This window comes from Copadichromis virginalis, linkage group LG7 (assembly GCF_057382275.1).
Source record: "Copadichromis virginalis isolate Kocher_CV1m ecotype Utaka linkage group LG7, C_Virginalis_male_GT1.1, whole genome shotgun sequence".
Taxonomy (NCBI): domain Eukaryota; kingdom Metazoa; phylum Chordata; class Actinopteri; order Cichliformes; family Cichlidae; genus Copadichromis; species Copadichromis virginalis.
The window spans coordinates 55,777,582-55,849,670 of record NC_140624.1 but is presented as its reverse complement, the minus strand read 5'-3'; the positions used below and the strand labels follow the sequence as shown (position 1 = coordinate 55,849,670).

Here is a 72,089-nt window from a genome sequence, read left to right as displayed (position 1 = left end):
AAATTGCATTGTAACATGATTAATGTTACTTACTGCAATGTTGTGTCTGCTCAGTGTAACCTTTCTTTGGGGACACTAAACCAGTCTGGGTTAAGACCTCTGAATCACTTCCCACATTTCCAGTTTGTTCCATAACTCAAATGCAATAATTGAAACAATTAGGCATTTCAGTCCAACTAAAACAAAACCTCTGACAGTGCCATCTTGACTCCTGGCCTCTTTTATTGCCGTCAGTGATTTTTTTCTTAGTAGATTGCAAGAGAGAAAATGACAGGAAAGAGATAGTGAGAGAAAGTGATGATGAGTGGAACGGGATAGTATGCTGCTTGTACTAGTTCCCCATTCCCACTGAATTCCCCTCTTAGCATAGTCTCCCCGAGAGGCAGCTTGTTTACTGTCAGCTCTGATGTCACGGAAAGATTCCAAACGCCAGTGGGATCAGGAGAAATTACAAGAGTATCAGGGGAGTGGAAGTCAGGGAAATAGTGGCAGGGATGAGGGTGGAGGGGTTGGCTACAATCACTCGACAAGCAGCCGAGCAGAACTTCACTTGCACATAAACACTAAAACACACATGCAGCCTCTTTCAATTCACCAGGGTCACTGTCAGGACAAGGCAGGGGTCATTGTTAGTTCCACAGATGCAGTGTGGCTCATCAACAAGGCCGGAAACAAGGATGTAAACAACACAAGCCGAAGCTGTGGTGCCTCAGGCTGTGGGTGTGTGTGAGAGAGAGAGAGGCAGAGAGACCTTTGAGCCCCAGCTGACCTTTAATGTGGGAGAACCATTGTAGAGTCTATGTAGCATTAGCAACTGTACACAAACTGACTGCACATAGCCTGCTTACAAATGTTAACAGTCCGTGTGGAATGATAACAGGAAGTAAGTGGCAAATGTAGGTGTTTATCCCTGATTTCCTGTTTTTGTGTGTCTGTGTGTGTGTTTGTTTGTTACTTTGTTTTTTGTTTTGTTTTTTGAAAATATAATTTACATATGTGTTTGTTGCATTCTCTCTACTGGGATTATTCATGGTTCTTTGAATAATCTGATATTTTGAGACTTGATACATTAAAATTACTTGTATAGATATGAGACATATGACCAACCAGGCTATGTCTGCAGGTGTCCCTTTAATCTTTTGCCAGCTGTCATCTGTCACCATATATGTTTCACATTTTTTAAAACCACTATCAGGTGAAATGAATAAAAACTACAGTGTCAACGGGAACAGTAAGTTTTTTAGTTGCAGTCTTAGGCTTCAGTCACACAGGGATAGGGGCCTAGAGGCCAGTCACTTGGGGAAAAAAAACATATACCGAGACCAGTTGCGTGCGGTTGCTGGCAGTAGCTGTGAAAGCGATTGCTAATGCCCCAGCTGTGCAGGCCAAGAGACCATTCAGTGACCCACTGGTAACCAGAAATGGCTAGGAAAAGTGCGTATTCCACAACCGGCTGCTGAAGGTTATTGCCAGTTGCTAGCAAGAAATTGCACATAGCTATAAAAAGCACTCTGATAATGCTTTGATTGACATGGATTTGTCTGCAAACACTACAAAGACACTAATCATACTGTAAAGAGTTTTGAGGACAACCAGAATGCCTTCTAGTTGCACCCTTTGCACCTTTGGTTGAAGCTTTTAATGCTGAAGGCTGATGTTGTCCATTTCCAGTAACTGACAACAACCTCCAACAACTATTTGCCAACTAGTCAGAGAGTAGACATTTTTCCTAAGTGACCGGAGGTTGCCAGGGTTCTCACCACCTTTTACAGAGGCACCATTGAGAGTGTGTTGACAAGCAGCATCTCTCTCTGGCACAGGAACAGCAGTGCTTCAGACAAAAAGGCCCTGAGAAGAGTGGTGAGATCAGCTGAGAGGACTATTAGGGTCACACTGCCATCTATTGAGGGTCCAGCCAAACAACACTCCTTATCCAGAGCAAAAAACATCATCAGGGACACCTTCCGCCCCAACCCCAGCCTGTTCTCACTTCTGCCCTCAGGCAGACGGTATCATAGCCTGAGGTGCAGGTCGCACCTCAGGCGCTTTCCACCAGCCATCGAACTGCTGAACAGCACAAAAACAGCTTCTGTTCTCTAGATTATTATACTCTACCAATCGGTCAACAATCAGCATTTCTCTTTTGCAGTAATTGAATTGTTTTTTTATTTGTGCTTTTTAAATATGTACCACTGACTTTATATGTATTTATTTATTTAATTATTATATTTGCCTTTTTTTTAAACTCTATTGACATTTTTATATGTCTTTATGTAAGCTTGTGCTACGTAATTTCATTCTGCATTGCGTCTTTGAGGTAGTGCTGAATGACAATAAAGTAAATCTTGAATCTTGAAGGGGTGTCAACAAATAGTCTCTCAGCTTGTGTGAAGTATCCAAGAGTCTGTGACAAGGGCTGATTTGTGAAGGCTGGAAGGCAGAAGGTTTCGAAACAGCAGTTCCTTTGTTGTGTCCCTGGTATTTATTGTTTAGATCCCAGTGCCAAAAAACAAACCATGGACAAAAAACCAGTGAATCAGTGACGTGGTCACTGGCGGCAAACACTAACTCATGCTTGTGGGGAGTGAAGGCTGGTCTGTCTGGTCATTTCTTAATTCTGCTTGTATGACAAAGGTGTCAGAGTAATGTGTGTGGGGCTATATAAGTGCAGACCAGTCAGAGTGCTCATGCTTACCTAATCAATCACCAAATATGCCATCAATGTCCGAACTGGATCATAAAGTAATGGCCGTGTATGAGAAATGTGATGTTTCTTTTTCGTCACATGGACAGCTAGATGAACTGCTTACCTGGAAAACCATGGGACTATGAGAAAAAGGCACTGCGCACATTACCTATTACACACACCAAATCTGTCCAAAAGTGGTTTGAGGAAGATTACAAAGAAGTCAAGATGATGATTTGGCCTACAAATGTTCTGATTGAGAAATTGTGGGATGTAATGGAAAATCAAGTCCAAACCATGGACGGTTTTATCTCCTGCCTTTCACACTTTGGTGCCAGATATCACAGGATATCGTCCACTGTCTTTTGTCTGAGCTATTTTGGTGAAACCAAGAGGATCTGTGCAATATTATTTCAATGATTTAATGGTTTGAATTTATAATTAGTTACTAACTATGACTGAAATCTGCCTAACAACACACATCTGTGTAGCCATGTTTGTTTTTAATTCTACCAACTTCAATGTGTCTCCTTGCAGCCTTTGCCACTCTTCCTGGCTTAATGGAGCACCTGTCAGAGAACTACAAATACTGGAAGACCTTGGATGAGATGAACTGTAAGAGTCTACGTCCTCCGCCTCCTTCGTGACCGAGTCCACATCCCCTCCTTACATATATCACTCCAAGCAGGGTAGGACAGTGAATGAAGCCCTGCGGTGGAACAGTTACTCTTTTCAGCTGGGATTTGACAGAAGTCCGTGACCTCTCAGGGGTTCCTGGATACGGCCTGAAAATTTTATAATCGGAAGAACACAGATATGCCGTTTCCATCTCAAATCACAGCCTCTTGTATGGTTCTAGCTGGAGGTGGTACCAGTAGAGAACAGGTGGTCACTGGAGGCTGTCTCCCTGTTGCCACTTTATGGCCCCCTAAAGTATATCTTGATAGCACCTCCATGGTACAGTGTGGACCTGATAGGTCACCTGACAATCTGTACCATACAGTGTAATACAACAGAAACCTGCACTTTAGCTAATCATGACATCTTACATTTTGAACTCCCTTTTTGTTGACTTTGCTTTTGGAAGTTTTCTTTAAAGCAAATATTTCCTTTCTGTATCTGTATACTGCTATAAAAGAAATATGGAAAGTAAAACGTGCCAATTGCCAGAGGCACTGACTGAAAACAAGAATCTGAAGTGATCTGGGCATGCATTTTAGTACAAGCGAGTGCAAATCTCCATACTTCCTTTTTCACAGTTCCAGCTAGTAAAAGGTGCTTAGCTGGAATTAATCTTTGCATTAGCTGTGAAACAACGTAGAGACTTGTGTCTGGGACCAAATTCCCTTCAGTCCCTGTCCATTTGCCCTGTTCAGACAAAATCTAAAAGAAAGGGCACTTCCAGGAGTACTTACCTATGTACCAGGGTGCAGTCCACAGATTGCCGATTGTAGGGCTATTTTCGTGACAAATGCTGGATCCTGAGATCATATAGCTGCAGAATACCTTGTAAAATGCCACCTGATAACCTACTGTCATTTCTTCTACATCACCATCTTACGTGCACTGTGAAAGCAGCTAGTGAGGATAATGAAGATCCTTGTCAAACCTGCATGTCCGAACAAATGGAGGAACAGAATTGCACTGTATCAGAGCTATTTAGTTACCAGATGTTACACTCATAGCTTTGTGACACTAACTGTAGACATTTTCACTCCCCCCAAAAATGATTGACTTGCGAGTATTTGAACAACATAGTTACTGGCTTTCTATTTGAGCCTATGCTTGGCAATTGGTCGGGGTACAGTGTGTCAGGTTTTGTAGTTGACATGTTTTTAGTGATGAAATGAAGCCCACATTGACCTGACAAACAGATGAAGGAGCTGCTAAACCGTGTTTAGATTGTAAAAGCACGGCTGCAAAGCCAGCATCTCTCTCTCGTTTGTGTTTTTTGCTTAAGCAGTTTTACTTAGGCTTGAATCCTGCAACCAAAATTCACACTGAAGACATTTGGCCCCTTTTTCGGTGGGGTGGGTGTCATTTGAATGATATGGCTTCCATCTACAGGTGGTAGACTCTAAATTTGTCATGTTGTCCGTGAATCAAATCAAACCAACACAAAGGCCCAATTTCAATCTGGCACTTCCACTGTGTGGAAGAGTCTGTTAATTATGAAGGAGGGCAGAAATAAAGCGGAAAAAGTCTGGGATGCCCTCACCTTTCTCAGGTGAAAACAGGTACTTCCAAACAGCTCCTTTGGAGATGTGCGCCGCTATGAGATGAATGTATTAATATGTCCATGACATATTGGAAAATACGCCGTGTTGTGTTTCAGTTTGATTCAGGTATTTTTAACATGCTCCAGGTCGTTATGGTGATTTTACATACTGCTCTCTGTTATTAGAATTTGTTGCAACAAAAATAAGAACAAATAAATTCAGATGCACTTTTAAAAACATGTACAAATGTAGAAAACTTCCACAAAAGTGTTTTTCATACTGAGATAGTCTTCAAACAGTCCTTCTTATCTGTAAGTGTGTTTCCTCCATGTAGCGAGTAAGTCAGCACAGGTGCACACTTGGTGTTTTGCGGACTCTAGAGCCCACCACCACATAATGCTTGTTGGAACAGCACTTAATGTGGCCTCCACAAAGTGCAAACAAAGTGAAAGGGTGTAGGTGGCTGGACTGGAATTGGTTTAGTATTATATTTCATCCTACTATGACTGAGGATGGAATACTACTATAATAATACTAGTCACTAGACTTGGATATTTAAGATCACCTCTGTTAAGCTTTAATATCAGAAGGTGAAAACAGCACTGGAATCCACTACTGCCAGCAGCAGAATCTTTAAAAGACTTTCATAATAAATTATTTTACAAATTCAAAAAATCAAAATGGCGATATCCAGATATCTATAGGCTACTAATGTGGTGAACTTCTGTAATTACCAGCTCTTGTCCCAACTCTCCAGCTCAGCTGCTGGTCTACATGTGCAAGTATGTGCGTGGTAATCCAGGAGACGCACATCAAGCAGTATTAACCAAAGGCACAGAGAGCTCTTTAGGGTGCCTTATTCTTTGGTCATCTTTACAGAACACAAGTATTTTTGTTGAAACATTTCCTCCTCTAGACATAAAAACAAAAACAAACTAAAAATTTAAAAAAAACACAAAAAGAAGAAAAGCCATATGTGTTTTAGATGTTTTTAAAACTAGGATATTTGGCCTGATGCATCACGGTCTGTGCTACAGTTCTGAGTTAGTCAGTGTTGACGGCCCCCGAAGCTTTTTCCATGTATTTTGTACAACTACGAGATTTTTAACAACAGAAGCTGAACCAGGTGCAGTTGGATAAAACGCACGTTCCTTGTTTGTTCACCTCCATGTTCGATGTATTCACACTGATGTTGTCATTATGCTGACGATGAAGGTCTTAATCAACGCCTTAATCTTGTTACGTCTCACTGTGTAGCTCTGCTATTGTTGCAATACACTGTAAACTACCTAATGTATCTGCTGTTCTTGTAAATACTCGGCCAATATTATTTTCGCTTTGCTTTTTACATATTTTGCTTTCATACCTTTTTATTGTGGATGTTATGTGTTGCTGTTAATTTCCAAAGTTATGTTTGTTCGGGTTTTTTTAGGGTGACTTGAAAAGCGGCTCCACCTCTGAATGTTTCATAGCTGCTATCGTTGACTATGAGAAGATATTTTTGCTAGTATACGATGAAGATTTCTATTCACACAGACAATACTTCAGATTTAAATGTCAGACAGTCTTTTCCATGAGCAGTAAAAAGCAGAATATGATGAGCTCAGTTACATTCGATTACAGCTGGTGACATAACGCTTTCATCACTTACAAAGATTTCGATTTCCCTCTCATCAATAAAACTGTTGGCCGTGACTGCAAGAACGTGCCAGTTCTATCTTTTCTATCATTTACAACCATGACAATAATTAGAAAGTGATTGATAGATAGTATAGAGTGCGGAAAAATATTTTTTGAAAAATATGAGGGTCATTGGCCATGAGAACTGTAATGTTTTCAAAGATGTTACTGCCTCAAGCATAGTAGTTACAAAAGCTTTCCGTAAGAGCCGCCATGTTTGTTGAAAAGGTTTAATGTATTTTGCTCTCTCTGGTCTTATTTTGATGTTTTCTGTCAAACACAAAGTTGTATTGTGAGAGACAATTAAAAAGTTCTTTCAATATAAAGTTGTTACGTTTTTGGCACAAAGATGTTTTACAGGAATCCTTTCAAGCTGAAATGTTTGCCTTCTTCCCAAAAGTTGGAGGACAAAATCTAAACGATACATCTTTACAAAATAAAAGGAGTCACTTACCAGCATCCTGAAATCTAACTGAATAAGTTATGTGTATTTTGTTTAAAGGTATTTACTAATGTTTTTTAAAAATTGTTGGAAAAGATTCCAAAATTAACTAAAACTGTCCACCATCTCCGATCTGTGAGACATTAATTGACATAAACTACAGCTGGGATGTATTTTTATAATATAATATAATGTTGTACAAAACATGTTGTGATCAGGATGCAGTGCATCAAGTCCTTTAGTTGACGTGTTGATTAAATAAAGCCCACATTGGGCTGACAAAGGTGTGAAGGAGCTGCAGAGTCAGCATCTCTCTCTCGTTCGTGGTTTTTGATTAAGCAGTTTTACTTCGGCTTGAATTCTGCAACCAAAATTCACGCTGAAGACATTTGGCCTCTTTTTTCCAGTGGGGGGGATTTCTATGTTTTGACTTCCATCTAGTGGTGTTCTAGAGGTGATACACACTTTTATGCTACAGTTCTGAGTCGGTGATGATGCTCCCAAGACTTTTTCCTATGTTTTGTACAACTACGAGATTTTTAAAGCCAATATTATTTTTGCTTTAGCTTTCTACATATTTTGCTTTCATACATTTTTATTGTGGATGTTATGTGCTCCTGCTGTTTTTCAAGGTGACTTGAAAAGCAGTTCCACCTCTGAATGTTTCATAGCTGCTATCACTGACTATGAGAAGATATTTTTGCTAGTATACGATAAAGATTTCTATTCACACAGACAATTTAAATATTTCAGATTTAAATGTCAGACAGTCTTTTCCATGAGCAGTAAGAAGCAGAATATGATGAGCTCAGTTACATTCGACTACAGCCAGTGACAGAACACTTTGCTTTGAATCTACTGAGCCAGAAGCAGATTGTATAACAGCTTGTTATATTTTAAGAAAATCCTTCATCAATTGCAAATTTTCCTCTCATCAATAAAACTGATGTCCATCAGTGCAATAATGTGCCAGTTCTGTATTTTATATATATTACAGTCCATCTGGAAAGTAATAATAGCATCTTAATCTGTTCCACATGAAACAGCCATATTCCAACATGGATAATATTAATTTTCATACATAATTTAACACACAACACCTCTTAATGACAAATGAAAAAAATGCTTAAAAGTCTTTGACACCCACAAGTATTTCTGAGTGTGACCTTACAGGCTTGGCACACCTTTTTGGGGGAAGTTTCTGTCATTCTTTTTTCTTCTTTGCAGCACCTCTGCAGCTCCATCATGTTGGTTGGGAGCGTTGGCGCACAGATATTTTCAGATCTCTCCAGAGATGTTTGGGTTCCGGTCTGGACTCTGGTTGGGCAACTAAAAGACCTGATGCTCCAGACATGATGCTTAGCATTCAGGCCAAAGAGTGCAATCTGTGTTTCATCAGACCGGAGAATTTTGTTTTTCATCTGATAAAAAGGAAGGGCTCCCATCTGATAGCACTTCAGGTACCTTTTGGCAAACTCCAGCTGAACTATCATGTGGCTTTTACTAAGCAATCACTTCCATCTGGTCACTGTATCATACAGGCCTGGGTAGAGTGCAGCAAAAATACTTGTCCTTCCGGAAAGTTTTCCTCTCTCCATAGAGCAACGCTGGATTTCTGTCAGTGGCCATTGGGTTGTTGGTGAACTCCCTGACTATTGCTGAGACTGGCCAGGCAGCCAACTCTTGGAAGAGTTCTGGTGGTTCCAAATGTCTTCCATTCATGGTTGATGGAGGCCACTGAGCTCACTGTGACCTTTAATGCTGCAGATATGTTTCTTTTTTCCCCCAATCTCTTCATCGATACCAGTTTCTGAGGTAAAGGCCATGAATACTTATATAAATCTTATATTTTCATTTTTTAGTTTCCATAGATTCACAAGAATTTCAACTCTTTTCACTCATTATAAATAATAATAATAATAATAATAATAATAATGGATACTTTATTGATCCCCATGGGGAAATTACTTGTTTTTCTCTGCATTTGACCCATTCACTCTGTGAAGCAGTGGGCAGCCCACTAAGCAGGCGCCCGGGGAGCAGTGTGTAGGGACGGTACCTTGCTCAGGGGTACCTCAGGGTAGCCGTTAAGTGGATTCGAACCGCCGACCTACCCCTTTATGGGGTAGTATGTGTGGAATTTTAAGTAAAAATTAATTCAATTTATTCTGGAATAAGGCTGTAACAGGAAAAACATGTGGAACCTGTTCTGCAAATACTTTCCAGACACACTGCATAATCATGGCAATAATTAAAAAGTGATAATGTATAGTGTGGAAAATATTTTTGAAAAATACAAGCATTGAATGATGCCACTGCTAAAGCACTGTCATTCTCATAACTCTCAAAAACACAAAGCATATTGTCAAACTATATTAAAAAACCAAACAAACACACAAAAACAGCAATAGTGCAAATGATTACACGTATAAGCTGCTGAACCTTCCTCTCATTGCACTGCTAGATGATCACAACAGTGCTTCTTGGCACATGGAAGCAGACCTACACAACATGAAGAGGCACAAATGTATATCTACAGTAAAGCCTGAGCAGGAATTGAATTGGGCTGTACTAATGTAAAACCATAACAGACTGTGTTTGGTACAAAATGACTTATGTCAGCATCACAGTGCTCAAACACTCCAGTGTGGAAACAAAAGTACTGTTACATTTGGAAGATGAGGTATTTACAGACAGTTTATAGAATTTAAGGTAATACACATCTTCAGTCCAAAGGCAAAGTGAATAAATGTAAACACCAACCATTACACTAACATTTAAATCATTTGTGAACACCATTAAGCATCAACCTCCCAACTTTTTTTTAAAGCGAGTGACATAAATGTCAAAGTCCTCCCCTCTCCTCCAATTTCTGGAAAAGGGCCAGGCTGCGGAGACGAGACTGTCTTTCTCCGTTCTTCCACAGAATGAGCAGGTGGTCCGCCGAGCATGTAACCAAACCTTTCTCCGTGAAACTTACGAACATCTGAAATAAGTCCAAAAGACATTACTGCAGCCCTGGCATTACATAATTATAAGAAAGAACTTTAGTTTAAGCCTTATGTACCTGGACTGCTCCTGAGTGTCCAATCAGATCTCCAGTCAACTCTAGCATCCTAATGTTGGGAATGTCTATAACCTTCTTTGAAGGAGGCCCAGATTGTTTGTTTGAACGGCCAAAACTCCACATCCCAAAGAACCCTGTCGCGTGGACAGAAAATTACTGTTACAGGATACCCAAGGAAACTGTACTTGTTGCTGATGATATTGCTGTTAAAAATTTATTTTCTGTGTTTACGGGTAGAGATGACAGATGACAGGATAGGCTAAAAACAGCATTACCATGACTGTCAGAATAGTAACTAATAGGTCTGCTCTAAACGTCATAATAATGATGTGACAGGAACACTGACTTGTGCTAACCTGCTACACACCACTTTTATTTCATATACACAATACCACGTCTGGCCAACATTACAGCACTCCCACCTCCACACACACATTCCTCAGTCTTTAAAGTTTCCAGTCATAATTATTCATAAGTAAGTAATAGATCATGGGGAATCTAGTTTTAGCAGTGTGTGTGTGTGTGTGTGTGTGTGTGTGTGTGTGTGTGTGTGTGTGTGTGTCTCACCTGAAGAAGCTGGTTCAGCCGGCAAAGGCAAGTCTTGGATCTCCCACATCCTCACACTGCCATCTTCAGAGCAGGACATCAGCTCACTAAAACAGAGGCAGTGTCACACACATACACACACAGATTGTCTGCATAGCAACAGCTATTTGAATAATAGTCGCAGGCTGATTTACTGCTAGATAATTATATTGAAAACAAAACTATTAATTATTAAATTTGATTAAAAATGCACTGGTTCATGGCTGTCCAAAAAAATCTTTTATCAGTGAAAGATATGACTCCCTACATATTTATCATGTGGCCGTCTTGTCTTGTAGGCATAAATCTACTAATGTTTAGATAATAAACAGAAGCTTGATTCACAGTAGAGAAGGCACAGAAGCCAACAAAGCCTTAAGATTCAGTCTATGAGGGTTCAACATTACATAAACCAGGAATAATGAGGCTTCCCTTAGTGTTATGGATGAAAACAGCAGGAAGGCAGTATTGGCGCTACAGCTGAACTACATGAGGGTTGACTCAGTGAAAGAGAGAAAATATTTCAGCCTGGAGTTGATTTGAGCACCTGTAACTCCATTAAAGTGTCCTTTATCAAAACACCTGTTCAACAACTTCAGAGGAAAAGCAATTATTTCAGCTCCACCACAAGTTTGTTTCACACAGCAAGACAATATGTTAAGAACAAGATAAAACATCAGCTGACTGTATGACTGCTTGTTTAGTTTTCCATAATCTTTATATTTGGAAGATATCTTTTTAAACTGTCTACAAGCCCAGTCTTTCATACCTGCAGCTTTCAGAGATTTACTCCACCACATTTATTTCAAAGTTGTAGTTACTACTTATTTTGCACATTTAGATCCTTTATACAATAAGACTTATTGAATTGGTTGGTGCCCTGTATAAAACCATGGACAAAAAACAAGAAGTAAAATCAGCAAACTTTGGTAAGATAAAAGTAACTTTTGACTGGTACTGTACATGCTCTTAAGAATTAAGTAAAATATGTCCTGACCTATGAACCTGACTGAGACTGTTTTTAATTTTGCGGCTAACTCAGACTTTAATAACATTACAGTGCTGACCTGCTTCTCTGAATTAATTTGGCTAACAGTCACTGCTCATGAACATGTTACTCTAACATGAACATGTTACTATAGAGTCAGTCTCACTCCCTCTTGAAAGTTGAGTAAATTGTACTAAGCTTTCACTGATCCTTTGTGTCTAACGTTTCCCCACAAGTAATCTAATCACGTTGCCGTCATAGCAATCACCAGACTCTCATCCTTCAGTTGGACAAACTCCAACTCAACCATCTTGATCTGCAGTTGTTCGGTTATGAAGATGAGCTGTGAGTTGGAGGGTCACCCCAACCACAACCAACAGCAGGTATAACTTAGACACTATGATTCTTACAACTGTAGTGTCTATGGTCAGCATGTAGGAAGTACCACATAAAGATTTTTCATTTTTTACATTTGACCTCATTTCATATCTGCCTTTCTTTCAAGTTGAAAGAAACTCCATCATGCTACCCTTATCTGATTTTTACTACACTACAAACCGCTCAAGTACTTTTCAAAAGAACAAAGAAAAACCAAATGAATACATACAAAATACAAAAGTATTCCTTTAAAAGTTAATACTAACCAGAGAGTGAGCTCTGAGGGTTTCTTTTTTATGAATGTATTCAAGTAAGCATAGATCACCGTGGAGTGCATGTGCAAACTGCCCAAGCTACAGCTATTGATTTTTAGGTGGGTTGTTTAGTTTTCCTTTCAGAAAGTATTTTGCCCGTGTGTGTTCTAGAGGGTAAAAAAAAGAAGTCTTAGAAAAGGTGTAAGATCTTACCAGTCAGACAGCAGCATGGTGTGTAACACATTAGAGTCGTGGGCAACCTTTCTGTAGGCCACCACGCTTCTGGTCTGAACACTGTAGACGTAGAGACCGCTGCCCACAGCAGCAAGGATGAGCTACAAAACACACAAACAGAAAGTTCTCATTTTAAATGACAATAAAACAACAGAGTATTCCCAGTATACAAGCCCATCCTGCCCTTTCCTGTCCTCACATTTCCATTGGTGGTCAGGTGCTGAATGGACATCTCGCTGGGTTTAGGAGCCCCCATTCGTATTTCAGTCTGATTGTAGTCTTGAGACTCCTCCCAGAGAATGTGTTCATAGGCCAGGAGGTTCCACTCAGTCGCATTCCATAAGATCAACTCACCCATATGGGACCCGCTGGCGAAGAGCCCGTCTGAAGAACACAAGAGGAAAAGGCATGAGTCCAGGGCTACAAACACAGTGAGAATAAAGTGTTGACATAGCTTCTAAATGTATCAAACCTGGTGACCAGGTGATGGCGGCTGTGGCTGCAAACAGTCCTAGAGACTCTACAGGAAAAGAGCTTACCGATTTAAATACTCCGTAAAAATGAGTTCACGGTCTCAGCTCCTCATTTTGGGCCATCTCGGATAAAAAGTGAAGTCTATTTTGTAAATCTTGGACTATGTTTCACCAAGGAGGATTATCTGTGGCCACTAATTAGCTAACGGCTGGTGATTGGAAAGTCGACAGCCAGTGAGAAAGCAGTTTAACAGTGAGACACGCACATCTTTGTCAGACCCGTTTTAGTTTTTTTAGTTTTTAAATCAAGATAACAAAGGGTGAAAACGCTAATCTCAAGCCTTTGAAACAGATCTTCAGTAGCTACATCCACCTTTTACACGGTCTGTGGGTTCAAAATGCAGTCTCTTTGCAGCTTAAAAATCAAACAGACACACCGAGTTTCAGACTGACCATTGACGTTGATAAGAGCTCGGATCTGATCCTGGTGGTCGGAGAGGCAGCGGATCTCAGCCACTGACAGAGAGGAATCAGCAGAAACTGTCAAGCTGTAGATCACTGCAAAGACAAAGGAATATTTTGTTTCAAATAACACACTTTTAATCTACTGATCTGTTCATCCGCACCATATTTTGTGCTCTTACTTATTTTTTTATCCATGGCAGCTGCTATGTAGTTCTTCGGCAGTTCAATCAAAGCAGTGATTCCTTCGACACGTCAAAACACAAAAACATTGATCAGCGTCAGCGGCCAGCACGGTTGGTGTAACAGTAAAAATGTGGTTGTGCGACGGACATTTTTTTCTCACCAGTATCACTGTGGTTGGGTCGCTGACACTGCAGCTGAAAGTCTCTATTCCACACGCATAGTTCTTCCCCACCAGAGAGCCACACACACAGTCGCTCGAGCACCAGCAAACACTGAGACAGACACACAGCTGGATCAGGATGTGAAATATCATTTTAGATTTTTTTTTTTAATTGTTTTAGATTTTTAATTTCTATATACACCAAAATAATTTGGTGGAAAATTCATCCTTAAGAAAGGCACTAAGGAAAAAAATGCCAACATCAAGAGATGATGAGCAGATCCTGACGTTTCTAATGAAGAAAAGGAAGAAACTGAGATTCTGGATTCATCCAATTCTCACAAGAAGGCAGCGACAGAGACAATTGGATGGTTTGATCCAGCAATTGAAGCTGTATCATGAGTACATTTGTACAACACTGTTGAAGATGTCAGTGGGGCAGTTTGGTATTATTTTACTATTTGTATATCCAGGATTGGAGCTCATTTTAAAACTGTGTATACACAGTTTTCCATTTTCACTTCCAAAAATAAATAGCTGATAATACAGATGCAAGATGTGTGTGTGTGTGTGTGTGTGTGTGTGTGTGTGTGTGTGTGTGTGTGTGTGTGTGTGTGTGTGTGTGTTTTTTTAGGGATTTCAAAGGTGTTTTTTGCTACCTTTACAGAAGAATGAAGATCTGAAATGGTCTGGACCCTGTTGCCTGTATCAGGGTCCCACAGCTGACATGCAGGATTAAGGAGAATCAAGCCTGAATCACAAAGTCATGAATTACTCATGAAACACTTGCTGTACATTTGTGTGCATTGTTTCAGGATACACTGAGGCTTCGGTCTGAAGAGGCAGTGATAAGCGAGGTGTTCAGTGTGACTTCATTTTTGCAGGTGATGGTGGTTATGGCTGTTATCTGCTGTGAATGGCCTCTCAGCTCCTGCAGCCTCTCCCCAGTCTAGCAATCGGACAAGCAAAAATAAAAGCAATTAGCAATTAGTCCCACTGTGCTGTGTGCAATTTCGCAAGACGCAGAAAGAAAGAAAAAAAACTGGCAGCATATTACCTCAACATTCCACACCAAAACAAGGCCATCATCCCCTGCTGAGGCACATCTGGGTAACATGAGAAGAAAGGTAAGAGTTATTTCTTGAATTTAGACTCCTGTGTCACACTGGCCCCTCAGCTGAGAATTGTAGGACTGGCAGGACTCTGCTTTAGCAGGTCGACTAGTCAATTGCAGATACAACCTATTCATACAAGGAATCATTTCCTGCAGCTTCATCTCCACCGAGAAATGTTAAAAAAAAAATACATCTGTCCTGGGGCTTATCGCGTTACTTGCTTTCTGACCCTGAACCATCCAAACTGCCTGTTCCCAAAACCAACAGACAGGATGAGCGGATAAAACAGAGACAAAATGAGAAGAGAGGAAGTGTTGAGGATACATTTTCAGACTTCAAAAGCAATCTGGAGAGAATTTTCTGGCCTTTGCCCCCAACTGTGGACCTGTGAGCAGAGAGGACGAGACCCAAAGGAGGAGGTGATTACTGGAGGAGACCAGGCGTAAAGCAACCCCCCCTCCACCCTGACATACACACACACTTAGGTCGGGTATAAATCCCAATCTTACACTTATGCAGGTCCACTCTGCCATCCCAGTGTGTAGCATGCTTCCACAATACAGCGCAAACGAGGAGAGCAGGTGCAAACCTTTATGTGTGTGTGTGTGTGTGTGTGTGTGTGTGTGTGTGTGTGTGTGTGTGTGTGTGTGTGTGTGTGTGTGTGTGTACGGACAGTATTAAAAGGCTTTGGTTATACTGTACCATGCACACACCATCACATAGTGGTGATGATTGGGCTCCTGTCATGCTCTGTAAGTTTGTTGTAGGTGAGGATCTCCTGTCAATCATAGTGGGATGGAGGCCAGCCAAGGGTAGAGAGGAGAGAGGTTATAGAGGGAAAGAGAGATAAGAGAGGGCAGGAGAGGCGAGAGGGAGGGTTGGGGAAGGGGAGAGGGGGCCGTTTGCGGTCGGCTTACCTGAAGTCATCAATCTGCACCAGAAATCGAACAATGTCAAAATGTCCTTTCAGCACCTGCAGCTCAGTGAAGCAGTTTTTGGGCTGTTCCTCTCCAATGCACAGCACAGGGCTTTTCTGCAGACACAAGAGGGAAAGCAGTGAGACAAACAGGCCGCGGTGCTGTACACCCAGCCCTGAGGCTGAGAGTAGATAGGGAAGACAAGAGTACGGGAAGAAAGAAGTGGAAAGCAAACTTGTACTTCTAAGCAAATATATTTTTAAGGGATACAAATTGGCATTTATATTTTTATTCACTTTTGTTTTTGTTACTTTACCCATCTTACAAAAAAAGAATAGCCATCGCTGCATTCTGATTTTATATCAAAAACATGACAAATATACCAGCTGTTCAATTGTTACTTTTTCTGTAGAGTGAGTTGTTTTGCTTCTCATACTTAAATCCCAACTGGCAATATGTTGGAGTTTTTTGTCATATGTACAATAAGATGGGTGGAGGGTTTCATTACTTCCCTGATATTGTTACTACTCATGAACGTGCTTAACATTTAGTGCCTGTTACAGGTTTCTTATGGAAGCACTTTGCATTGTTATCCTGAAATACCTTTTTGACACAGCTGATAAGGCCTATGTTTTATAGGCTAAACTGTTTTGGAATAGCTAGCGATATACATATTATATAGGTAATTCATGTTCTACTTCATAATGTAAGTGGGCTTCTCAGCAACCATCATACATTTCAGTCTATGTCCTGTCCACAAAGTATAAGCATGGTCTGACACCACCATGTTAAAATACTACATCTCTGATATTGGCCTTACTTTGAGAATAAAGCCAGCATAAAATATTTTGAGCATTGAGTTTAGTAACAAGGAAATTATCTGTCTTTTATCAAACTGAAAATAACAAAAAAACACTTTATCACTTTATTATTATTATTATTATTATTAACTGCTTTTTTAACGGATTGTTAAAGTAAATACAGAATAAATCATTGACATGGCAGCAGTTCAGTGCATTCATTAGCAGGTGGACTTGGTAAAAACAACCTGCTGAAGTTCGAACTCAGCATGCGAAGGATGAAGAAAAGTGATTTAAGTGAGTGAACGTGGAGTGCCGGACATGCTGGTCTGACTATTTCAGAAACTGCTGATCTACTGGGATTTTCCTGCACAGCCATCTTTAGGGTTTACAGAGAAATGTCCAATGAGAAAATTTCTAGTGAACAGCAGTGAAAAAGTCAGAGATCAAAGGAGAACAGCCAGACTGCTTTGACCTAAAATGGGGATAAAAGCAAATCCAACAACCATTTATTACAGCCAAGGCGTGTAGAAGAGCACCTCTGAAGACACAACACACCAAACCTTGAAGCAGATATGAAATGTTGCCCAGTCTGATAAATCTCCATTTCTGCTTTAAAATTTGGATCGTAAAGTCAGAATTTGGGAGTTAAAAAACAAAACAAAACTTGAAAGCATGGAATAGTTCTGTCTGGTGGTGATAAAATGGTCTGGGGATAGTCAAAAGAGCCTGGATGACCTGGATGACTGTGAACCTTCACAGAGATGCGGTGTCGGGGATAGTTTTTTGGCACACTTTGGGTTCCTCAGTATCAAGTGATCAACAGTTAAACATCAAATCCTATCAGAGTATTGTTGCTGACCATGTCCATCTTTTCATGGCCCCAGTGAACACATCTTCCGATGATTGCTTCCATCAGAACACAACATGTTACAAAGCTCAGATCACATTAAGATGGTCTCTTTTACATGACAATGAGCTCCTGTGCTCATATGGTCTCCAGTCACCAAATCCCAGTCTACCATGGGATTGGGATGTGAAGGAATGGAAGATGGCAGCAACTGTGTGTGACCACTACAAAGGTAAAAGGGTGTCCAACCCAGTACTAGCAATGTGTAACTAGCAAAGTGACCGGTGAGTGTTTACGCCTGTATTTAGTGGATATTTATATCACATACTGAGACAGGCTTCCTGAACATGGAGGTACAATCTGCTTTGGAATACATGAGTCTTTGGAGGAGTTTGGAGGAGAGGAGCGTTTATGGGACACATTACAGCATATTTCCATAAGTTACACAGGTAGACTCATAAAATCATCACATACATTTCCAAACAAGGTATGCTGCAAACACGAGCTCCCAGGCTCAGCTTACCTCCGCTGAGCTCTGAGCTTCCCGACCACCGAGAATCCACCGGAGCATGACGTCAGCCGGTCAAACACAGTAAAGCCAGTTTTTACAAACGCTTCTCTGAACACGAACCCAAAACTCAAAGCACAACAAAGCAGCTAGCTAACGTTACAAGCTTCTCTATCTGAAAAGTCCCCAGCGTCACACAGAAACAGCCTCTCGCCGTTTTCACTGTGAGGAAGCTTCGGCGGGTAACGCTTCGGTTTGTTGGACAGATAATTTAATTTCGCCAGAACTGAGAGAGTCACGTTAATACTGCAGTTTTCAGCTACATGTTTCAAAAGGTTTTCAGTCACGACCACAACAAACCATTCATGTGACTCGCACTACGGAAGCTTTGCATGGACACGATTCACTGAAGTCGAATGATAATTGGGAAGTAAATATATTTAGACCGCTGCGCATTTTAATGATTTCATGGACTTTTGCGACACTTGGAAAACTGAACCCAGCATCCACTCAGGCAGTGTTTGTATTCGTTTGTGTGTTTTGCTTAAAATAATCTGCCCATGCCTATTTAAAACTAATAAATCTGCACTCCGAAATTGCTTTACTTTTCAGCATAATGTTACATTAAAGCTTGAAATGTATTAATAATAATAATAAAAATACTGAATTAACAATTGGGCGATATAAATAAATAACGACATAAATGCAATTAATGATAAAATAATAAGCTACACACGTTGAAAGCATAGATCTTGATAGAAATAGCAGTGGACCTGTAGAAACCAAAAACAACTTAATCCGGAGGGGTTGTTTTGTTGTTGTTTTTGTTTTGTTTTTTACTTTGAGATTCTCATTTATGAATTTCCGTCTCGAACAGGGACTGACAGAAATCTGGTCTTGAGCAAGGTCAGTCTTTGGAACAACCTCAATGAATCCTGTTACAAAGGTAACACATGTTGAATTTCAGTCAAAAGTGAAATCACTTTTTTATGTTGGTCACACCAAACCTGGGTCTCAGTGCACTTTTAAGCTCAGTAGCGATATAAGCAGATTTAGTTAAATATAACCAATAAAACCCAGGTTGCCTTTTTGGTACATAGGCGAGTCAGATGCAAGGCCTGCAAATCCACAGCAAAAATTACTTGCTGTTGAGAAAATGAGGGAAACAGTCTAATCTGGGAAAGCTGGATGTATTTTTTTTTAAATATTTTAAACAGTTATTACTCAAAAATGAAGCTTTTTATGCTCCACTTTAAGAAATATTCTGCAGATATACATGAAAACAGCCTAGTACTATCAAATTATTTACATTCATCAGTCTGCACAATGAAGCTCAAACATTCAAGATTGCTAAAACACATTTTGGAATCAGGTCAGATCTTTAAATGAGCGTCATTCCTCTTCGTACAACTAGATGGCAGTGTGTAACAATAACACAAGATCAGAAGAAGTCTCAAAACTCTACTAGTGAGGAAAATCCTTTTTTTTTATCAGTTGTTTCCTTTTGTATAAAAAAATTATGATGTAATTCTTTTTTTTTTATATACAGATGGGTCAGTTCAGCATTTTCTGCCCACAGTTTCCTCTCTTCCTCTTGTTTATTTTTTTTTCCTTCATCGACTTCTGCAATAATGCTGACCTTCTCTTCAACCAAACCTTCTTCCTCAGCTTTACAATCTCTTTCTTTGAGTGTATTCCCTGTTAACACACACATACACACACACACACACACACACGCACCCCTAGCTGAGTCTGCTCCTGCTCCCCCAATTGAGACGACACGCAGTGTAGGGCCTGTGACCTTCATGGTGGCTCAGATCTGTGGCTGGCACTGATTTCTGATTTAGTGTCGATCCGCTGCGCTTGTCAGGGGCTGCGAGGTGCTTTCCATGCGGTAATAGAAAAGCTCAAGGGCAGCTAGAGAAAGGAGGAGGGTTAGGGCAAGGGATCGGTTGAGGTGGAGTGAATGGGTTTTAGATGTGAGAATGTTTGTTTTACTACAGTATCTGTTAGATATCTGAATGGATGGGTCAAAAATTTAGATTGCAGAGCACTGTTTTGAATCAATATATAATTATTAGAAAAGTTGTGACTCGTGATCCTGTTACTGAGAGTCTACTGTTACTGAATAAATTGTGCTAGATGAAAAGTCAGAGAATGAGAAAAATCAGAAGAACATGTGGCCATGATGGTAGCACTTGTTAGTGTTTCAGGATTGAATGAATTGGATCAAGTGGCAGATATTATTATGTAAACAATGTAGACAATCCAAGATTTTTGAAAAATACAGGAAATAAGGTTGATAGAGAAAACAGAAGTTAAAGAACAGATTCAGGTGCGCAGTGGGAAGAAATGTGGAAAAGAGGGTTTGTTGAGTGCAGTAGCCGAGGAGGACGAGGTGTCAAATATGACCAATGGTAGAAATCATCTAAGATGTGAAAGCCCTGATGTGATTGTCACTGAAGCACTAAAGACCAACAGATTCAGGGTGAGAAAGAAAAGAAGTCTGTGTGCTCCCTCTTTCTCCACCATAGTGCCTGATTTCACCCCCTATCTCCAGCCTGTAAGGAAAACAAATGGTTATGATGATGGAAAAGAAATTAAGTAGTAATTTAACAAAGGGCCAACAACAGTATTCAATAACACACTCCCTCCCTTGCTGTTCAGAGGGGTCTTGTAGAGAGATAGGCTCATTCCTGACCAACACACTTCACTGTCCCTCTTCATCAGGCGTTCACTGTGTTCTGCTTTATCTACTGAGGGCCTGCTCCACTTAGACCTGAACACACAGGGCAGCACCTTTATAAGTTCGCAGCTAATGATAATAATAATAATATTCTTTTATTTGTAGGGCAAAACATAATTACAGAGTTCTTTGCAGAGCCAAATAGAAAATCACACGTAAAATTGAAAAAATAAATAAATCAATAAATAAAATGTAACATAAACCTATTTTGTAAATTTCTTTATAAAGCTACTTTAATTAATATATTCTGCTTCTCTGAATTGTTTGGGGACACTCAGCTTTATGTACATTCATTGCATAAAAATCTTTGAAATTGTTTATTTGTTTCGTCTTTTCTTTTTGGGGATGCTGAGGATGCTCCATTTTAATGTGATAGTAGTCACTTGTCCGAAAGAAAGGTAACCAAGGTAACATTTAGCATTATTTCACTCTAAATGGGAGTATAATGACCTAAATACCACCAAAAATAAATAAATGACTGAGACTGTAAACTCATCGAAAGATTTTTACTACCATCATAAATTAAGAAAGAAGAGTATGGTGAAAGGTTTGGTAATTTTCTTACAGACCTATGTACAGAGTTCCCTTTGAAACCAGAAGATTCACCCTTTACTGGCTATTAGAAGATAAGCATGTTTAAGGCACTTCCCATTTTGATTTACTTTACAGACCTTTGAGTCTACTTCCTTCTTATATGCAACAGACACACTTGGTAAAGTCGTGGATGGAGATCAGAGCATTGTCAAATATTTTGCCACAATGTGCAGTGAACATGCAATTTTGTTGCCTTTGAAATGGTTGTTTTGAAGTCAGGCGTCAGGTAGCCAACCATTGCAGTCAGTTGCTAGTTTCAGGCTGACTTTGGTGACGGTGATATAACACTATAGCAATTTGGAGACAGGTTGTGCAATTGTCTTGTGATCAAAAATGGTCACCCAGTCGTTGATGTTGATGCATACCTCTGAATGCTCAATTGGTCTTTGGAATTATTTTGGAATTATTATGAATTTTACTTCAGGATGATCCCAGAGTACCCTTCCTTTCTTGTAGATGCAGTGGATGTGCAAGTAGCAATTTAGGCCTTTGTGTAAGATGTGTTCAGGCTCATAGCAAGAAAGTTAGCAAAATAGCTCTAGCTAACAAGTTTAGGTTTATTAAATAAGCTAATCACAGTCAAACCTTAGAAACACATAATTATTTGTAACTGTTAACATTTCTCCATATTACAAGTAACCTTTGGAGCTGTTTGAGACGTCTGTGTCTATTTGTGTTGCTGCTGTCATGATTAAAAACCCACAGAAGTGACTGTCAGCAGCATCTTGAGCTTTCTCTTGACATCAAAATTGTCTTTTCTTCGTTATCCTGTGCTGATCCTTTAAATTCGTAGGTTCCTCCTGCGCCTAATTTAAACAGAAACAGGATGTGCACTTGACTTTAATCTACATTGCAGGTAATGGTGGTCTGGGGCTGACCAGGACGGAGGAATGCATTTAAGCATCTGTCATTGTGATTTGTCACATGAGCATGACTCTAATTGCTGTGTTTCAGTCATCATGGGTTAATTATCAGCCTTGACCTGCAGTATTACATACGTACAGATTACACATGAGGGTGGAAAGATTATTTTTACACAGCACCAAAACTTGGGAGATATTACACCAATACAATATAAAGCTGCCAGTTCTCCTTTATTCTGTATTATCTTCCTCTCTGCCTAACTGATCATCACTGTCTCAGTCTCTCGTCCCTCCTCCTCCCCCCTCCCTCATTTGGTGACCCTCTAATGTTCTGTTCATTTTCTCTTATGAATAGATAATGGACAAAAATCAAATCTCTTCATTTGCATGTAATACAATTAAGACCTTTTCAAACAAAGACAAATGGAGGGAGCAGCGAGATGTCAGTCAGCCTCGTCAGCGAGTGAGCAAAGACAGCATCAGCGAACCTCCCCATTTTAACGAAAATTAATAAAACCTTCAAATGGAATTTTCTTGCCACCATCTGGAATAACGATCACCGAGACACTACGAGACTCTGCCTGTCAAATAACATTAAAGCTCCCATGAATTTGGATTCATAGCATGGATCTGAAGCCACCAATGTATCCGTACCCCTTAAAACTAAGAGGATAAGATTTTTGGGACGTGTGGCCTGAACTGACTTCAGACATAAATTTCTTTTTTCTCTGTAGCTTGTTTTATGAGATATATTGCATTATAATTTTAATATAATTTTTACACTGCTATTTAAGTATTGGTCAACTGGTTTTAATAGTGTCAGCTTGATATCTATATTAGACTATAACTAAGCAATGTAAACTTCAAAGAGCACTTATTATGCTCATGTTAAATAAAGTCTGATTTGATATGATCGCATTGATAGATACAATCATATTTGGGTGAAAGGCTGGAGCCTTTCATAATTCTATTAAAAATGCCCCCAAAAGACACCAGCACTGCAAGCATGGTGAACAGGTCAACCTCAGTGGATGCAATTAGTCGAGGAGAGATCAATACAAGGGAGAAGAAGAGAGTCAGTGTCGCTCAGTCACAATATAGTAAAAACTGCTTGTTTCTGGATGATTTCATAAATCACCTGGCGCAAAGTAACCAGTCTACAGACAGCAGCAATGGGAATCAGACTGATTGCAATCACTCTCAAAGATATTGGCGAAGGTTTGCAAATAATTGCTGTCTAATAAATAAATATAGACAGATTCCTTAAACAGTCAGTCTGCACTGATGAATGCAACACATCTGTGACAGGTCTCTTTGCATCAGAGGACTTGACCCCATTCAGTAGCAAACCAATGGCAGACTGATAGCAGACTAATTTCATCTTATTGTCAGTAAGATTGCTGGCATAAAGAGGGAGGAGCTGAACCTGCTTTTTTCAGTCAGGCCAATAATTTTTCTGACCTCATTAGCATCTGTGTGTATTATGGATACACCTCTCATACATACTGTTTAACTTAGATTAACTTAGTGTAGATAGCATGAAAAAAGAACTTTTGTGCACATCTGAAGTTTAATATTTGTACCTTATTTTATTTTTCTACTTGAAGTTATTCTGTGTTTCATGACTAGGCCGAGTGGCTTTGACAAAGATTCCAAGAAGTATTAAAAACAGAGACATTAAACCTATTTATTAAGCTTTATTGGTACTGATAGGCCAATTTCTAGCTTCAGAGGTTAGCACTTTCCCTCTGTTTTCATTGTTGTCAGTGGACAAGTTTGTATGAGTATTGTATTGATCCGCTAATCATCATATCAGAATTACTGAAATGTCAGTCTACTGCTGTTGTTTTGTAAACATAATTACAAACGTGTGAATATTTGTGTGTTACCATTCTGATTTCTAATTGCTCTTTAGTATTTGTGCATAATGTCCCTCTGACATCCTTCTTGTGCACATCATAAACATATGTGCAGAAAGAAAATAACCACACGTGCATACCTGAAAATGCATGCAAACACACACATTTAAACTGTTAAACTCTCTCTCACACACACACACACACACACACACACACACACACACACACACACACACACACACACACACACACACACACACACACAAGAAAATTAATGAGCTCTCATTCATAATCCAGGATAGAGAGAGCCATATTCACCCTTGGATGGTTTATTGACTGATTTCATTTATTTGTGTGGAATAAATAGGAGGTAAACATTGGCTCGCGCTCGCATTTTCTGCGACACCCTCGCTGCACAGCATTCTGGGAGAAATGATCCCACCAACAGCAGGGTCACTGATTGGCTACCGCGTCAGTGTGTGACAAATTACCCAATGAGAAACAGGTTACCCATTTCCACAAACTAATTAACCTGGCTGATAGTGAAACAAATTATTACATTTATGTAATATTATTTCACATCTGTTGCTAGACTGCAAAAATCTTTATCCCGAGGGGCTCACGAATGAAAGCCAAAGTCTATGACATGGAATTACATCAAAATAAAAAGATTCACAATAATTTATAGAACAGTACCTGCTGGCTAATTAAGTAGTAGTATTCTACAAATAGAAGAAGTAAGTCAGAACATTTCTGTGAAAATTGATACACAATAAAGCAAGTAGAGGTTTAGTCATTGATGATTATACAATCAAACACACACACGGGTCAATCATCCCAGCAGGCCTCACTGTATTGTGATATCCTTTAGATGATAACCTGCTATGTTCTGTGTTATATTTCTAGGTGATGAGAGTTTGTTTCACGGGGGTGACATAAGTATTCAGTTGTCTAAAGGAGAATGGTATAAAACTGGATACATTAATTACAGCATGCTGTCTAAAGTTAGCCTGTGATTAACAGTAATTGGATGTAATATAGCTAACACTTTTTCTTCATGTAGGTGAATGAACTTTCTGTATGATTATAAAAGTATAGGAACACTTGAATCCAGACTTGTGTAAAATAAAATAAAAGTGTTAAAGAATACATTTAGCATAACACATCCGGAAGACTGGCAGGACCATTTTCCATAAATCCTAAATCCATGTACAAACAGTCCTCTGTATGTTTTTTTAAATTATTATTATATTTTTTTCCAAAATCTTGGCTTTCAGGGAAGTTCTGACTGACATACACAGAAATCTGTTCACATAATCATTTTGCCTTTCTCCAGAATATGGGTTAGGGACTTGCCAATATGATGTCGGGGAAGAGGAATTACTTAGCTTGGATTTCACAATAGAGAAAATATTGTATTGTTTTCAATATAATATAAATGTATCTCTAACACAGTAATGAAAAAAAAAGTGTAAGAGCAGCTTGCACTTCAGACATGAGTGCATCCATACTCCTCGTTTAAAGGTGAATGGATACCTTGGAAATCTCTGTTGCCAAAATGCTGACCAAAATGCTTGTCTAATCTAAAAGTACAGTTGTATCAGATACTCGCTGGCAGGCACTCACATTTGAGATATCTACTGTTACTGCTCTAGTTTTTTATAATCATGGGAACTCTAAATGTAATTGATTAATTCTCTCATTAGAGTGCTTAAAGGGCCTTTTCCACTGCACTTTCCACTCACTTTGTTTGGAGATTTGCAGCTTCATCAGCAAACATTGCGTCACTAGGCTCCCTTGATTAAAACCTGAACTGCAACTCAAAGGTCCGCCTTTAATGTCTATGTTCCATTTGAAGATTACATTTCAGAAGTGGAATAGAGGTGTGATGGTTAGGACTCTCGCCTCACTCTGGGAATGTCCTGGATTCAAATCTGCCTGCTGGTTGGGGCTCTCTGTTTGGAGATTTCATGTTCTCGCTGTAACTGCGTGGGCTCAGTCTGAGGACATTAGCTTCCTCCTACATCTAGCAACATGGTGAAGAAGTGGTGATTCTGAGTTGGCCGTAGGTGTGAATGGGAGTGTGGATGGTTATCTGTCTCTCTGTGTTAGCCCTGTAAAAATTTGTGACCTGTCCAGTGGTTCTACCTCATCACAGGTAGATTCAAACCGCCTACAAATCTGAACTGAGTGATCACAAGATGGATGGATGGTTTACAAAGGAACTATATTAATAAAAGGCTTTAACATAAAATTAATAAAAAGGCTTTCCCTAAACTTGACTGTTACACAAACAGGTGCTGCACAGGAGAAGCTCTAAAGCCAACCAAGAAACATTGACTTCAATTGCCAACTGTGGGCAAAATGACTTTTATTTTATTTAAATTTTTTCTGACCATAGCCTTTTCTTGCAGAGGCAGTGCATTATTTACTGATTATAAATAAACTTAAACATGATGTGTTATTCCTAACAACGTAAAGTAAAATGATGCACTTGCTGTGTGGAGCACAAACACTCCAACACACATTTTGTGCTGCACCTCAGTGGCAGCTTCGTGTCCCGTTTCCACACTGGAATACAATCAGAGAAACTAAACACTGGAACATATAAATATCTGTATATATGTAGTTTAAGGGATTTCAAAGGCCATTACTAACTGATGCTTTAAATTAAGCTAGCGCTTTGTTTTGTTTTCAAAATTCCTGAACTTATCACTGTGTATTTGCTTCCTGATAGAAAATTTAAGACAACAAAAAACCAGCTGCCTTAGATCAGGCCTAAAAAGTAGAATTCGGTAATGAATTAATACAACACTGTGAAGTGCACTGAAATGTGTACGGCATAGACTCCATACAAAAAGCAGGCTCTCACAGCTGGTTGCACAAATGCTGCATTCAAGTTCAGCCTGTTTCTCACTGTTTTATTCTTTTATTACAGAAAGCAGACCTTTTAGATAGTGCCATCAGGTCTGTTGTCACATTTAGGTCACTGGAGCAAGTTGGAAAGAGTCCGTGAGATTTATAAACCTTGTCTAATTGATGTTCCAGGTGAGATAAATGATGGGTATTACTTTATAAAGCCTGTTTTATAAGTATTATCAATTTACCTAATAAATATAATTGAATTTAGTCTGTAATTTAATTCTGTCTGCTTACAACTAAATCTATAATTTAGCTGGAAACAGACAGAAGTGTTTATTAGTGTATTAAAGCACTCACATTTGGAGGCTGGCATAGAAGCAGAATGAGAGATTAGTCAATAAAATGCAGTCATATAAAAATATGTGAAAATGTTATATTGATGATAAATACTGTACACCAATAAAAGTGTCTTTATTATTCATAATGTATCATAAACATTTTATTAAATGCTTACATGTTGCTTGTAAATGCCATTCTGTGATGCAGCCATAACGTTTGGGGCTTTGGAGGTCATTATTTGTGCTATTTGTATAACAAAAATAACAAAATGAAGAAACACACCTTTGACTCTAATTTGTCAGTTTGGTCTTTACTGAGATTGAGTTTGACACGCTTGATCTCTCCTAAATTACTAATGTGGATTCTGGATTTTGAGCATTCAGTGTGGAAGTGCTCATATAGATATATATCTATATATATATAGATATATATCTATGTGTGTGTGTATATATATATATATATATATATATATATATATATATAGATAGATAGATAGATAGATAGATAGATAGATAGATAGATAGATAGATGTAAGGCAAAGAAGTTAACAGCATCACAAATAACTTTTTTTTTTTTTTTACTTAAATAAGTTTATACCAGATAGAGAATTTGATACAGTTAACGCTAAACAAAAATTTCAGATTCATCACTACAATCATTTAAAATCTAAATACCTTTTGGACTGAGCTTGTAAAGAAACGAGGGTTAATTCGTGTTGTGGCATAATTGAAAATGGTTTTTATTTGATCATTTACACTGAATTGATATAAACATGTCCATGAAACAAAACGGTTCAAACATTTAAGAAAGTCATAGCTGAGAATAAGCACAGACATAATTTTGGAAACATAAGTTATCACAAACTGACCAAATGGGAACAAGAGTGCTTCCGCTACACAAAACATCCTATATAACAGATTATAGTTAAGTCACTTTCAATGTCTTAATTCAGAGTATTTCCCCCCTTTTTATTTTTGCTTTGGACAGCACATGCAGTCAAGTCTTTAATTTATTTATTTTTTTACCCCCGTTCCTGTCAAATCAGTCTCCCTCCTGGTGAATCGTCCATGTTTCCCTTCTTTTAAATCTCCAGGTGTGTGGCTTTTGCGTGGCCAGTGTGCATCCCTTTGGTCTTATAGAGTTGCATGCTGTGCAGCAGGAGGGGGGGAAAGGGGGAGATTGAATCTGTGATCTAGTTTTTGTAGTTAAAAGTATCCACAGAATTTGTCTTCAAAAACCTTCAGTCACCGAGCAAATATAACCGAGTGCCCCGCGGCAATCATGGCCAGGGCTGGATGTGCCCAATAAATAAATAAATAAGTGAATAAATACCGAACTCACGCATCGGTTCGTTTAAATAGAGAAATAAATAGCTGATCGAGGCTACATGCGAAATAATAAATTATAGCCTAAAACAGAACCAGTCCTATGGTTAATAAAGGCCAAAGGGCCCAATGAATAATGTCAGTTCTCCCCCTCTTTCTCGTGAACTGGGTAGAAGAAGAAGAAAAAATGTTATCTGAACAAATATCCCGGGTGTATTTGTCCCACTGTGCCTCTTTGGGTGGACTGGGTGGGTAAGAACAAAATGCACAAGATCTCTGTAGTTGGTGAAAGAAAAGCTCGTTGCGCTGACTGTCGTCACTAGGTGAAGCTCATGGATACTGTGTGCTCCAGCGCTTTGCGGCGCAGAGAGGCGATGCTTGTCCCTCTCCAGACGTCACTGTCCGGGGAGCTACACAGCTGAGGCGACCCGGTCACGTTCGTCGGGCCAGATAGAGACGCGGGGACCATTCCGGGGAAAGTGGGCTGGTAGAGGTGCGACTGCAGCCCGGAGCCGTTCGACGACATGTTGGATAGACCCATGGAGTTGGGCGGTGGTCCGGCTCCAAGGCTGCACTGAGACAGGGACTGCGCCATGGCCTGCTGGCGGCCCAGAGCGGGCGGGAGCTGCAGCTGAGACACGCCAGGCATACCTGCCGTGGCCCAGCGGGTGTCGTTGGCGTGGAAGGAGCAGAGGCTGTCGCCCATAGCCGCTGCTGCCGCAGCTGCGGATGGGAACTGAGGCAAACCGTGGTGCGTCGGCAGCAGAGTCCCCGGAGCCCGGAACACGTTGGTGGTCTTCTTGCGCTTCTTCCACTTAGCCCGTCGGTTCTGGAACCAGACCTGCAGACAAAGACGGGAGGAGTCAGGGGGAGCTGAGTCAGTGACTTTAGTGACAGGTCACGTTACCAACGCTGGGAGCACCAATAATAATATATATATATATATATATATATATTTTTTAAAAAGGTCATGATATCAATGTGTGATCATGGAAATGCACCAGCAATAAATCACAGCAGAAATACACAGATTTATGAATTTTGGTTAAATTCTCAAATAACAGCTGTTTGCAGTAATGAGTGAACATTCACATTAATGTTGAAATGACACTAAAGAGTACCAGGTTTTATTTTTATATTATTTTAATTATTCATTGCCGTTGACATCGTGGTGCCGATTTTTATTTATTTATTTATTTATTTTAAGAAAGAGAGAGAGAGACCTATTTATTTTTTTAAGGTTCAACCAGATTTTTATGTTAAATATTTTCTACTTTAAAGTTATTTTGTGGGCTATTTATTATTATTATTATTATTATTATTATTATTATTATTATTATTATTATTATTTGTAGCAGTAGTAGTAGCAGTCGTCGTATAGTTTGAGCCACATTTTTTCAGATTCCTGTGCTACATCCGGCCTGGGATAAAAAAGGCAATGTTATTGCTGCTGTAGAGCGGTGGTTTGCTCTGTTAGTCCCGGAGTCCCCGTGCTTCTGTGGGTCTGGCTGTAAGCGGGCGTCTATGATTAATGTGAAGATTTGGTTGAGAAAGTGGGGCGCAGTAATAAGAACGGGACAATCGCACTCTCTTTCCCCGGAGTAACCCAGCCGTGAAATCCGGCCTGAAATGCATTACACTTCAAAGGAAAGAAAACGCAATTTCTCATCCCCCCTTAAAAAACAGAAATAAAAATGAGACAGGGTGCATCTTCAGCGCGTCCGGCATTAAGACGCAGACAGCGGTGACAGGCCCATCGCTAAATCGAATCTGGATCTTGCTTCTTATTTTCAGCGCTGTCATAATAGCAGATGAGCGTCATTTCGCTAATTTTGATTTTATGTAAATGGCGGAGGGACTGAATGGACTCTTGCAATAATAGTAATGATTATTATGGGGTATTATTTCACATGCGAGCGATCCAAGCGCAATTTCCGTTCTCATCCAATAAGGCGCAAGAGTGAGCCACTGAAGTGGCAGCATTACAGCGAGAATGAAATGCAGTCTGATGAAGTTGTAGACTGACCATCACTGTTAGTTCAGGACTGTTAAAAGGTTGATACGAGGCGATTAATCGAGTATAATAAAGCTGCCGTCAGCATTTGGTTCCCTGTAGATGGATTACATGCGGCAGACACTGGAATTTGGGCCATTTTAATAAGTAAACATTAAAATAAAGCAACCTCGGTTTTTAAAAGAAAAGTGATATTTTATAAAGTTTGAATAAAATCAAATAAAATACTACAAACAACCCAATTAATGCACCTTTTTTTATAACGAAAGAATGGCATGTTAGTATCAAGCTTTTTTAATAACACCTGCACTCGTTATGTTCAATGCGAAGATAAACCGCAGTGTGTGTCAGACACATTAACATTAAAAATAATTAAACTATAAAAACCTAATAATATTAATAATAGGCGGATGCCATAAAACGTCGTTTATTTTATTTTATTTTTTACAGTGACTACAATTCTGCGAAATACTAAAACTTGTTTTTTGCATTCCTTCTTAGGCAATATTTTTGATATGTCAACCAAGCAATAAGCTTGATTATTTGCACAAATTGATATAACACATTCCTCTAGCTTAGAATTTGGTTTTTGTGAGAAAAAATAAAAGAGTAAATTAAACAAAAGAATCTAAAATCTTAACCCTGACTGCTTTTTTTGTTTTTTGTTTTTGTTTTGCATCCTAATAAAGTGTTTCGGTAAGCTTCCTCTAAAGAGCCGTTGTAGCGTCTGCAGAGTAACTTAATTGTGTTATGTTGCAGTAACTATTGAGCTCCAAATGAAAGCATTTGGGCTTTTTTTTAATAGTTCAATATTTAATCACTTTAATGTGCAGGTATTATTTTTGTTGCATTTTCGGTACTCCGGGAGATTTTATTTTTAACGCCTGTATGTTTCAAATCTGGGCTTTCAAAAGTTCATTTTCTTCATTTTCATTTCTTATCAACATCACACTCCCAGCCGCCTCCCACCTGCACTCTGGACTCCGTCAGGCCGATCCTCAGAGCCAGTTCCTCCCGCATGAAGATGTCAGGGTAGTGTGTTTTGGCGAAGCTCCTCTCCAGCTCGTTGAGCTGCGCCGGCGTGAAGCGGGTCCGGTGTCGCTTCTGTTTCTGGGGCTGCTGCCCTCCAGACTGGTTGGGGTTGTTGTTGCTGTTGTTGTTCTGCTGCTGTTGCTGCTGTTGTTTGTCCTGCTCTTTGCTGTTCACCTGCACCGGGTTGGATCCCCCGCCGCTGGTGATATCGTCACCCGGGAGCATCGTAGTCCCTTCCACGCCGTCCGGGCCCGGGCCGAGCTCCCCGGAGTGTCCCGGGTCAGGTCCCCCACCGCCGAGCCTGCATTTCAAAGCCTCCCTGTGGCCCAGGAGCTCCGCGGCATCCTTCATCCCTGCACAGACAACCGCAGCAGGTGAGAGCTGCACATTAAACACTTGGTCTATACAGGAAGGAAAAGGAACACATTAGGCAAATGCAGTGACATATTCAAGTGCACACAACAAGCATGCCTTACATGCGAAAAGGCGAATTTAGGAGCCGCTGAAGCATTGTTTAGGCTGCAGTAGAGGATGAAGCAGTTGTTGTGCATGCTTTAAACGCCTCAACACAAATACAGACATTTAAAAAAAGGAAAAAAAAAAAGAACAGAAACAGCCACTGCAGCTATTTTCAAGAGACAGCATGCACATTGCAATCTGCTCCTTAAATACTCTTCATTCAATTTGATCACACTGGTATCTTGGAAAATTGTTAAATCAAATTACGCAGTAATATAATAATAATAATTACTTTTCCAATGAATTAAGCGAGTTTAGCTCACTTCAGCCCCATTAAGATTACATAAGAAGCAAATTGACCATTTCTGAGCTTGATTTAAGATTAGAAGTTCCTCCAGCTTACAGTAGAGTTGAAGACCGGAGTTTGGTGATGTTAACTCACCGAGGCGAGCATCCAGGAGGTCGGCATGAGATAGCATTGCGCACCGCTCCAGGGCGAAATGCTATTCCCAAAAAAAAAAAAAGGAAACGAAAAAAAGAAAAAAATCTCTATGACTTTAACCTATTTAAGAAAAATATATAGCCTAAATGAAAGCAAATTCGGTTTGTGGTTAAAAGGGAGGTTCGTTGCATTATAATGTAGTTTAGCGAAATGGGGAGGCGCTTAACAACGGAATGAACCCATGAGCTTCTCCAAACGAGGACCAATCAGAGTTGAAGCCTGAGGTATGTCAGCTTTAGCCCGAGACCCGAGCACCCACTCCACCTGCTCCTCCTCCTCCTTCTCCATCCTCTCCATCCACAAGTTCATTCCTCCTCATTCCTGTAATTGGCTTTGATTTCTCCCCCCAAATTACATCCAATAAAATAACCTGATTTAATATCTGAGCGAAAGCTTCGACCCGCTCAAGAAATGTTGGATCACCACAATATTTGTTTAATTGCGCACGCTGCTCTGCGTGTGCTTTTACAGCAAGCCACTCGGACAAGAATTATTATTACTCGTATTAGGAAGAACCACATAAAGAGATACCACATGACAGCTACGAGTCTGCATCTTTTAATACTGCTTGTTCTTGTTCATTTTTTTTTCTTTTTAGTCAGCTTGACGATATCATCCACCTATTTACGACATTAAATACCTCTTGGAGGTCAGACTTTTTTTTCTTTTTTTTTTATTTCCCGTTACTGGAATCAACTAACTTTATTTGTGACCAGGCTAATGTTCAAGGCCAGCAGGTTTATATAAGATTCGTCATATCTGAGCACTTTGAAATAAAAGCAGTATAAAGTGGATGTGATCTCCTGTATAGTTCCAACTGTCAGGCAGGGAGGGACTCGGTCTAAATGATGTGTGAGCAAATTAATTCAGCGAACAGTAAAGTGAGGATGCTCGCCTTTGATAAAGGGACACAGTCAGCCTAATATACCCGAAAGTCTGACACCTGAACAGATAGTCTGACAACACGGGCAACCACGTAATCATGTTTCCAACACTTTCAGGTGGGGATGGGGGGAGGCATCAGTTGTTTTTTTTTAAATCATCTGTCTAAATTATGTTGAAGAAACAAGAAAAAGCTTTTAAAAATTAACTGAAAACTCTCTTTGTCAGTAAACCACCATTAGACTCAATTAGCACGCCTGCTTTTTTATTTTTATTTTGCTAGCCTACACACACATGCACACAACAGTCTGCTACATTATATATTTAAAAAGAAAAAAAACTTAAGACAGATGTCGGAACGTTTTGAGAGAACCGGTTTATTTATTGTGTGCTGGGGGAAAAAATAGAGACACAAAGGAGGCGTCCGAGCGTGAACCCGGGGCTCGATTGGGTCTCTTTTCTTCGTCCGTCCGGGCTTCAGTTGCCTCCGCGCAGCTTTTATTTGCATGCAATCTGGTGGCACAAGTGACACACTGGGAGGGATGGGTGGATGGACGGACGGAGAGGAGTCGTGCTGTTTGGGATGTGGAGGAGATTTTTTAACAAAGGGGGGAGGGGGGGGGGGGGACTTGGAGATATTTCTCGTCTCTATTTTTTTCTCTCCAAGGCTCCATTTAAAAGCCGGACTTGAGGTAGCTGTGAAGATTTTTTTTAAGCCGGAGCTAACCGTTTTAAATCCAAATTTTACAAACCAAAAAGGGTCTATGTCATTACTGATCGCATTAATACTCGAATGCAGAAGTGAAATATATTCTTCCTCTGGCATCGTGTTTGAGGAAGTTTTCCTGACGCCCCCAAAGCTGTGAGGATCATTTCAAATCCTCACAATCCCCGATGATGGATCGTGCGCTTCGTTTTACGACTTGTCCAGAGCTGCACGCTTTTATAGCTGTACAAACACGAGCGAATGACTCCTCTCGTTGCGGCAGGTCGACACAACGTGAGAGGTGATGATGACATGTCAAGCAGCGTGAGATATTTGTGCTGAATGTGGGCCTGAGATACAAAACGAAAAGGGAAAAAAAAACGAATCCTAAAAATTTTATGCACAAACATAAAGGAGAGGAGATAGTTATTTTATGGATGCAAAGTTTATTTTAATGTATTTATTATTAAATATCAGTGCTGGGAATATTGGCCCCCATGTTTATTTAACTGGTTTAATTGTTTTAGATTGTATATAATGATTTAGCCATTACCGAGAATATGAAATCAAAAATATTTCATGTTTTCAGTGCAATGGAGACTCAGACATACATCTTTAATTCCTTCTTAATATTATTACTGTTAGTGTTTACTTTTATATAACAGTGTATTTCATTAAATGCAACCTTTCACCTTACAGCGTGAATAGATTTTATGTGTGTGTGTTGCTGCTGTTGGCTAATTAGGGTAAGCAAATGACCTAGGCACAGCTATTACTGCGTTTATCCTCCTGTAAATTCTTCTAACATGCTCGCATCAATCTTTTCCGTCATATAAATAAAAATAGACAAACAAACAAATCCCCCCGCCCCCGCGAAAGTTAATGCGGCGCATCTGAGTGGAAAGTAGACATTTTCACGCATTGTGGAGATGAGAACTGAGGACTTTTAATAAAACTGAGAGTAAAAAAAAATATCTGAAAATAAAAATGTAACACTGCTCGATGTGGTGTAGTCAAACCCATGTGTTATTGCTGCTGGTGGAGGCACTTTTGATAACAGGCCAGACTTGAACCCGTGACCTTCTGGTTCACAGTGCAGGCTCTCCAAACCATGGCCCAGGCCACTGTTTGCAACTTCTCTCTCTCTCTCTCTTTCGCTCTCCCTGCTTTGCCTTTGCAGTCTGGATTCACTCAGTTCGAGATTTCTGAGGAGCAAAACAATTGATCTTCCATCTGCACGAGCTCCCGGTTTAACAAATGAGATTCTTGTTTCACGCAGCTGATTTGGTGGCTGTCTGGGGTATTTGGAGTAATAAGTTATACAGAGGCGAGGGAGCTGAGAAACGGCTGCAGCTGATGCTGCAACTCGGCTGCAACCTACAGCTCTCCGCTCTGCGTCAGGCAAAAAAAAAGAGAGAAAAGAAATGAAAAAAAAGGAAAAAAAGAAGAAGTTTGACACAGACAAAGTTTCAGGAGCAGAATATGACGAAAACAACGTGTCGACCGAAATGACTGATGGGGGCTGTGCGTAAAACCATGTAGCCTGTTACATAATATCCTACTTTAAAACATTTCCTTAAATGTAAAATCACTGTATGCATAGAAATTTGAATATGTATGGCTCTACCCACTTTATTAACAGTAATCCACAGTTTGCAAATAAAGGCTACTGTCTACAGTATAGGGGAAAATAAAAAATATGCCACAATTAAGTGTAGATACTTCAAATAAAGAACAGGTGAATAAAAAGGAACCTTTTTCAGGTTGGAAATGGCTATCGAGCATGCTCCGAAGTTATAACAATTAGCTCATTATGGAGTCATTTCTGAAGACTTAATTGGATTTCCTGATAAGTCACGTGACTCTGGAAGGCGCGAAATGAAACTTCTAGGTGACAGCTGTAAAAAGCAGCGACGCAGGGTTCCCGTGCATCTCAGAAGCAAATGTGTAGTCCACTTTGTACTCAGTCTGAGAAATGTATTACTACAGAGCAACATGTTTACAAAGCACGCAAATTAAAATGCATTTCAACGGATTAACCAGGAAAAAGCTACATCTGCCATGCCACTATTAGCTTTATTACGTCTGATTAGTGCTTTTATTTTTATAAGCAGTCTACGCGAGTATTTCCGTCCACTTGAACACAGGATTTCGGGTCAGTGTTTTCTCCACGTTACTTTCTCATCCGGCCACGACACGTTCCGAGCTGTCAGCAGCAGCCTGCGTGGGTCCTCCGGTCACACAAACCCGCAGGTGCAGCGCCCCGCCGCCGCATCTCATGCCTCAATTAGCGCCGCTGCCCTCTGCACGGACTCGATTAGGCCCGTGATTTATCCGAAAGAAATATAATTATACCTCCAAATAAAATAATCAGCATTGAAGAGCGATTTCCTTAACGAGATGGAGCGGGGTAGATGTCACGGAGTAGCAGCGCCTCATTAGGGCGGTAATGAGACTTTGGGGTGATCCCGATAATTATCGAAATCTGTAAAATAAGGATCAAGTCAAATGTAACCTTAATTTGTCTGGCAATTGAGTTCATTTTTTAGTATGACTATTTAGGAAGGACTCCCTCAGCCTTAATGTAAGGTGCCATTATTTTAGGCCATCTGGGTAATAGATGTAACTGCAGAGGCGACATTACAGGCCTGTTTTGTCATTCATGGCTCACACTAACATTTGTCATATGACTGACAGGGTTACCAAAAGAGCTCTTGCCTTTATTGTAGATATCAAGACACAGTCCATTTCACTGCTGCTAACAGGAATAACAGCACTGTTAATGCCATTAATCTCATTAATCTATGAGATCAACATTAAACTTTCATGTGTTTCTCCCAGTTTCAATGTGTAAACAGTGCATAAAAGGGTCAAACAACACTTAAAGAAAACACTACACTAATCTACTATAATAAACTGAAGGTTTTATAATATTATTGTGGAATTATTTTATTTTTTTCACACAGGAGAAGCGTGATCAAAATGTGGTGGCACGTTAGCAGTAAAGAAAAGAAATAATTACATCAAGAAAAGAGACTTTGAATGGATTCAGTTGGCCTCCACGGTTCCAAACAAGGCCTGACGAAAGGAATGGACATTTAAGCAAGTGAATCTCACAGTGAGAACAGAAATGCATCAGAAATCATCCTTCAAGCTTCACTGAGTCCAATATGCTTCTAGCCTCTTTGTACTCCTCTGATTCAGCCAATTCCTCTTCTGTTTCCTGAAAACACACAAACACACATATAGGTTTTGTTTTAGTGCCATCTACTATACTTCCAAAGAAGGAGTTACAACTGTCTTCACTAGACAAACAGGTTTGTTGTCTTCATATAAAAGCATTCTTGAGGAAATATTTCAAACTGTATCATAATGGTAGGAACCAAATTCATCCAGGAAGGGTTGATATGAGGTAACACCTGACACTGAAGTGTGTTTGCATTCCTCTGGTAGTCACCACAGTGACAGCACTTCCTAATGACCTGTGATGAGCATGTGCATATGCGTATGCCTGTCTGAAGGGAAGAAAGAAGGGAGGATGAGTAACAGGGAAGGGGACAGGTTGCTAATTTCAGGTTAGCTCCCCCTGCCCAGCATTCAGCTCCCATGTGAGTGACTCACACCTCCAGCTGTCTGACTGTTGCTCTGCATTAATTTCAATGACCCTGAGACATCCATGCTGATGTTTGCCTCTCACCATATCAGCTTAAGTCCTGGAGGGTTTGGCATGCTGTGTGGCTGTATATATACTGTATATATATCTGTATATAAGTGCAAAGTGTGGTGCTTGAGCTTATTCTAATGATCAGTTCATTAAGTCTACACACATTTAAAAGAAAAAACATCTGACTCAACACTGGAATATCCAGGATACCACAATATACTTTAAATTATGTGGCCACAAGTGTCCTGGCATGAAACTGTAGCCAATTGTAGACCTTTCCCACTAGTATGTACTTGAGTCAGCTTGGCATGGCTCGACTTGGATTTTAAGGTCTACCATTAGGTGGGAGTACCTGACACCAGTTACTTTTTTTGTACCCACTTAGCCAGGGCTCCAAGTGATCTGAGACGATCCGAAAACGTGACATCAACAGACAGCATTCCCCCAATTGGCTAGTCAGTGGCGTCACTTATTGAGTCATGAGAGTCTTCATAAAAATCAAAACCACCATTTTTGAAACCCAGCAACAAGGGAAAAGGCTGCACAAAAAACAACATCCTGGTCCCCAAGTGTGACAAAAAGCCGTACAATCGCCTCGATGTCCACTTTTGTTATGGTGTTTGTGTCGCATACAAATGACATCACAGGACTTTTGGCAGCATTGCTATAAGGACCCTACACACATTAGGTGGTAATGATTGTAATGGAAAACGACCGAAACAGCGTAAAGTCAAGGCAAGCTGAGTAGGTACTAGTGGAAAAGGGCTTTTAGTGTCTGCTAGGCCTCACCCACACAGTGCTAGAGACCAATTGGCAACCCCTGGTCACAAGTGTGCATTCAAATTTGCATTCTCCGATTCACTGGTTGCTGGATGCCGGTAGGTGAAATCAGTTGCCACAAGGTACTGCACTAAAAAACTCCTTATGATTGCTTCTGTCACTAGCAGTCTGTTGCTGTCCTGCGTAATTTGAATGGAATATGCATATGTGTCTGCAAATACTTGCTAACTAACTACTAAACTGTAGTAAAAACTTGAAAAAAGAATAATGCATACTAAAAAAATGACCATTCACCTTCAAAATAAAGTCTCTGGCCCTGTGTGACTGGGGCTTAGCAACCAATTTCAGAGCGACTGCGAGCAACCTTCAGTAAACACTCACAACCAGTAAAGGAAACCTTTTTTTTCCCTAGCAAACTGTGGGTAACTGGTCTCTAGGCATTCCTGCCTGTTGTGACATGGCAGTAAATTTAACAGGAACATTATTACTACTACTACTACTACATCCTTGCTTATTTATGGTACAGCATTAAGGGAACTATGTAGCTTGTTATCACACCAGTAACCATAACCTGATGTTGTCTTTTCCATTATCGTTTTTTTTTCTGTTACATGCTGGTCTCATTGGGAAAGACAACTTTTTAAAGATCTGGCATTAAACTGAAATCCAAACACATTAAAATGGGGATCTTAGGCCTTTTCATTCTTTATTATTAATTATTTTGATTATTAATATTTTAATTATTAACTATTTTAGTGAAATGAAGCCTGACAGGAAGGATGAAGCATGATCCAGGTGTTGATCATGTCTACCAGATGTGAAAAAGGATAGGTATTCGCTAGTACTAATACCATACTATGTTTAGAAAGCAAGAGTATGAGAGTTGTGTGTCTTTCATACAATTATAATTACAAATCTGCATTTTTAATGAAGCTTTACTAAGAAACACATAATTAGTTATTAAATATTGTGATACCTACAAAAGAGAAAAAAAGATTAAAAATAAAACTTGAATGCTGGGGTTAACCATTTTTCTTGATGCTGGAATTTTAAAGTATAATAAGCTGAACATTTTTTCTTCTACCCACAAACGCATGGCATGAAATTCTTTTTCAGGGAGGCCATGAGATATTAGAAGTCCAACTGAATTAATTATCACAATAGCTTGTGTCCTGTTGTTTTATGAAAATTTAGTTCACCTCATGGTGGTACTTACTAGCAGCTGTAGCAGATCTGCGTGTGCTATGGCCAGCCGGCGGTGACAATCTGGGATCATCATTCTGGACTCCTGCAACACCTCCATCTGAAAGCACACAGAGACCGCATCAGTGCCATCACCACCTTTATTAATCCGAAAACCCCTGCCACTGCTCCTATTACCAGCTTTCATTACAGGTCTTCACAAAAGTCAACACATTACTGAACATGTATTTTCCAAGCTTTGACCATTAATTTGAACAGCTAGACAAAGTGTATTCACTGGCTGGATTGTGCTGTAGCTTTACTCCTGGCAGTGACATGCAGGGTGTCCCTCATGCACTCTGCTGTGGTTAACACCTCTCAACAAGCCGGCAGTATGAAAAATGTTATTGAGTTATTGATCGGGCCGGGAGTTGGGCAGCAGGGGACCACCTCGATCTGGCTCCACACCTGGATGAATGAGCCGAGAGCATTGTGATCAGGCGTAAAGAGGTATTACTACGCCTGCAGTGTAACTGTGTTGCAGCCTGGGGTACTTTCACAGCCGCGGCTAATGTGGAATTCCCCCAGCTGGCACCCTAAAGAGCGGAGAAGAGCTGGCTAACACTGTCAGACACAGTCACTCATGACAGATGCTTCCTCAGCTAGGCCTGTGTCGAGCTGGAAAAAGTCAAAACATGGACTCAGTTGCACATGTGTACATTACACGGCTATGCACACTAACAGCCTGCCTGCCTGATGGCGTACAAGTTCATCCAAGTGCCTAAACTGACATACCGAAAAATAGTGGACAAATTGTCAAGTTGGCTGCCATCTAGATGTGACAAGGTAAGCTAGAGTAGGCAAAAGAGTACTGAAACAGAGAAAAGTCACGGTGCCCTCCCGGTTCGGTGGAATGATCCCATCAGCACAGGATAAAGATGACACTTACAGCGTATTGATTCCATTAAAATAAAAACCTGTAATCCATCCTGCCTCAGACCTCTCATCTCCAACCATAATCCATCTGGCCTCCCAATCTCCCCATTTAACACCAACCAAGCCTGCTGCTCAGCCTGAGCTGCCACTCTATGAATGAACAAACAAAACAACACACACACTGAATTTTAATGGAAGCCGTAAACATAATCAGATGTGATATCTGTGGTTCAGTTCCTCCCCGTTTGAATCAAGTTTGGATCCGCATCAGCGAACACTGGCCCAAATAAAGGGCAGTTATATGAAAAACCACGTCCTTCCAACAATCTTATGTAAGCTGACCATAAAATACTGTAATAGGCAAAACTCATATTTGTCTATATATGAGTAGCAGGCTCTCTTGACAAGATCTTGAAATATTTGTATTATTTACCTTTTTTTCACACTATTTCTTTATCGTTGTGATACTGGAATGAAGCAAAGACATCAAGAGAAGCTGTGAATTTAGTTTCCCCCAGGTATTAAACACACATTAAAGGCAAATTCAGAAATTCATTTAACATTTAAAGCTGATAAACCCCCTCGCTAGCCTACAAAATAAGGGCTATAAAGATCCCATAACGCAACGCTCCGATTTTAAATTATTTTGCCATTTCCTTTTATTTTCTGTACACGGCGGGTAATGATTTGGTTATATATTTTGAGGCATAATTGAAATGTCTCTGTGCTTGCAACACCACATGGAATCATAAAGTTCCATTTGCTTATTTATTAAAAAAAAACAGCAAACCTGATCACCCTGATCACTTCCACATCCGCAACACACACCAGATTTCCTCGACTAGATCAAAACAGTGATGTAGTGTCATTAACTTTAACTTCAATATTATTTTGTGAAGAAGCAAATGGTAAAAAGCCAAATTTGGCAAGTAGCGCTGGTGGTGGACAACAACTGGGTTCACGGCACAGTGCTATGTGACAAAGTTGAGCTTATGTGCCAAATTTAAAAGAAAATTCTTCTTCTGGCTTTGACATTATAAGCTCTGGACACCATATCTAGAGACTGTTTTCATCAGCAGAGGATTGGTCCAGTCTAACAAAGAAGCAGACCTTGGACCTTGCTGTGGTGAAAGGGTAAATGTGCACATGGAAGAGAACCAGACTTCCAGCTTCCATATCAAAAATGCTAAAAGTGATGCAGTGCTTCACAAGGACAAAACCTTTAAAACTAAACTGGTTTCTATGTTCCTTGACTATGTAGCTTGCAAAGATGACACATTAATATATTTATGTATATATCATTCTGATGTTTGGTGTTTATAAACCATCAAGTGTTTGCCATCTGATTATATACAGTGGTATAATGAAAATGTTTAGAATTATAAGATACAATATCCATTAGGGCTGTGCGATATGACCAAAATCTCATATCCCGATATAAGAATTCTATCGTCCGATAACGATATAAATCACAAAAGTGTAACATTTTCTGTAAATTCTGTGAATCTCGGGCAGCTCGACTTGCGGGAAGTGTTTCTAGCTACGTGTCATGTACCTGGAGTCGAGTGTTTTAACAGATGCATGAAGGTATACATTTTTAGACATAAGTTGTAACGGCCGCCGTTTTCTTTGTGAGTATTTATTACACGGCGCGCTGCGGGGAAAAGCCTGTTCCAACGTTTGAGTCTAAGGTTTATTTTTTAGCACCTGGCGGCTCTTTTTTAATTCTCATCCGTAAACACTCTGCATCTTTCACGTGATTCAGTTTATTTTTGAAAATTCTCAACAGGATCTTGAGCTTTATTGTGAAAGGTTTATGTGGAACATAAACAAGCGGACACACCATGGTGTTACCGTTGTTGTTGCTAACGATAACGCATAAAAACAGGCGCTTGTCCGTCCGTAGTGTGGTTATATTAAATATAAGAGAAAGAGAGAACTTTAACAAATTAATATAGCCACTACAGTGACCATCAAAACGATGAAAAAATATTGCCATGAACAGTTTATTTTGCGACACCACGAAACAAACGATAGCGTAAAATGAAACGATAGACGTTTTTATATTGTCATTCGATATATATCGTTATATCGAACAGCCCTAATATCCATACATGTCTGTGTCATACATAAGTAAAGCAAAAAAAGCTCAAAAACTGCCCACACGACTGTCCATTTTGCTAGCTAACGTTAATATTATTATATTATTTGAATTAAATATTTTAAAAGACATAAGAAACATGTTGGAGTGAGAAAATTCCACAACCTGTGTACAGACAAATGATGGAGGGATGAAGGCGCAGTGAGAATGGAGAGCAGGATATGGGCCAGTGATCTGTTAGGGACACTAAATTACCAGCATGTGTCAGTAATTATCAAACTCTTTTAAAGTAACATGATATAATTACATCTGAATCAAGCAAATTACAAAATCACTAATGATTCTCCTCTCAAAACCTAATTCTTCATTATCACTGTGGACTGACCTCATTATATGAACGAAGGGCTACTCGAATTATCAAGACACAATTCACTCCCTAACTATGCGAGAGCAACAACCCTCCCTCACTTTACTGGCTGAGATCAACAGAAGGAACAGGTGGTGATAAATGGATAATTCAAAGGCTTTCAAATTAAGACACATAATTGCTGTACAGCATCAAAGAAGCAAAATGTACCTGTTTCTTGATGACATAATCATCTGCCGCCTCTGTTTTCAGGCGCTCGATCTTCTCTTCCTGCTGCTTCGCTTCAGTTATGTACGCAATCTCCTCCTTGGCCAGCCTGCACAGAAACAAGAAGACGGAAAAGACACGGTTAAAGGCAGCCATACAGTGTTGTTCCATCAAACATAAAACGTAAACGCACAGCCTCTCAGACGGATAATATAGGCTGAACCAAGAAAAGGAGACTGTGATGGTCACTTTTTACAGACAGGGCCATCTATCCTCATTCTCCCCAGCACTCTTGTGACTGAGGAGGACACAGTGAGATCATCTCCCACAGGATGGCAAGAAACACACCTCAATAACACGCAGCAAACACATCACTTCTCCTCACTGCTCTGAAGTGGAGATCAGCCTTAAATAATGCTTTGAAATTCAACTTATCATTTAGACAGCGCTCTAACAGTGGCTAAAATAGGATGCATTTACATGAAAGACATTTTATTTCTGGAAAGGAGCAACACTTCACACTAAATTTAAACCGGATAACAGTTTTTTTCTTTAATAACTGGCAGTAGCAGATCTAAGCCTGAAAATAATGTGGATGAGAACTATGGTGTTTATATGAGTATATGAGGTTTTATTATTTTTATTCACTTGTTAAAACGGAGTTTATTAAACTCTTTAAAATTGAGATTAAACAGCACAACACTGTCATTCATCTGCAGTCAGATTTGTTTTGTTTTTGGTTTCTTTACAACCATCGGAGAAACATCGGGCTTTTTAGCCTGTACACCAGTGTTAGTGAGCTGCCAGCAATATATTTTAATGTAATATATTTGTTAACTTTTATAGAAAAAAACTTTAGGGGGCAGTTGATGTCCACGGTCTGGCCTGCTCTAAAACGGAAGAATATATCAATTGTATAACATGCATTTCATTTTGTATCCTCTTATTGTTTTTGCAGCACTTAAACCTTGAACTTATGCATCTTGCAGTCAACAGTATTCACTAATTATATTATTTAACTTCATATATTACAATATATGAATGCGTCACTAGTGAGTGAGATCTGATTCTTATTTAACGATAGTACACAGAATGCAACATCATAAACTTACATACAGGATAACACTGATACAAATGTTAAACTAAACTGAATTTAGATTTAAAATAATAATAATAATAATACTAAATGATTCAATTAAATTTTCTGCCATAATGGCCAAAGAAGGGATTCAAAAGCCCAAGTTCACATTTGTCTTGTGCACTGAAAATAAAGAAATTAATATATATACACACTTCTCAGTCACAGAGCAAAAATCGCAAATCGTCATTTTTGAGAAGGCTGACCAACAAACACAGAATTTTCTTTGTAATCATCAAATATTTTGTTCATCTCTAATCTATATACGCACATAAATGTAGCTCTGTCTGGAAACTTCCAGCATTCTGCATGGAATAAATGGAAAAGCTGTGGGGGTTCAATGCCGGGAGGGTTTATTTTCAATGTGAAGAAAAAGCAATACAGCTTACATGAGAGCAACAAGTCAGTCAACTTCCTTTGCATATCTAATAGCAATAAATGATTTCGCCTAATCTACCTAGTGATGATATATGAACGCATGAAACTGCATTACTTCATTACATTTGGCTGGTTCTTTTTAAAATGATTTAACTCTCTCCTTTACATACATAGGGAAAATGGGTAATAGAAACGGAAAGCTAACTAAAGAATTTAAAAAATTCTAAAATTGAGTAATCCCAGTGGATTTCCAATCTTCTAACAAAGGCTTTGGAAAATCGAGCCTGTGGCAGACGAATTTGGACAATTACAGATCTTTTTGTGTTTTGATTTTTACTGCAGAGAGGAAAGCCTCTGAAAACACATTTAGATTTCATTCTTTATTTAAAAATATTAATAGTAGGTCTCTGCCCTGAATTCATCTAAAGATCATATTACATCATACATATTACTTTTATCAATACACTTTTGAAATGTGCAAAGTAGGACATTATATCATGTCACTCATGTCTTTTGTGTTAGCATGTCACAGAAAAACACACAGAAATCAGCGTAACCTGCATACTGCCATCCAGCTCACATCCTATCAACATGATTATCTGGCTCCTTTATCCACCTTTATTGTCTTCGACACACACACACACACACACACACACACACACACACACACACACACACACACACACACACACACTCACTCCCAGAAGCTACTAGTTCTTTTTTAGACATTAATTGATCATCAATTCAATCCCTAATTTAGACCAAGTCAGGTGGTAAATGGGCCTCTTTTTCTTGATTATTAGTGAAAATAGGCTTGAGTACATTGATAAATTCTGATTATTTATCAATTACGGCCCAAATGGAACTAAATCTCTTAAATAGATTCCGACCCTGATTGTCATAATGGAGTTTGAAAATATAGCTATTGATAATGATTTCCAACTAACAGTCTTTTTCCGGCTGCGCCTGCTGGAGGGACTGACAACACAAATTTCATTTTTCATAAAATCAGCTGTGTGTGTGTAAGTGAGTAATCCTTCATTAGTCAGTCACATTACTGGAGACCCTTCCCTACGCGTTGCACTGCTCTTTGCCTAGCCAAGGAAGCCAATAGCACTCTGTCATATTTTACATCAATTACCACTCATTCTAATACGGTTCCATCAGGAAGCTTTTAAACAGGCACCGTATGCAATAGCAGATCCTGTCTTTCACTCTCATGCTTAATGTAGAATGAGTTATGTCACCTGTTAAGAGTCAAAGAAGGTGGCAAAGAGAGGAGAAACGATGGAGGTAGGAAGGCTGAAATAATTTGAATAAAACTGAAGGACAGTCTAATAACAAAATGTCCATTCCTCCCCTTTCCAGTCCTGATGTTAATTTCTTATTTCTCCCAGACTTGGAGCGCTGTGCGAATAAGGGGTGGGGTCGTGGCTGGTTTTAAATAGACCTGCCACCTCAGGCTTAATGGAAAAGGCAGCTCTCTGGAAAATAGAAAAAAAAAAAGGAATTAGAAGCCAGCCGACACACACATTCGGTCGCCTGCTCTAGCACTGTATTTTTGAGCTGCGATGTAGTCTGCGCTGGGACCGGAATGACAAAGGCAAATTACTGTTGTCATTTTATTAAGGGCATCCGCCTCGCTAGGGCAGAAAGGCACTGACTGGAATGTGCAGAAGCCACTGGAAATAGGCCTGGCTAAAAGAGCAGGCAGGTTTCCTCTAAAGTCGTACATATAAATGTATGTGTGTGTGTGTGTGTGTGTGTGTGTGTGTGTGTGTGTGTGTGTGTGTGTATATACTTGAGAGTGTGAGAGAGAGAGAGCGAGAGAGAGAGAGAGAGAGAGAGAGAGAGAGAGAGAGAGAGAGGGTAGAGGAAGTGAAAAAGCTGGGAACAGAGGCAAAAAGGAGACTATAAGAGAAGGACACAACACAGAGCAATGACACTCTACACTTAAACAGTTTGATAAAAGGTTCATGTCAACGTACAGCTGTTGGCCTTGAGGGAGTAAGATTTTAAATCTTATCTTTTGTTCAAATAATATACTCAACTTAAAAACCTCAGAAGAGAAAGCAGGGATGATACTGGCTAATAAAATACTGCACCCTTGCATTGTTGTTTTTCCTATACTGACCACTCCTGGACACTGTGACATTATCCTCTCTGGGATGTCCAGCCTCCATCATTACCACCGGGGAGCCTGTTGGTAATCTGACCCTCATCAAAGTGCAATCGATAGCGTATTACACAAACAGCACTGACAGGAGGGAATTAGAGGTCTGCCTGATTGACGATAGGTACACTCAAACCATCCCACAGACAACTGAGCCCATTATCTCAAGAATCCTCATAATGTCTACAACATTTTCTATTCCAGCATGGTAAATTTGGCCGTTGTACAAATGTGGAGCCAAGCTCGAAGTAGATGCCAACTCTTTTAGTAGGACAGCTTAGACTAGTTAATGAGTTTGCAGGTCCTACATCAAAAGGCCCATATCAATCTATCTAGAAGTGAAGCGAACACTAAACCATTATAGATGAGCAGTGTTTGCCTACAGACAGGATTTACAGTTTGGAAAAGAGAAAGAATAAAGATGGAATATGTTCATTAGAAAATTTGGAAAACTAGGCAAACAATGAAGAAACAAATGGGACGAAACAGCTACTGTACACCCAGTTGTACCGTTAAAGTTAAAAAGCAATACAAGATGTCTGAACTTGCCAGGAGTTTGTGCAACTAGCCAACTTGATGTTAAACATTGATGCCGTTGTTAACTGCCGCCAGAAATACAAGTCGGTTAAACCTATTATAGTTATTTTAATAATGTAAAACTGCAATTACTGGTTCATGAAGCTCCTAAAATACACAAAATGTTTGTTTTGCCATTATTTAACTTTGTCCATTTAAGATATTCTGTGCTTTTAAATTATTTTTTTCAGTTTTTATACTACCGTAATTGTCGGGCTATAAGCTGCTACTTTTTGCACAAGCTTTGAACCCTGCGGCTTTTAGTCAGGTGCAGCTTTTCCATGGATTGTCCATGATTTTTGTGATATCGTAAGACGATTTGTTTTGTTTGTTCCGCTGTTGTACGGCACTACGTTGCCTGGCGGAAGGGCATGTGATCAGACACACAGTATCGGGGTTCAAGAGTGGTATGTTGGTCACATGTCCATCTGCCAGGCAACATAGTGCCGTACAAGTAGCGCAAAAAACAAACTTCAAAGTAGCGCTACGCGTACAGCGGGAGGTGTGGATGACTAGCGGCGATAAACTTGCGAAAAGCAAGTTATGCTCAACTCCACCAGTGGAATCTGACAGCGTGGAAAAGTGTGAAAACATCCATGATCACCAACGGATTTCGAAGGGCTGGACTGCTGCATGATGGAGAGGAGGACACCACCACGGCCCTTCTGAGGGTGTTCGACTCTGACACTGACAACGAGGATTTCTTTGGTTTTGAAAGTGACAACGAAGGAAAGGAGCTGAGAGTGGATGACGAAGCCATCCTGAGCCTGTTCGTATCCGACACTGGAGAAGAGGACTTTGGTGGTTTCAGTGCGCAGGAAGAAGAGAAAGATGGTGGTGAATGACTGACTTTTCTTCTTGTTAAAGCCGTGTCACTGCACCTGAGCCTAAAAGGTAGTCCGAATCTATTTTTCTGGTGTGCTGTAGGTTATTGTTATGTAGGGCTGCTCGATTATGGCAAAAATGATAATCACGATTATTTTCACTGAAATTGAGATCACGATTATTTGACGATATTTATTTAACCCTTTAAGACCTATAGAACCAAGTCCACCAGAGCTTATATTATTTTTTTACATGTTGTAGTGCCATTTGTGGGAGCATTTCAAGTTGCTATACATCAATACAACTGTTATAGCCCATATTTTAATAATATGTATGCATTAAGTCCATAGTAATTACATAAATTGCAAAAAAGTGCAATAAACTACAAAAAAAATTGAAAATTGCTTTTGTTTTGTTTACATATATTTCTACTTGGAGAAATTTAAGAGGTTTATCCCTCAAAACTTTAAATACAATAAAGTTGCAAAAAATAGTTTCCCACCACAGGAAATTTATTTTGAGTGTCTTCATAGTTTTATTTTGGAGATACAGCAATTTTTATATACTGCAGGAAAAACAAAAAACAATCCTATGATGCAAATTTGCAAAGAAAACAGCATGTGCATCATTTCACTGTGGGAAGTGTTACGAACAGCTGATAGGAACGGCAAAGCGTGTTTCTGCAATATTATGTTTTTGTTCCTGCAAGCGCTTTTTATGCAATTTTTGCAAAGCTATATGTGGAACGAAACCGTGACCGAGGACAAGCTGATGGCATAAGATGTAAGTACAACTCCTCCGGTTTCATATGCAAAACAAATTATTGCGCTACGGTTCAGGTTCTACAGGGATTTAAAAGTAGTTACGCAAAACGGAGCGTGCTGCTCTGACCGGCTTTAAAGGGTTAACAATGACTTTAAAAAAATAATATAAAATAGTGTGCAACACCACTGAAGTTTTTTTTTTTTAAACTCTCTTTTCAACCAACGGCAGTCACTCTCCAAATAACTTCTGCTTAGCTTTCCGAGCTTCCCTCGGGTCCTCTTAATCAGCGGTCTCCAACCTTTTTTGCGCCACGGACCGGTTTATGCCCGACAATATTTTCACGGACCGGCCTTTAAGGTGTCGCGGATAAATGAGGGAGGGGCTAATAATCGGCTCAGTCATTTTTAATGATCGTTGAAAGCCCAGATCGTAATCGTGATTAAAATTCGATTAATTGAGCAGCCCTATTGTTATGTACTACATTTGTTACTCATTTATGAAGCACAGTACATGTTTCGTACTTGTAATTACCGCTACTTGTACATATACTTAAAAAGTTATGCAAATATGTACCCATAACTTGTTTTTCAAAATATTAATAAAAGGGGTGTGTCTCCAAACAGCCATCTCTTTCCTGACAATTCGCTTTGTGCATATTCTCGTACATATGGTAAGTTAACATTGAAACACCTGCGGCTTTTAGTCAGGTGCGGCTAATGTATGTACAAAACAGGATTTTCCCCTGATTTTAGCTTGTGCGGCTAATATTCAGGTGCGCTTTGTAGTCCGGGAAATACGGTAGTTAACTAGCCTAATTTTTTTCTGTCATTTAAACAACTCAAATCACAAACCAGAAACATCCCTAAGTTCTTTTTTTATGAATACTATTTCAAATTTTCCTGAAAATGCTTGATCTCCAATTTAATTGCATTTGAAAGGTGAGTCTATTATCTAGCCTGTCCTCACTGATTGTCATACATTAGAAGACATTAGATATTCATCAGCCGTTTGCAACATAATTTAACAGCATAACAAACATCTCTCTACACCAAGCTCAAACAGAAACTCTACATTAAAGCCACAAGGGCTAAGTTTATTGCAGGGCGTGTAATACAGGATATCTGTTTAAGGAAGGTGTAACTGTGAACTGGAATATGTCCTGGTTGCACTGCACACAGAACAGTTTAGTGGTGCTCACATCTATTTTAAAGAAAAACGTTTAATCTAATTGTAAAGAACTTTTCTCTTGTAAGGTTTCTTTTCTTTAGGAGTGAAAGAAGCCTTCTATGTCAACTGCGAACGACCATCTTTGAACAGAGGTGGTGGCTTATGACACCAACTGTCTGCCATCTATAATCCAGTTCTGAGATCCTTTCCCAGATGCCTTAACGCCCACTCACATCCTGGGCCATCTGACCTCAGTAAATTACATGATAGGGTGATTGCGACCTAGGGCTGTGCGATATGACCAAAATCTCATATCCCGATATAAGACATCTATCATCCCGATAACGATATAAATCACAAAAAATTAAAGTTTTCTGTAAATTCTGTGAATCTCGGGCAGCTCGACTTGCATGAAGTGTTTTCAGCTGGGTGTCGTGTACCTGGAGTTATGACTTTTAGCCGATCCATGAAGCGATACATTTTTAGACATAAGTTGTAAAGGCCGCCGTTTTCTTTGTGAATATTTATTACACGGCGTGCTGCGGGGAAAAGCCTGTTCTAACGTTTGAGTCTAAGGTTTATTTTTTAGCACCTAACGCCTCTTTTTTGCTTCTCATCCGTAAACACTACATACTCTTTCACAGGATTTAGTTTATTTTGAAAAGTCTCAACAGGATCTTGAGCTTTATTGTAGGGCTGAACGATATATCGCATTTGCGATAATATCGCGACATGATCAAGTGCAATTTTCTAACCGCAAAGGCTGCGATTATACTCTGGACATGTCCAAATTCATGGGCTGCATCCTCCTGAGGCCGCATTTGTAGACCGATTACGTCACAGCGACGCGCCGAAGGCTGTCCAAATTACTACCATATCCCAGAATTCATAGCGCGGCCCAGCCAAACTCCAGTTTCCAGCAATGGCGGCCGCTACTAAGTTTTAAAATTACTCATACTAATCTTTCTGGGTCACAAAATAAACTTTTAACATATTTTCAGGCGAGAAAGTAGCTGTGTAAACATCAAATATCTGCTCGGTTTATCAAGATATCGCATATTTGCAAAAGTGCTTCGACGTTTTCAGAGGCGTCTGCTACCCACCAGCTCGACAGCTAGCCGGGAGCTCGAGGGTTACTGATGCGGCCGAGAACGGCACAACTCCCGGCACATCATTTTCAGATCACCGCGGAGTTTCGCTGCTCGGGTTAAACGTAATATATACGTCACTTAGACAACCTAAAAATGTTATTGTTGGGCTTTTTTCAGTGTTTTGTTTGTTCGTGAGTAAATCGGTTTGGCTGAGATTAAAGTTATTAGATTAGATAAAATAAAACTTTATTAATCCCCCGGGTGGGTTCCTCCTTGGTTTTCACACAGCTGACTAAACGTCAAACAGAAAACTTATTAAACAGAAGTATGAGACAGTCGAGAATATACACCAGTGTCTGGTTATATTTTAGATAGCAAGAAGCAGACGGCCGAGTTTATTAAACTCCACCGAGACAGCGGTGACGCTAATCAGAAGGCTAGACCGTCCAATTTCACGCCTTTAAATTTTAAAGGCGTGTTTGTGTGTGTGTTTATACAATTGCTATTAGGTTTGCACTTTATGTGTAATGTTACTGACTGCAGAGATCAGTAAGATGTGTGTATTTTTTATTTATTAGTTTTATTTATTTAATATTATTTTTTAATTGAATGACAGTCTAGTAGTTCACAGATGTCGAAAAACTGAGTGTGGTAAAGCCACAGATTTTTTTTATGTATATTTCTGCAATCTGCACATTGTACTGACTTTCATTTTAATGTTTACACCAGGGTTCCTTGTCACCACTTTATGCTCAGATGTTTGTAAGCTAAAAATAAACTATTGTGTATGTTCAAATATACTGTTGTGATTGAAGAAGTTAAATAAAAATGTCAGTCATCAATTCATGCATCACCTCATGTTATCATAACAGAGGTCTGTCTTCCAGGAAAGAACAGTTTAAAATTAATGTAATATAGTATTGGCCATACTATATGATGTATTGCTTGTCTTTGTTTAATAATACAGAAGACACAGACCTTAAAAAATAATCGCATATCGCATCGCAATCGCAATATTGGGGCAAAAAAATCGCAATTAGATTATTTTCCATAATCGTTCAGCCCTACTTTTATGGAACGCCAGGACTGCCATAATGAATTAATTAAATACACCATTAAATAATTAATTAAATGTGGCAATAATTAATTAAAATTGGAATTAATTAATTAAATAAATAGTTATGACACATGTAATTAATTAATTGACACATTTAATTAATTATGTATTTCACATTTTAATTAATTATTGACACATTTAATTAATTAATTATTGACACATTTAATTAATTATTTATGTATTTCACATTTTAATTAATTATTGACACATTTCATTAATTATTGACACATTTAATTAATTATTTAATGATATATTTATTTATTTCATTTTGGCAGTCCTGACGCCTGGCTCTCATCATGAAATAATTTTATCTGTCAGCCTCACCCATCAAACTCAGGGGGCGGGGTTAACGCTGATCGAGTCAAAACCATTGCTTTGGCCTGGTGGCCATTGTTTCTAGCACACAACAACCGGCATGTGGAAGCTAACAGAACTGAGCTTTGAAAAACCCTGTTTGTGTGTTACCAAATACCGTTTTAATATTTTTTTAGCCGAGAATGTAGTGGTTTAATCTTCATGTGTCTGGTCGGTTTGTCAAGATACAGCCTCTTTGCAAAAGTGTTTCGATGATTTCGGAGATGTCTGCCCAGTCTCACGGCAAAGCGTGGGATAGACCCGCTCGCCTCGCAAGCAATCCCACCGACAAAGCGCAGGCCCCGGTACACAGCTGTAGTAACCCCCGCTGACTTCTTTTACTGAGGTTATATTTATCGATGTTTTATTTCCTGATGTTCTTATGTGTCCTACGTGTTTCAGTCGCCAATTCTGAATTATAACTAACATTAAAAACATGTTTAAGGAGGAGAGAGAGCAAATAAATCTGTTTAACATCTGATCTTTGGGTTTTTGTTCAGTAATCAGCGTGACCTGTGTATAAACACATAAAAGAGATAACGTTGGTGTTTCCGTCATGTAGTAACTGCTGGCTTTAACTGTACAAAGGTTGTTCGACACTATGAAACACATACAGACTTCATGATGTTCGGCTAATATTTTTATTGTGAATATTAATCATGCTGACCTCGCTCTGTACACCACGCAGCGAGGTCAGCATATCCACGATATCCTCAGCTCCATGAGTTAACACAAAGTTTCCCAGCTGACTATCTAACTGCCAACTATTCCAGAGACGTGAAAATATACAGCATAAAGAAAAGTGTAAGAGACTCAGCAGCAGATTAGAATAACAGTTATACATTTAATAAATCACCAAATGAATCCAAGAAATGAGCAAACCTGTTCCGACAATTTGAATTTGTATTCCCTCAGCTGCAGACTCGCTGCTGTTTAAATGTTTGAAAAGGAAGATTAGATATAAAAAACGTCAAACATAGACTCAGTCTGCCTTCACATATGAGGCCAGCACGTATAGTGGCCTCAGCAGGCTATTACTGAAATACACGTGCTATATCATAAACTATGATATAAACAGGGAGGTCCTATTAACATGTTTAGTTTTAAAGGACACCTTCCTGCCTTTAGTCTCATTCATGAGCAGTATTAGTTTTCTTCTAACATCCAGAAGTCTGCACAATGTGTTTCATAGTTTGTAACAAGCCTTTGACAGGTAAACATAACATGACCGAAAAAGCAAAAAAAAAGAAGAAAAAAAAGAGAGAGAGTGTTGACATAAGAAGAGAAAATTCTCTCAATTATGGAGACAGACAAATGGTTCATTTATGTTTGATGTGTGTTTATTCCTCCCTAAATATCGTCGGTGAAGTTCGCCATGCACGTCAGATTTTCCTGCGCATTTTTATACCTCTGCCAACAGAGAGAGAAAAAAAAATCACATTCTAACAGACAGCTGGTGCTTAGAATACAGTTGAATAACTATTAAAAAAACAGATGATATTTAGATGATAGTTCAGTCTAACACATGTGCCAGTGAACCATTAAACGTCTGTGAAACTATGCAGTTATGAAACGTAACTTTAACCTCAGCCAAACCGATTTGCTCAGTTGTAAATAAAACAGCGAAGTAAACGTGACCCGACAGACAGAACCTGAGTGAATGAAGTCCAGCGTTTAACCACTGAGAGCTAAAACTCAGCTGAGGTTTGAAAGCTGTGTGCCGGTGATTGGACATCAGCCGCTGATAAAGCTGTTCGCCTATAAAGTGCTCTGTAAGGAAACGAGCTCCAGCAGCTCTGCGCTCGGGGAAAACACTATATTTACTTATCTTGTGCAGAAAAATGCGCTGACATTGCGTTATATCGAGCACCGGCTGCCCAGTTAAACTGTGACTATCACCAGGTAACTAGGCGTGTTTCTTGAATTAGCAGCAGGTGTTAAACAGCTGACAGATGAGGAGGAGGATGCATGCAGGTAAACTGAGGGTCTGTTGAGCTGATCGCTGGTTTCGTGAGAAAAATGTCAGCTCGTTCTTTATGTTACAGAAGCACAGAGACACAAGACCAGGCGGAAAGAGACGATCGTTCGGTGAAAATGAGAATCTGCGAATGCAACATGTGGAACACGGAGAGTGGAATATGTAAACAAACCGGTTAACGTAACCCCCTCGGTGCACTCTGCATGCTAACTGTTAGCAGAGCTAGTGAAATCTCTGAAAACATCTGAGCACTTTTGCAAACATGTTCTATGTTGACAACCTGACCAGACATACGTCGCGACATTCGCGGCTAAAACACTGTTAAAAGTGTAGCTGGTGACAGAAAAACGGGGTATTTTAAAACTACACCACCACCATTGCTGCTTGTGATTTGATCTGCATTCTGGGATAACTGGCTGCCCCAAGTCTACACAAGCAATCGATTTTCTAGGATCGACCTGTTTTGACTTACTTTGCACGGCAACCAATCAAATGTTAGAGAAGCTGCATGGGCAGCGTTAACCCCGCCCCCTGAGTTTGATGGGTGAGGCTGACAGATAAAATTATTTCATGACGAGAGCCAGGCGTCAGGACTGCCAAAATGAAATAAATAAATATATCATTAAATAATTAATTAAATGTGTCAATAATTAATTAAATGTGTCAATAATTAATTAAAATGTGAAATACATAAATAATTAATTAAATGTGTCAATAATTAATTAATTACATGTGTCAATAATTAATTAAAATGTGAAATACATAAATAATTAATTAAATGTGTCAATAATTAATTAATTACATGTGTCATAACTATTTATTTAATTAATTAATTCCAATTTTAATTAATTATTGCCACATTTAATTAATTATTTAATGGTGTATTTAATTAATTCATTATGGCAGTCCTGGCGTTCCATATACTTTATTGTGAAAGGTTAATATGCAAAACAAACAAGCGGACGGCGGAACCACGCCATTGTTCTACTGTCGTGGTTGCTAATGGAAATGCGTAAAAACAGTCGCTTGTCCATCCGTAGTGTGGTCATATTAAATATAAGAGAAAAAGAGAACTTTAACAAATTAATATAACCACTACAGTGACCATCAAAACGATGAAAAAATATTGCCGTAAACATTATATTTTGCCACACTACGAAACAAACGATAGTGTAAAATGAAACGATAGACGTTTTTATATCGTCACCCGATATATATCGTTATATCGAACAGCCCTATTGTGACCTACACCCGTCTTCACACCTTCGCTCGTGTGATTAGGCAGAGGATCATTAGGGGATCCATTGTCCCTCTTGGGGGGGGAGAGACACTCTCACAGGGCTTAAACCTGGGACTCTCCACAATTTGACCCTAGAACTGAAGAAGCTTCTCGGATAAGAGGTGAAACGTCTTCAAGCAACTTAAAGAAGTCCAGACGCCTTTCTTTCCAAGCTCCTTAGACTACGATGACCTGGATGACTGAGAACATCCACAGACAAACACAGTGCACAAATCACATGACTTCACTGTCAGTACCACTGCCCTCCAGTGTACTGTGTGATCGTGAAGAACTAAGCAAACAACTTACTTACATGTTTTATGAATTTAAAAAAAATAATCATTTAAATGATGCTTGATGCGGATTAGGGGTCAGGGTTAGGTAGGTACAAACTTTATTTACAACATCAAACCAGGTTTTAACTTCTTAAACTCCATCAGGCAACCAGCTACAGTTAGGTTTAGAGTTACATTTAAGGCCTAGTCACACATGGCCTTGGGTCAGTTGGCAACTGCTTGAGAATCACCAGTCGCTAGGGAAAAATGTGTACTCTCCTGGCAGGTTGTGGTTACTGGCAGTCACTGTGAAAAAGACTGCCAAAGCCTCAGTCACACTGGGCTGGAGACCGGTCAGTTATGCCCTGTTAGCCACCACCTGCTGGGAAAAATGTGTATTCCCCGGCAGGCTGGTGAGTGGTTGCATGAGGCTGCCTGCGATCACTGAAACTGGTCGCAAGAAAAGCTACAAGGTCCTGTGGCAACTGCTAAAAGATGACTCTGGTTACTCATAGATTGAATGGAAGATCCTAACTTGCCAACGTCTTCCATGCAAAGTATAGTGCAAACTATGGGCAACCACAGCAAGATGCTTGCAACCAAAGCAATCACAACAAGGTTTTCAATGTAGCACCCTCTTAGCGACCAATTTCACCCACCAACAGCCAGTAATCACCAGGAACACTCACTGAAAGGTTTGCAAATACATATTTTTCCAGAGTGATCAAAGGTTGCCAGCTGGCTACCAACTAGTCCCTATGCCAGTAGGATTTAACTCCTTCCAGTTGTTCTCCATTTGTGTAGCTTATAACTTTCACATAGCAACTTTCAGTAGGAATTGTACCGACTCAACCTAAATTACCCAACACTCTGGGTACAAACTGCGTATGAATAAAAATCCACAACCTGAAAAAACGGTTTCTTGAACCAGCCCCCCCACCAAAAAAATGTTTAACAACAGTTTTTATTAAACCAGTTATGATCATCTACCAATTTAAGGAAGCCTGGAGTCCAAAGTACATATGCAGCAGTACTTTAGTGCAGTGAAGGTGCACTGGCCTGTATTATTCATTAACTAGTTGTCTTTTTTTTTTACTCCTCATTATAATATGTACGTGTCAAGACTGTGTTGTCATCCCTGCCTGCCTGTAACAATTCTGACCCCAAAATGGGATGCAAGTATTTGCAAAATCTCACCCCAAGTCCATCTCACCTTAACATGGTGGTACCAATGCGGAGCTACGTAGCTTACTCAGCAGGTGCTTCCCACACCCGCAGAGTTTAATGATAATAATAATATAACGGTGCTTCTACGTTGGGCTGTTTCATGCAGCAGCTCCAATTAGCAAAGATGAGGGAGTTTCCACTGAAAAATTTTTTATAATGACATTTAAAATTAATGTTATGTTGCGATAACTTAAGTTTACGAACTTGAGTTCGAGTGACCCAGTTGATATCAGCACGTGGAAGTTTTAAAATGCAGCCAGAAAATGGACACTTTATTTGATCAGCAGTGTGTTAGCTACCTAGCTAACATTAGGGATCAGTCGACCACCACTTTGAATTGAGCTGAATTACACACACTACAATTATGATACAGCGCTATGGTTGAACAAACAGTGAACTCTAACCCCCACATTATAACTATTAGCTACTCAGGGTTAAGCGACGGTAAGAAATAGCCGCTTTGAACAGAATACACTTTCTTGTCATTCAAGCCGCTAGCTATAGGCCGCGCCCCAACACCGCACTAAAGTTAAAATGTGGTTGGTAACACATTTCGACCTGCGGCGTAGGTTTTCGCCTGGCCGCCCGGCTAACTTAGTTAGCTCAAAAACGCCGACCTCACGTTAGCATCTATAAGTAGCTTGCATAACATACGAAATACTAGTTAAGTTAAACGAAGAGCCAGCCTTACCGTTTAACAATACCAGTTTTAATCTTAATCTGCCGTGTTCTTGGATCTGCCATGGCTGTAGATGCAATGTATTACTGGGAAGTAACGTGTTGTCGCTTAGCTTACTGTGTTAACGGTGTGCAAGTGGAAGGAAGGATGATGAGCTGCTGGCAGATAAATCGATCGTTAGAGAAGCTCATTGTCGAGTTTTCTGGTCTGAATGACAGATCTGGTAGGTAATACAGTTTCGTGAGTGTGTTTCTCTGGTTCTTGTGCATGCTTTTGCTATTTTTCTTCAAATTACACCTCGATAAACCGAAATCATAAAATGACGAAAATAAATAAATACTGTGGTGGTTAAGTTAATTAAATCAGGAGCAATTACGGAGACTGGGAGCTCTATGTTATATGTAGTTGGTTTTCCACAAAGTCTGATAATTGTTGTAAAAGACAGCTAGCCCATTTCAGCTACCTGCTCATCAGTGATCCCAAATTTGGGGTAAAGTAAGGTTACCTCATGAAGCTGTAACAAAGGAATTAATGGCCAACTACTGCCCCTCTAGATAAGAGAAATCAGCTGAGATACTCTGGGTAAGGAAATGAAGATATCTGTCAGCATCACTTTGTGGGCATCAATACTATGTAAGCACCAAAATATGAGTATCTAAGCCAGTCAGAGCTACATCTGTAGTTATATGATTGGTAGGGATTGCGAAGAAAAGGATCATTTGAAATGTTGACCTGATGCCTTTTTTTTTTCAGGAAAGAAAAACTAAACATATTCAACTGTCTAAAGTAAAGTAGCTTTGTTGTGTGTCTGCATAGGTAGTGCTGCGGCATTGAAGAAAACTGAAGACATTTCCAGGAAACATTTATACATAACAGGAACAGTACAGGGTAACTAATATGAAAGATCCCTCTCTTCCATTAAGCTTGGCCTTGTACTCCAAGTTTGCAAGCCTAACCTAAGCCTTCGATACTAAAAGGGACCAAAGCATTTGGTTACACTAATACCAATTAACAATGTTAGTTACAATTACACATGAGCCTCTCAATATACAACAAATAAATATTTTGGGTAACTTTAAAAACCTAATCTAAAAGAAAAACAAAACAAAAAAACACCCAAACTAATCAACCATCACTGTTTGATTGGTGTGAGTTTAATATTATGAAGATTTAAATATTTCATTATATATGTAATATTTCATTATAATTTAATAATATGGAGACTTTTGGAAATATCTCACATGTACAATTTATTGGTACTTGAATACTTGCATTTGATGTTTTATATTGTGCCAAATCACAGTAAGCTAAAGACCCCACAATAAATCGCTCTTATATAGCACATTTCTACTCTACGTGAGCACTCAAAACTTTATACAACGTATCTCATTCACCCTGTCATACAAGCACTTTTTTCCATGCTTGAGTACTTTTTATCTGACATACACACACATTCAGACCCAGATGTATCGGAGAGCAACTTGGGGTTAGTATCTTGCCCAAGGATATTTGACATGCATGCTGGAGCAGCCACCAATTGAACAATATTGGTAGATGGCCTGCTCTGCATCCTGAGCTACAGCCAGAAGGTAAAGAAAACCCCAACAATCAAATGACCCCCTTTGTGTAAGCACTAGGCAATAGTTGGAAGAAAAAACTCCCATTTAACAGGAAGAAACCTCCAGCATAACCAGGCTCACCTGCCATGACCTGTTGTGGTTGATGGGGGGAAGACAGGACAAAAGACACTGTCTAAAAGAGCCAAATGTTAATAATAACTAATGATGCAATTCAGAGTTGTGTATAAACACAGTGAATGAAAAAGGCGAGTGAAGAAGAAACAATTGAATAGAACTCAACTGAATTTAATTGAACTGAATGGAATTGAATAGAGAATAAGACTCTAATAATCTAATGATGTCAGATTATAGATTTGCATGGATTAATGCATCTTCTTTTTCTAAAGCAAAAGAAAGAAATGTCCATAATATTATTCCTTGCTATTTTTCACAAGATTTGTATATTTAGTTTCTTTAAGAATTAAACTGTGTATACACAAATATTGTGTGTGTAAGTTAAGGTTTATAAGCCTCAAAATCAGCCTTTTTTTATTTACCCAATAGATCACTTAAATGATACGATTGACATGCCTTATAAAGCTGTGTTACAAAGACACAAAATTCAATATCATTTGAATCTTTGTGTATTTAATATTGATTTGTGTGATCTATAACAAAATGAATCAATTTCACAGTACTTTACATGGCTGCCTGTATCAAAATATATATATTTATATACTAGAGACCTCAGCTTTCCCAATAACATTAAGGGTTTACAATATTCTTGCACATTAAAAGCTTTGGAACAGCAGCACACTTGTGAAGTTAGTGCTGGGAAAGGAGTACAACTTCTTTTATTTGAGCAAGAGAAAAAGTTTCCACCTGTGAGACCCACTCTCACAAAATGCAAAAAGACACCTAATGTCCCGCATTATCCATAAAAGAGAAACTGTGCTAAATACAGCTTCAGTAGTCTTGTTTTTCATGCACTAGGGTGAATTTAATTGAATCTTGTCACTGATAGAATTATGCACACAAGCATAATTTAAGTAAGAAACATTCAGAATAAAGTGAAATAAAAGGAAACAGGGCCACACAACAGATTGTTGTATGTATCAGGTCAAATTGGATTAGAGGCAGTAATCAGGTTTGCAGTGATGGTGTTGTGTCTCATAATGCAATTCCACTTCATCTAATAAATCCCAGTTTTGGGTCATATAGATCTTTTAATGTGCACATACTCAAATTATGTAGAAATTCAAACATACAGTACTGTGAAAAACTCTTGAGCCACCCTTGATTTCATTATATTTTGCTTGGAAAGTAGTAAAGTAAAGGTGGTAATCTAGGTACAGACTTAAATGGAAATACGAGGCGAAAAAAAAAAAACCCCAGAGTTATTACAATTCAGTCTGAAATATCTTAGGTAAGCTTTCTTGTAATTTCTTGAAGTAATCTTCAGGAATAATTCTCCAGGCTTATTGAAGCTCTTCTTTGGATGTTGGCTAGAAGACAGAAGGCCTTAGATGCTCACTAAAGATGTTTTTACCACTGATTTTCAGTCCTGTGCTCGTGTAGTTAGGCATATCTCAGCCTTTTCTCTCTGTTTGCTTTTCTTAAGAATGGCTTCTCGACAGCCACCCTTCCACTGAGACCATTTCTGATGAGGCTAAGGTAGATGGATCAACTGAAGGGTCAGATGCATCTCTTAGGTCCTGTGTCAGGTCTATGCTATATTTTTTCCTATTTTTTAAGGATGTAACTTTCAGATCTGTATATCTGATGCAGATATCTTTTAAGCCTGATGCTTCTTCTTTTGTCTAGTTTCCTCAAAATGTTTAGTGCTAGTGCCTAAAGGTATATATAAAATTACTTCTCTGCTAAGTTGTCAATTACGTGTGTAGACACAACACTGGTTGACTCCTTGAGTTAGGAGCCTCTTTTAAGCTTGAACGATTCATAATCATTCAACAAACAAAGAAAAATATTAGTCTGAAGTCTGCAGTCAGATTCAAGGAATGGCTTGAAAATGAGTGAACAGGCAGCCAATGTCCAAAGAAAAACTTTATTATTATTATGGTACAGTTCTCTTAAATGTAATAATTTTGCTTTGTTTACATTTGAATTCAAGACTTTTACTTGTTACAATGGAATATTTTTTACCTTAGCATAAAGTAAATGTGATACCATTTACCATTTAATTGTTGTAGGCAGTAGGTCGAAAGACTTACAGGCTAGGGGTGGTGTTGTTTCTTGTAAAGCAATTTGCCTTTATTCAATATACAATATCTATTTTTTAATTTGGTTGTTAGTTTGTTTTTTATATATCCTGCCTCAAAATATGTACAAGTGGATAAAATCTACATGCTGTGTTGACTTACGGCACTAATATTTGTGCTGCCAAAAATCTGCAGACTTAGTTTATATGTGATTACATTTGATACTCTACCACCTGAACTTAAGATTTTCATTTAGATGTGGCACTTTTAAACCCTGGCACATGGTGACTCATTAATCACTGCACATGCTCAGTCCCCAAAATATGATAAAATAAACATATTGCTATACAACCAAATGTGAAACCAAACATAGTTTAACCACAGCTAAACTAACATGGTAAAGGTAAGTTATTTGATACTTTTACATAGCAGTGTTTAATATATGATTACAAATATGATAATTATGTTAAAACACGCTAATTAAGTGGAATTTGCTTGTACTTGAATACTTGCATATGACACTTCCTACTGCATTTATAGTACAAAAAACCCAGCATCATATGAAAAATAATTCATTACTATGGTATTATTATTATTATCATCATTGGATTATTAATGATTAATCAATATAGAATTTATTTTAATTGAAGACTTGTGCTAGTAATGTAGTGATTTACCTCCATGTTTCCCTACTATATAAAAAGTAGTGTGAATACTATTTCCACTGCTTGTGTAGATGTTTTCAAAGCTCTCTTGTTGAGCAGCACTAATGGGGCAAGACAGGGATTCTCTTCCAATACAAAATCTTTATAATTAGTTATTGTACTATACCAAGGCTAAATCGGTTAGCATAAGAGGGTAGAGAGTGTTTCATTTTCTCTGCAACCAGATCGATCTAATGATGCTAAATTGGAGATCTGCCATGGATGTCTTTTTTTTTTCTTCTAAGCTAAAGATATAAGCTCCTGTAGTATATATTATTCCCTCGTCTTCCCGAGTAAACATGAATAAAAGATGATGGGTGTTCCTTCAGCAGCGGAGGAGAAATCCTTTACTGGGCAAAGCTGCTGTGATTGCATTTGAGTGGTGGGAAAACCCCGGGCTCCTTCCCTACAGCTTCATGGCCGTTGATTATTGGTATTTTCCGAGTTTTCCAAACTAATAAGTGGCACTATCAAGCATTTGGAGGCGCCGTGAGACTACAGACGGGCTGCTAGACTTAATTGATATTGAGCGAGGCACTGGTAGGCGCGGACGGGGCCGCTGCTGGGTAATTTGCAGTTTAATCAGCGTTTGTAATGAGAGCCGCTGATTAGCGCGGGGTGGAAATAAAAGAGAGTTACAAGGAACGTCTGTCAGAGTCCGGTGATAATTCACGACTAATTGTAATGATTAGAGCAAACTGGATGACTTTGGAGTTTTCTAAATGTGTTGCCTTGTCTGTGCGCATGTCTCTCTGCGCCCTTGTACTCTTTATATTTTAAATCAGAGTATGCGCGCACATTTTCTCCAACTGGCTTTAAAAAATCGAAAAATCCCAAATTTAATGCTGGCGGTTTTTTTCTATAAGAAACAGTTTGTGAAAGCGTGTGTGTGTGTGTGTGTGTGTGTGTGTGTGTGTGTGTGTGTGTGTCTAAATCGCAGAGATTTGATTATCAAACAAAACATCACATTTGTAAGAGGGGAGGGGACGTCGATGACGGACTCCGCTGCCGTGAGGGTGGAATGTATTCCTCGAGACGCGCTTCGGCCACTGCTGGAATAGCAAATGCGAAATTAGTGAGAAATGTGCGCATGAACGCTGTCGGTCAATTAGCGACAAGCGAGAGGAAGAGCTGGTATTCTCATAGTGAACATTTGTCCGGAGAGTACACACACACACCCTCCATCTCAGAAGCTTTATGTGATTTTCTCTGTATTTTAATAAAGTTGGAGAAATAACCTCTGTGGCCGTGATGACAAAAGACAATTGTTTTGTATTGGCTGTTTGCATCTCCTAGACCTACATTAGTGAAATGTGATTTTTTTTTCTTTTCCCACAGACCTTAAAGTGCTATTTCACTCAAATTAAGCAAACCCTGCCACTAGTGACATCTAGGCATGCAAGATTCATTTGTCAGATATCCATTACCCAAATTTGTATCTCTGCCCTTTGTATAATGTGTCATTATACAAAAAGCACAGATTTTTTGTTATATATATATTTTTTGTTTATTTAAAATCTATAATGTAACTAACCACGATGTAGTGCAGTCAAAGTTACTTCAGAATTTGTTTAATTCTCAAACACAGTGCAAGCACATGAAAAGTATTCTCACTCGAGTGACCTTATTACTCAAAACTACACATATAGCAATGGCAGTTTTATTGATATAGCACATTTAATGATACTTAAATTCAATGCATTTAGCACAGAAAATAAAAACATAAAAACCTATGTAGGTTTATAATAGGTTTACAAATAAACTAATTAAAATATTTTAAAAATGATTGTTCAACAATAGCTATGGGGAAATAAAGCCTTTCTGTGATGGTAAAACCCAAAAAAGGTTGTTTGTTTGTTTGTTTGTTTGTTTAAAAAAACACACTCAAAGAAAAATGTGTAGAACAGCTGTATCTCAAGCTACAATTTTTCCATATGTATATATATGAATGTGTGTGTATGATGGGCTTAATTTTTTTATGCATGAGTTTGTGTTGAGTTTGTGCCAAAAATAAGGACAATATGTGTCGCAAAATATCAATAAGGCTGGACGTCATACTTCCTCCTGCATTATGTTATTGATGCACTAGTGCCAGATATCAATATTTGTATCCAATCATACCATTGCTGTAAACAGATTTTCTTTCTGACTGACCAGAGTCACTACATCTTGACTCTTCAAATAATTGAGGGTAAAGTATCAGTCCAGCTTCTCACCTGTAATTTCACAGTGTCGATACGGCTGACAGTGAGGGGATGCAAATCAAACAGCAAATTAGTTGAACTGGACTAATATTTAAATATAATAATAAAGAAAACAGCCACACATCAACAAAAAAATGACATGAATGTATTATTTTAGAAAAGCACGTTAGAAAACTTCTATAAAGTCATGAATAATTATTATGGTTTTCCTCGTCCTGTTAAACTGATATTGTAATATCTGTCAGTTTATTGCAGAGTCGTATTTTGATGTATCTAAGCAATATATGAAACAGTGTTGAGGTAAGTGTTACTCTGTAAATCCCACCTTTAATAAGGAGGCTCTGAATTGTTTAAATGCATAGACCGTGGCTTTTAAACTCCATTGTGATGAGTTCCTCAGTTTTCTTGCCATCTAGCCCTTGGTGTTCCCCTCTCCTTAGGAACTCAATTGGCACCTGAATCTCTTTTTGGGACTCACTGCTGTATAATAAAACCCCTATTAAAATGCATAGGGCCTCCGTGGGCACAGCAGCAGCATCAGTAGCATGGATGACCTGTTTGGTATCAGGTGTGATGTGCCACTACTGACCTTCGCCACCTGATCCTTTGCTGTACAGGGAGATAGGGCTGGAAGAGCCAGCAGGAGTCCACAATCGATTCTCCAGCAAGAGGTTATCTATACGTGGTATTTTAATGTCATGGAGTCACGCCAAATTGATAGTGATAAATATTTGCCGGAAGATTAGGTGAAGAGAGTGTGTCTAGGGCGCTCTATCTCAGACCTGTAACCCTGGCAGAGCTGTTCCTCTCTGTGTCGGATTAGCCCCATCCATCCAGTGTCAATGGCTGTCTTGTTGAGAAAATCAGTGAGTAAACACGGCTGACAGAGAGAGAGGGTGAGAGAGCTGTGAGTGTGTATGTGGGTGTGTTGGATGGTAGATGGTCATCTGATTACTCATACAAATAGACTCCAAAGTCTGCCTGGTCCCTCCCGAAATGTGTTTTCTCTCTATTCACTCTCTTCTTTCTCTCTTCTCCTCTCCTTCCTTTTCCATATATACTGTTCCTGTCTGCTGAGGACCCCCCCACCCCCCCTGTGTCCTGCTGTTCCCACTTTGTCCCCATCAATCACTGCAGCATTGTGTCCTGGATGTTATATAGAGTGACTTAATATCCCTTCCTTCATCTATATTCACTCCCAAAATCATTCTCTGTGAGGATCCTGTGTGTGTGTGTGTGTGTGTGTGTGTGTGTGTGTGTGTGTGTGTGTGTGTGTGTGTGTGTGTGTGTGTGTGTGTGTGCGTGCGTGTGTGTGTGTGTGTGTGTGTGTGTGTGTGTGTATAAGAGGGTGACTGAGGGGTTATGAAGCAGGATCAGATGTGGTATTCATCTGCTTGCTTGTACCTTTATGATCCTCACATGTAAATTGGATCCAAACATGTAAAATGAAACTGAATGCAAGACTACTAATATCATGTATTGTTTAGGTGATAAATGAGTGTCCTTGCCCGATCAAAGACAGTATAAAGCCTGGTCTTAGCTAACACGATGACTTTGTATTTTAAAAGTCAGGTGTGACGAGTGATCTAACTGATCTGATTGTGAAATTGCTTGAGCATGCTTTGAATAATAGTCCTTTTTGGAACTCAGGAAGATCATAATTTGTAAAATAGACTTAAAGGTACATCAAGTAATTTTTTCAGGTTATTTAATAGGAAACAAGAACATTGTATTCACAAATATACATTAATTGGTCTGGTCTTATGACGTTATAATTAATCCACGAAAAAATAAATACGAGCAGGAGCCGGTTTCTGGGAGCCACCACGTTGCCCTGCCATCTTAAACACAGTGGCAGAGATGGAAATTTTATGTACTTAGCTAGTTAAAGCTAGTTAAAGAACACAAACAGTATTTTATATATGATCATTTAACATTTGTACATGTATATTTTCATCAACTTTTTTGTCATCATGTGTTTTTCCTCTATCCTCCCTCATTTTAACCTCATCCTCTTCCTCCTTCACAACAGCTGTTATAAGCTCATATATAAGCTAATATGCTAGCTAATGTTAGGCTCGAATGCCCTACAAATCACACTTTCCTTCTGTTAAACATTTTGATTAGATTCACACCTTGTATGAGAGTTTAATGACTGAGTCTAACAATGTTCCATACATTTTTTTTTAAAGTTGATATGAACGCTAGCTAACAGCAGCTAACACGGACAAAAACAGCAGCGCTTACTGACAGAAAAGTGTAGGCTATCCTCAACATCTCATCTCAGTATTACCGTCATTACCGTCACAGCCTTCATCAGTGTGAATAGATATGCAAACCAGCTAAAGTGAATAGGCACTGACAGATACAATTACAGATTAAATACATCAGTTTTGATGGTTTCTGCTGAGACTGCCTGTTTTTCTCTGCTAGCAACCTTTATGCTAGCCACCTGGCAACTTACTGGTTGTTGTATTTTCAGCAAGAAAGACAGATACTAAAATCCTGAAATATATCTTTAAATAACAGTACTGGCATAAGAAAACCTATAAAACTACAAGAAATTAAAAAAAAAAAAAAAAAAAAAAAGGTCAGTGAGATAAATGAAGTCATTTTGATCAAGGTTAGAAAACACACAAAAAAATAATTCGACTTTGCAAATGTTAACTAATTAACTTCAGTGTAATCTAAAAATATATTCTAACCAGATAATTAACTCTAAAATACTTTCATTCCACTCAGTGGCTAAGAACAGAACAGAACCTATTAAATTCACTGAAATAGCCTTTGAGTCTTTTTTGCCCTCTGTATAAAATGAAGACATCACATCTCCAGCACCATCCCCATATTTTTGAAGGGTTCCTGACAAATAGGGCCTCCCTGCTACGCTTGGGTGGCCACCTTCATTCCGCACTTGGCTTGTTTACATAGCACCAGGACCATTTCCACGGATTAAACAAATCACTGCCCGAGGGGGACATCCATAATCCACTAACGGGTCACCAGCAAGACAGTTATAAATGCCTGTGTCTACTACTGGGGGTAGGATAAATGTCCACGTCCAAAGATGACCTTCCCTGAATGCAGAGCTCAGTGCTCCCTGCAGTTTATTATAGAAAAGGGAGAAAAAAGAAAGAAGAAAAAAGAAAGAAAGACAGACTTTGTCACAAAAGGCTTTATTATATTGTTATTAACAGGCTTGTTTCATCAAAAAAATATAGAGAGCAGCAGTTCTGAAAGGAGGGGTGAGGCTTGGCGACGAGAGACTATCCCACTTACTAGCTTCTATCACAGACTGAAGGATTTTGTGACACCTACAGTAATCATGGGAGACATTCTTCCCATAAATGAAAAGGCCAGTGAAGAAGATCAGTAAAATACTGCGCCGATCTCTAACCAATTTACTTCATCATTCCGCATTACAGCCTTATGAATTGTTCAGATACGATAACAAGCACTCAATCTGCTTTATTATGTACGTTAAATTAGACTTTACACAAAAAAAGAAAGAAATTGCAGTGGCATTCAGTGGCTTCTTGAATAAAATGTAATTTGTGTGAGAATTTGTTGTATCTGTCACAAATATTCACAATTAGCGGCGGTAATTATTTGATAGTTTCTGCAATTACGGCTTAAACGGTTAAATTTGGAACTGTGTGGAGCCTTAATTGGCCTAAATGCGATATTTTGCATATTTGCATAATGAGGAAATTGGTAGAAAATTGTGTTCATTCATTTGTGAAAAATCCTATGAATTTTATGAATTTGAAAGGTCTGTTCCTGCAGTCTGTGACTTTGCTAGCTGCTCCCCGAGGAGCCGGGGGAAAGTAGGGCACAGGGAGCAGGCCAAATGGAGGTGATTTAAAAGAGAAAGAGGGAGCAGAAAGGTTTTTACAGAACTTTATGTCTGCAGTCTAAGATAACTGAGAGTTTAAAATAGCCAGAGTTAGTCATAGGAACAAAAAGAGCTGTTTGATCATACTGGAAGATGCTTAGATGCCATTTAAGCAAGAAAGCATCTGAGAAAGTTAGGGTTAGTTTGTTTTTTTAGCTATGTGTAATATGCAATAATGATAATGTTCACAGCTGGAATAATGGCAGACACAAACACAAATTTAGATTTTCCATTAAACATAAAATCATTTAATTTTACACCTTTAAATATCACGTTTTTGTTTTTGTTTTTAAATTTTATATATTGAGCACATTTATTTGTTACATTCACTGAAGTTAAATATACTTTTGGAGCAGCACAGTTCTACTGTTAGAAATGCAAGTAGTTATCATGTCATGTCAATGATAAATCCATCTTTCTGTAAACCCTATTATCATTATTATTATTATTATTACTTAAAGTCTATGCTAAGACACAAAAGGTGTTTTTGCATATTGTACAAATAAAAACTGTCCCTAAAGAATTTGACAAAATTCAACTATGTATATGCGGGTAGACCACTAGACTCCAGGTCATTGGCAGAAAAGGTCAGAAAGTTTGATCACACTGTTGAGCACTAAAAACACTTTTATTAATATTGTTTAAGACATGCCTATAGCTCCATTTGCACCCTTTTGGCACAACGATAATTGCTATCTTTAAACATAACCTACCATTCAGCAGGCTATTATCTGTAATCAGTTTCAGTAGAAAGACCACAATAACATTTACCTGCAGTAACGTCATTTACATTACCATTTAAAACGTATGTATTCCCATAATGTTGTAATTTAAAGCATCATATTTCAGTAATTGGATTTCTAAGTCAGTAACATTAGGTTGCTGAGTTATGCACAGTGGCATAGCATAGAACTCTAGCCCCTAAAAACATAGTCTCTGTCTCTGTCTATAACCTTCACACTGAGAAAATACTATACAGCATGAAAAATGCAATTAAGCAAGACTAGAAACATGTTTTATTTTGAGAAACAGACAAAAAGAATCATCTTCAAATAACAGTTCAAAAGGTGTATAGATAGATAGATAGATAGATAGATAGATAGATAGAAATAATTTAAAAATGCACTTTCATCATCCTCTATCACATTTTCTTGTTCACTGTGCTACACAGAAGGAAAAATACAGGAGTTTTTTTTATGCCCATCAGAGGTCAGAGGTCAAGGTACACCATAACAATTAGAAACAAAGCAATTATCTTAAAGTTTAAATAAATGTCCAATCATAGTTGTGTTTATGAAAGTGTAACACTAAAACTCTTGTTTAAATAGACCCAATAGCAGTACTTTAAAATGCATTAGATTAAATTGTTGAGTAGTGATTTGAAACATAAATTGTATTTTCTGTCAGTGGTTACATTTGCTATATATTGCACTAAATTAGACTTGTGGATATTCTGGGTGATTTAGTAATACATCAAAATGTTCACGAGCGTGTACTCGGGTACGTTTGTGCACTAAACAAATCAAATCAGCATTCAAGTAACTAACTGCAAACGTATTTATTTTTTTAATTAAGAAGCCGCGTCATTGTGGTATTTTAAAATGCCTCTGCAGAATGCTTTGCTTACCTTATAACACACCAGCTGAGAACTGCTGGTCCAGCACACAATAAAGCTTAATGCTGCTCAATGTTGGTGTTGCACAACTTTCAGTTAAAACGGTACAAATCTTTCAATAATTTTTAGTTGCCACTATATGAGTTCAGACCCATGTGTGCAAGAACCATGTGTTTCAGTTGTGCTGCATCATTTAACAGTTATAGTGTTATAGCTGACTTCTCTCAGTTTGCTTTCTCTGCCTCCCATTTCTTTTTATGTGTGCTTTTTTCTTTTTTTGTGATATTCCAGCTTTGTCCAATTTATTCATGCAACTTTGCAACTTATGATGCTCACAGTTTTTTTTTTTGCAAACAAAAACAAATTTTCATTCCATGCTTGTAGGGGCCCCTCCACTGGAGGCCCCGGGCAGTCAGTCACCATTCCCTCAACTACAATGTCCCTGATTGAGGTGGGCAGTGGCGATTTTGTTAAAGCAAACATTGCAAACATCATATTTTCCTCTGATAACTTGTTACAACTTCAACATTGTCCACCAGAGCAGATGTAGCTGCATTATTTACACTAATCTGTTTTTAAAAAGTAAGTATATATTTTTTAATTTACATCTTCTTAGTTTAGATTTCCCCTTGACTTTCCACGATGTCACTGGGACATCTAGCTGCACAGCAGCAAAATGAGTCTGGGTGAGAACTGTGATAAGGTCAGCTCTTAACACTAATCAGAAACTTCTGTGTGCGTTAGTGCTCTGCAAATGTTTAGCAACACTTACAGTATGTCAAAGGCTGGGCGTGTTCGCAGTCAAGATAAGATAAGATAAGATAAGATAGAACTTTATTAATCCCTCGGGTGGGTAGGAATAAAAAATAAAAATAAAAAATAAAAATACAAGTGAATTGCACATTTCACTGTTGCAGCCTTAATATCTTGCTGCTTTAATTGGAACACTTACTCAAGAACACAACATACTTGGTTTAAAGATTTATGTCAGAGCTGACTAACAGTTAAAATTTTCTTTCAAATCATTACTCAGTGTAAAAACTGCTGTCTGTATGTTTTAAATGGCCCACGATTGATCTCAAAAGCATGTTCAGGTTATGTTCTATATATGATTGAACATCAGTGTCTCTCTGAGTCCTGCAGTCACCCTCTAAGAACCAAAACAAGGATGCAGTTTATTTAAGAAGTGAAGAGCTACTTTACCACCGGCCTCACCTCATCTGAACTTGGTTTCATTCTGCTCTAAGTATGAAGGCAAGTAAAAATATAAAAAGAAAAAGATCAGGATCAAAATCATTTAAAAAAAAAAAACATGATTACAAAAAACTTTTTTACTAACTTCTTGGGGGGCTTTGTTGTTGTTGTTTTAGCTGTTATTTGTAGCTTTAACTTTAATCAGTTATTCCTCCTTTTAAATTCATAGTATTTTTAATTATACGGTATCATA

The 72,089-nt window shown here is 38.9% G+C and overlaps 4 protein-coding genes across 5 annotated transcripts in view; 1 reads left to right on the top strand and 3 right to left on the bottom strand.

Annotated features, from left to right (window-relative positions):
• Positions 1-6,897, top strand: part of pde8b (phosphodiesterase 8B) — a 45,562-nt gene extending 38,665 nt beyond the window's left edge. Inside the window, exon 22 of the mRNA XM_085464305.1 lies at positions 3,224-6,897. Coding sequence (XP_085320431.1) covers positions 3,224-3,333 — 110 coding nt within the window. The 3' untranslated portion in view covers positions 3,334-6,897. The remainder of the gene's footprint in view (positions 1-3,223) is intronic.
• A 2,490-nt stretch (positions 6,898-9,387) lies between these two features.
• Positions 9,388-18,391, bottom strand: wdr41 (WD repeat domain 41). Its single transcript, XM_085464304.1, has 13 exons — positions 18,020-18,391; positions 15,847-15,962; positions 14,872-14,920; positions 14,635-14,763; positions 14,474-14,536; positions 13,815-13,926; positions 13,651-13,713; positions 13,460-13,564; positions 12,733-12,917; positions 12,513-12,634; positions 10,662-10,747; positions 10,095-10,228; positions 9,388-10,013 (listed from the first exon to the last, which is right to left on the bottom strand). The coding sequence occupies exons 1-13, from the start codon at positions 18,065-18,067 to the stop codon at positions 9,873-9,875; spliced, it is 1,353 nt and encodes a 450-aa protein (XP_085320430.1). The 5' UTR covers positions 18,068-18,391; the 3' UTR covers positions 9,388-9,872.
• Positions 18,392-27,858: 9,467 nt separating this feature from the next.
• otpa (orthopedia homeobox a) lies at positions 27,859-32,596 on the bottom strand. Of its 2 annotated transcripts, none has more exons than XM_085465250.1 (3): positions 32,501-32,596; positions 31,576-31,991; positions 27,859-29,433 (listed from the first exon to the last, which is right to left on the bottom strand). In XM_085465250.1, exons 1-3 carry the CDS (start codon positions 32,574-32,576, stop codon positions 28,912-28,914), a joined length of 1,014 nt encoding a protein of 337 aa, XP_085321376.1. In that variant the 5' UTR covers positions 32,577-32,596; the 3' UTR covers positions 27,859-28,911. The 2 variants fall into 2 exon arrangements, with proteins under 2 accessions (XP_085321376.1, XP_085321377.1); XM_085465251.1 differs by having other exon boundaries at positions 32,540-32,596.
• A 4,498-nt stretch (positions 32,597-37,094) lies between these two features.
• tbca (tubulin cofactor a) lies at positions 37,095-58,582 on the bottom strand. The gene is made up of 4 exons (XM_085464303.1): positions 58,459-58,582; positions 43,428-43,533; positions 39,848-39,934; positions 37,095-37,410 (listed from the first exon to the last, which is right to left on the bottom strand). Exons 1-4 carry the CDS (start codon positions 58,509-58,511, stop codon positions 37,330-37,332), a joined length of 327 nt encoding a protein of 108 aa, XP_085320429.1. The 5' UTR covers positions 58,512-58,582; the 3' UTR covers positions 37,095-37,329.
• Positions 58,583-72,089: the final 13,507 nt, after the last annotated feature.

Coding starts and splice junctions, on each gene's coding strand:
- wdr41 (XM_085464304.1), bottom strand. CDS start 18,067: ATGCTCCGGTGGATTCTCGGTGGTCGGGAAGCTCAGAGCTCAGCGGAG. Junction 15,963..18,019: donor AAGCTCAGAGCTCAGCGGAG/GTAAGCTGAGCC, acceptor TTGTGTCTGCAG/AAAAGCCCTGTGCTGTGCAT. Junction 13,927..14,473: donor ATCTTCATTCTTCTGTAAAG/GTAGCAAAAAAC, acceptor TGTCTGTCTCAG/TGTTTGCTGGTGCTCGAGCG.
- otpa (XM_085465250.1), bottom strand. CDS start 32,576: ATGCTATCTCATGCCGACCTCCTGGATGCTCGCCTCGGTGAGTTAACA. Junction 31,992..32,500: donor CTCCGGTCTTCAACTCTACT/GTAAGCTGGAGG, acceptor TTGTCTGTGCAG/GGATGAAGGATGCCGCGGAG. Junction 29,434..31,575: donor TGACGGAGTCCAGAGTGCAG/GTGGGAGGCGGC, acceptor CTTTGTCTGCAG/GTCTGGTTCCAGAACCGACG.
- tbca (XM_085464303.1), bottom strand. CDS start 58,511: ATGGCAGATCCAAGAACACGGCAGATTAAGATTAAAACTGGTATTGTT. Junction 39,935..43,427: donor ATTATGTCATCAAGAAACAG/GTACATTTTGCT, acceptor GTGTGCTTTCAG/ATGGAGGTGTTGCAGGAGTC. Junction 37,411..39,847: donor CAGATCTGCTACAGCTGCTA/GTAAGTACCACC, acceptor GTGTGTTTTCAG/GAAACAGAAGAGGAATTGGC.